At 55.5% G+C, this 70,116-nt stretch overlaps 1 protein-coding gene across 1 annotated transcript; it reads right to left on the reverse strand.

The window, feature by feature from the left end:
* Positions 1-513: 513 nt before the first annotated feature.
* TMEM132E (transmembrane protein 132E) lies at positions 514-52,998 on the reverse strand. The gene is made up of 9 exons (XM_036835418.1): positions 51,839-52,998; positions 12,332-13,265; positions 10,700-10,846; positions 10,246-10,438; positions 9,439-9,582; positions 6,779-6,984; positions 4,685-4,973; positions 3,496-3,687; positions 514-2,565 (listed from the first exon to the last, which is right to left on the reverse strand). The coding sequence occupies exons 1-9, from the start codon at positions 51,903-51,905 to the stop codon at positions 1,510-1,512; spliced, it is 3,228 nt and encodes a 1,075-aa protein (XP_036691313.1). The 5' UTR covers positions 51,906-52,998; the 3' UTR covers positions 514-1,509.
* Positions 52,999-70,116: the final 17,118 nt, after the last annotated feature.

Consider the following 70,116-nt stretch of genomic DNA (forward strand, 5'->3'; position numbering starts at 1 on the left):
TCTTTCCTGCCTGGCTTTCTGACTTGGAGACCCCCAGACTATCTCCATCAATCCCTGGAGAAGAGAGGCCTCCCTGGGAGGTGGTGATGGTGACGAGGAGGGGTGCCCTCTGAGAGGTGGACTGAGGCAGAGGAGGAAACTGGAGTGAGCTCAGGTGTGCACACAACCCTCTCACCTCTCTCCTTCTTTTTCTGTACCCTCCTACCCTTCTCCTAGAGGAGGCATCTCTTTATAAGGGCACATTTCTGGTTCAGCGAGCCCTCTATCCCCAGAGGTGAGCATCCCCCCAGCACCATAGGGTTTAAAGGGACCTGGCTGGATGTCGGAGGAGGAGGAGCAGGACCTCAGGTGGCTCAGCCGTGTTTCCATCTCATGTCATTTAGCGTGACCTCCGTGTGTGTGTGTGTGTGTGTGTGTGTGCATGCACGCGCCCGCACGCAAGGAAGAGACACAGAGCCAACCACCACGCACTGCCTGTTCTCCGGGAGCTGATGCCCCCCCCGCCCAGTCTGGTCGCCTCCATTTACTTAAGAAAAATCCAACACAGTGGTGGGTAGAACCCGAGAGGGGTGGCTGGGGGATGGGGTAGGGGAGCCGCGGGCTCCCTTCTGTCTTGCTCCTCCCAGGGTCCTTCCCAGCACTGCCTGGTGCTCTCTCCCCCGCCCACCGGATTCCGCCTGGCAGGGGGGTGGGTGTCTGCCCCTGCAGAGAGGAAGGCGTGCTCGGCGGAGCGGGAGGGGCGGCTAAGGCGTAGTGTTGATCTTGCTGAGGGGTGGGCGGGAGGCACCCAGGGCTCCCGGGCACCCAGACCACAGTGCTCTGGGGTGGAACAAGGACTCCTCCCCCTTGAGGGCCTGCCCACAGCCCTTGGGGGCACAGGATGGAGTCCTGAGATCTCAGAGAGGCGCCTGGCTTGGCCCCAGACCCCTCTGGAGAGTCAGCTCCCAGGTCCTGGGAAGGAACTGGGGGGCACCCAGAAGCCAGCAGATGCTACAAATATCCCCTGCCCCCCAAATGTTTTGTCCACAGCAAGATCCTTGGCAGGGCAGGCAGCTGCCGCCTCCCCACCCTGCAGGACAGAAATCCCTGAATAGTGGTTTGAGAAATCTTTGTGCAGCTTGTGACACAAGACCCCCCAGAGCCTCCCACACAGGGGGAAGCAGGGGACGTGGGGGGATGGGGCAGGGCATTGTGTGGCCCCTCGGCCCAAACTTGGCCTCCTTGCCCCCATCTTGGGGCAGGGGGGTTGTCTAAGATGGGAGGAGGGTTGGAAAGGATAGAAGGAAGGCTGGGATTGCTCTCCTCTTAGCAAGCTCCAACAGGAAGGCACCTCCACCTCTGGGGGCGGAGGAGGGTAAGGTGTGAGGCAAGGAGGTGGCCGTCAGGGAGGAGCAAAGCTGCAGGGGCTGAAGTATAAGATCCACTTCAGCCGGCCCATGTCAAGTGTGAACTGGGTCCTGGCTGGGTCTCACACAGTGCCCACGCCGTGGCGGGCAGGGGACGGCGCCCCTACGCAATCTCTTTGATCCTGCGCATGTAATTGTGCAGGTCAGGGGGCGGAGTGGGCCGCGCGGTGCCCGCCACATCTGGGCAGCCCCATCCCAGGTCCTCTTCGTCCTCCTCGTCCTCTTCGCCGGCGGGCACCGAGTCATAGGCCAGCTCCTCCGAGGGCAGCGTCGTGAAGGTGGTAAACTTGACCCGCTTGCGCTTGGAGGTGGGTGAGCTGGCGGGGTCTTCGGCCTGGTCCCGGGCCGAGCCGCCCGAGGAGCCGTCGCCCCGCCCATGCACCTGGCTCTGGACGCTGGTCTGCGAGCTGCCGCTGCTGTGGTGGTCGCCGTGGCAGCAGGCGGGCACGGTCTCCATCGGGTTGCTGGCGGGTGGCGACAGCTCCCCCTGCCCCCGCAGCGGCTGCCCATTGCCCAGGAACACCCAATGGTGAGAGTGGTCCATGCTGGTCTGGCCCTCGGGCGGGATGCGCTTGTGCCGGTAGCGCAGCACGAAGACGATGCAGTTGATGAGGAAGACCAGGATGGCGAGGCAGAAGACGCCCAGCAGCGCGTACATGCCGATCTCCAGGTCCGTCAGCCCCCTCGGCATCTGCAGGAAGCCGGTGGGCAGTGGCAGGAAATCTTCTGTGGGTGGCACCGCCGGGCTGGCGGTGCCCGGGCCCACGGCCTCGGGCGGGGATCCGGCAGTGCCCGGCGGGCCAGCTCCCTGGGCCTCGTCCTCGCCCCCGCTGGGCCCTGGCTGGCTGGGGCCAGGGTAGTCGTAGGTGGGGTCCCCCTCTTCCCTCCCAAAGTGCACCCGCAGGCCTACAGGGGTCGTGGCCAGCACACTCTTGCGCTTGGTTTTCTGGCAGCTCTCGGCGATGGTGAGCTCTGCACGGAGCAGCTCCCCGGCCCCCTCGGCCTCAGCCACCACCAGTGGGAAGGCCCGGTCCTGGGTCACTGTGGCCACGCGCTCGTCCAGACTGCTCACCAGCAGCCCGTAGTCCCGGGGGCTGTAGAGGGAGAGTGGGGCCGTGGTACCGTCGCTGTAGGAGAGCCAGAGGCTCAGGAGGGCTTCCTGGAGGAAGAGGAGGAGAGGACAGGAATCAGAGATCTACTCCTGCTGGCCTCCCTGCTGGGTCCTGAGCTCCGTGAGGGCCAAGGCCGAGGCGCTCTGGCTCCCTGCTGTATTCCCAGTACGGGAACAGTGCCTGGCAGGCGGTGGGTGCTCGGGAATGGTTATCTGAGGGGGAGTTCTCCCACTCAACTCAGTACAGGGAGTTATGGCCCCGTACTGCCCCGAGAACGTCCTTGCCCACTTCGCCCTTCTCCCCCGGATGAGTTGATGGTAAATTCTGCCTTGGGTCTAACTCAGATCCCTTCTGCTGCAGGAGTCACACCGTATCTCCATGCCTGATCACCCCCAGCAGGCACGTGGAGACTGAGAATGCACACATACTGAACCCCAGCACTGTCCTCTGTTTGTTAAACCTTCTGAGAGCTGACCTCCTTGCAGATGAAGAAGCAGGGCTCAGAGACAAGCAACTGGCCTGGGGTCACGAAGCACGTTGGGGCAGAGGACTCCTGTGTCCTGACCTCTGGTTCGGTGCTCATTGCCCACCTTCTCCCTCCCTGTGCCTCCACCTGTAACTTTTCCACCTTTGTCCCATAGCCAGTGCCCTGGTGTATCTGTGGGGGGCTAGAGCTGGGGGTCCAGAGATGGGTGAGGGTAATTCCGGGGGGTGGAGGCGGAGGTGACGGGCCCTCTGAGAATGCAGGAGTGGGAACCTTCAGCAGGAGCATCTCACCATGGCAGGTGCAGGAAGTGAGACCTTGGCCAGACTCCCGGGCAGATGGTGGGGCATGGGGTAGGGCAGGCGCGCAGGGCACAAAGGGTAGATCGATCTTCCATTATCAAAGCCCTAATCTGGGGGGCTCGTGGCCAGAACCTGCAAGTCCTCCTTCCACACCCCAAGCCCCCAGGCTGGCCCGCTGGGCATCCAGTTACCTGCTTGAGGGAGCTGAGGGTCTGCTGGGCGGCCGTGGTGGCCACGATGGTGTGGCTGCTCCCGGGGCTGGGCCGCAGGGACAGGGCGAGGCTGGCCACCACCTGGGCCTGCAGCTGTGTGATGCTGACCTTCTCCTCTGTCACTGTCAACAGTGTCTCCCCAAGCACGGACTCCGTCAGGGGGGAAACCACCTGAGGCAGGGTGGGGCGGGGATGGGTGAGAGCCAGGAGGGAAGGACACCTCGCCCCCCCCCCCAAATCCCCAAACAGGGAGGAATCTGAGCGCTGCTGGAAGAGAAGCCCAGGGGGCGGGGCAGATTGGGAGGCAGGACTCCTGGGCTCTGCCTTAGGTCTGCAACCGGGAACCAGGGTCCAGAGGCCAAGCAAGGGTCAAAGGCTCACAGGAGCCAGGCAGGAAGACAGATGAGTGAGGTGGGTTGATTTTAAAGAAAACAACAGCCCTCCCGTAGACTGATAAGTCACAATTGATGGTCAGCCTCAATGTCAGGGAGACAAAAGGGAGTGGTGGGCACTGGGGCAAATGGGAGAACTTGTGCTCATGTAAAAAAAGGCAGCAGTACTGACTCCAGCTGATGATTGCCAGGCAGGAATGCAGACCCTGTGCTGCCAGATTCATATTTTCTAAAACCAGAAATTTACATTTTTTAAAAAATGAGAAACCTCCCAATTTTTAAACAGTTGGGTCAATCTTTTTACAAACAAAATATGTCTGCAGGCAGATTTCAGCCCCTGGGTCACTATTTATAGTCTCTTAGATGGATGATATCTACCCAGGCACCCAGCTATCAAGGAGGAAGGTCAAAGTTGAGTCCCCAGATCTCCAGAATTCCCTTTTCTGGCCTCTACGCTGGCTGGGCCCTCCCACCTCCTCCCCCCTCAGCCACGTCTCTCTCAGGGGCCACACTGAGCCTTGCAAGGTTGATAGAGGCTGGTGAGGCCCGGAGGGAGAAGCTTCGCCAAGGTTCTTGACCTTCGATGGTAGAATTTCGAGCAGAAGGGCAGGTGGGGGAAGAAAGTGTGTTTGGGGGCCCGTCTGGGTTTGCTCCCCGAGGCCGAGGCGCTGGAAATGCTGTCTTAGGAACGTCTGTGTCAAGGCTCCCGGCATGCCGCCCCCGCCCCGCCCCCCTCCCCCCCCCCCCGCCCCCCCCCCCCCCCCCCCCGTGCTTACCTTGAAGGGCGTGGTGCCTGGCTCCAGCCCTGCCAGCGTGCTGCCGTCTACCATGCGTGCCACTCGGGGGTCACCCACCCGCATGAAGTCGCTGACCAGGTCGGTGACCTCCACCAGCCAGTCTGGGCCCAGCATGGTGACCACCTGGTCGGTGCCCTCCGACGACGTCGTGTGGAACTGGGTGAAAACCTGCAGGGTGGCGTGCTGGTACTGCAGGGTGCAGCCGCGGCTCGGGCTCTGCCGGCGCTCCTCCTCCTCCTCGTCCTCGTCCTCGCTCTCCCGGGCTGATCTGGGTGGGGGAGGCCTGGAGTCAGGGCTCCCCACCCCGGCTCCCTCCCACCCTCTTGCCCCGCCAGCCCCTCCCCGGCTCCCGTGGGTGGAAGGCTTTCCCTGGCCCATCCCTTCTGTCTCTGACAAGCCTGGAGCCCGAAGTCCCAGGCTTTCCTCTCCTAGAAAGGTACCTTCTTGACTCCCCACCCCACCCCGTGTCCCCTGCTTGGCTGCGCCCACACCTGTGAATAGCTGGCATCAAACCTTAGCAAATACTGGCTCTTTCTCAGCACTGAGCACTTGCTGGGCCCTGGGCTCAGCTCTAACTTGGATCAAAGGTGATCCTTGCTCAAGTGCCAGGAGGCTTAGCTACGTCGTGTCCTACAGCTGTGTGGCAGACAGAACTTGGATATTTAGCTGATGAGATTGCCAAGCAGAGTGTGGGAGGTGTGTCCTGGCTTCCTCTGGCTGCTCAGAGTAAAATGCAAGAGGAGACAGATAAATGGAGGGAGGAACTGGCAGGCAAAAGGGAACCAGGACTTGACAATTTGGGGAATTCTCAGCCTATCCAGATTGCCAAAAATGCGAAAATCAGGAGATTCACCCAGGAAAGCGGGCTGTGGAGAGAGAGAAGGGTGTGGCCAGCGCTTGGCTAGTGCTTCAGAAGGATTAATCACCAGAATATTCATTCACATAGAGGGCTCTTTTACCTGTGTTAACTAATTTAATCCTCACAGCAATCCGCTGAGCTAAGTGTTAACGTGCCCATTTTAGAGATGAGGAAACTGAGGCACAGTAGCCTAAGGTTGCCCAGCTAGCAAATAGCAGTCAGGATTTCACCCCAAGCCATCTGGCTTCAGAGTTCACTATGTCCTTCACTACTCAAAGCAGCATCAACCTCACGGGGAGCTGGCCTGAAATGCAGACTCACAGGCCCCATCCCAGTTTCACAGAATCAGAATCTGCATTTTAACAGCATCCTTGGGCAAGTCGCACGCAAGTTCAAGAGGCTCTGGTCTATGCTGCCTTGCTTTTCCAAATCTCCGCAGAACTGAACTGATCCCAACTCTCACTAGGCCGCCTGCTTCTCTCTCCAGCTCCGCCCCTCCCGCTCTTAGCTGCCTGTCACTCTGCCTCTCTTCTCTTCCCTGCTGGCTTCTCTCTCCAGCAGCGATGAGTGGGTGAGTGGAGTGTACTGAGTACACATGGACCTGCCCCACAGATGGGCACCCGGGTGTGTGAGCCTGTATGCCAGTGAGGGAGCCCAGTGGGGGTCACCGTGTGCCTGGCTGATGTACTCACAAGTGTGTCCCTGGTGTGCCCAGGCTGGGGCACGTGTGTACAGGTGTGTGAGCACCTGTGTTGGTGTTTCTGCTCCATTTTGTCTGCTGCTTGACTGCTCTCACCCTGTCTCCCTAGCCAACTCCTTTCCACTCATCCTTTAAGACTTAGCTCTGGAGTCACCTCTTCCAGGAAGCCTGCTTTGACTTCTTCTGGAGGAAGAGGTGGTTCTTTCCTTTGTGCCACTTGCTTCCCTGTACTCAGGGCTTCCTTCATCCACCACGCTCCATGGTATATATAAGACGGCTTCCTGATGGACCCAGAGCTCAGCTGGGTCAGGCTCTGGCCACACTTACCTGCTCCCCTCCCTGCCCCCATCCGTGCCTGGCACACAGTAGCTGCTCAATAAGTTTGTTGATTGCATAACCGACCTGCAGACTGTGTACACCTAGGGCCTTACACACACATGCAGATCAGACGCTGTGCCAGGGCTGTGTCACCCATGAGTATCCCCAGCATCCGCTGTGTTTGGAGGGGCCATACCTCCGGTCAGGAAGGATAGGTACCCTCCAGCCCTTCACTTGGCTGAGGCGGGCATCCGAGAGCTCAATGTGCAGGGGCAGCTTGGGCACCCAGACTGTCATTTCCAGGGGGGCATTGAGGACGTCGTAGCGGAAGGTGACCCTGGCGTTCATGGAACCGCGAGACTCCTTTCCGCTAACAAACACGTAGTCACAGCTGCTGGATACCTGGGGAGGGGGAGAGAGGTTGGTTGGCCTGTCTTGCCCTACAGGTCATCCTGTGGGGCAGTGCAGAGGACTTCATTCTGACAAGGAAGGCCAGAAGGCCACTGGACAGAGAAAGTGCCAGTCACAGGAGGCTGAAGGGGAGGGGCTGGGTGGGAGAAGGCCCCTAATTTAATTCCTCTGGGAGGTGTCAGCTTCCACTCCATTGCTCCAGAGATCACCTCTTAGTGGCTTCCTTGGGAGGATTTTGCTCCCTGGCAAGAAGCCAGTGTACCAATATTTTTGTAAGGGGCTGCTTTTGATGTGCCAGGCCACACCGTGGGGGAGTCTTCAGGCTGAGGGTCCCCAGCGCTGGCTCTCCTCCCCAGCATGACCGCCTGGGCTCTGGAGCAGGTGTCTGATGGGTAGAGTCCTCCACAGTACACAGGAGTAGCCTGTCCTGAGCAGGACACTGGGGTGCGACTGGGCGGGGAGGAGGTCGAGGTGGAGGGGGTGGGGAGAAGGGGCAGGCCCACAGCTCCTCCAAGGTGCCTCTGGCCCAGTGGTCCCGGGCAGATGGGCAGCTGGTTAATTTCTGGGAGGGGGCTGCTCCAGCCAGGGGTGGAACTGAGGGAAAGGGAGAGGAAATTTCAGGACCAGAGAACCCCAAGCACAGACAGGTGGACAACTGCCACCCACAGGGGCAGCTTTTGCAGATGCATGCCCACCTGGACACCACCTTGCATTCTTCACGGCTCCCCGGATGAGCATATGCTCACTGAACACATCTTGGTGGGTAGCTGTGCCCACGCACAGCGGTGTCCCTGCTAGTACTTCAGGGCAGATGCAACGGGTGTCCGTGTAAGTGCCCACGCACACGCCTGGCATACCTGGAGTGAATCCTGTGTGCAATGCATTTAGGCGCTCCTACTGGGACACGCCCCCGGGTGCACATCCTTGAGTCTGGAGGAGGGTCTATCAGGCAGCCTATGGGCTGATGACGACCTGAAGGCTCTGGTGGGGGTGGGGAGGGGCTGGGACTGTGGTTCATCTGTGCAGATGAGCCCCTGACGGTCCCAAACTCCTTCGAGCTCTCTTAATCATCTCAGGGGGTGGGTGGAGAGGAGTGGGACGGTGGCTCTGCTAGAAATGCTCATTTCCCACTTGGGAAGGCAGAGAATTCCAGCTGAAGGCTGGCAAATCCCATTTAGAATGCTGGCAAACTCCCGGAAGAACCTGAGAGTATTTCACTGAGAACGGAAACAAATTCCATTTCGAATCTTTGCTAATTCCCTTTGGTATCCAAGCCACGGTGACTGTTCTGGTCTGCTCTGGGGCGGGGGTGTGGGGGTCTGGGTGGTAGAGGAAGGTGCTGGGTGAGGGCTCTCGGGAGCAGGCCCATTTCTCCCGGTCCCAGCCTGCCAGCAGTGGCAAGCCCCAGGGGCCTGGCAAGGCTTCTAGTCCTCAGGAGGCCGTGGGTGTGTGGTACCAAGCCGTCTGCTCTGGCTCACTCGGGTGACATTCTTCCTGGATGGGGGGATGGAGGAGGTGAGCCTCGGGCTCCAGAGACCAGGAGGGATCCAGGGCAGAGCAGAGAGAGAGAGAGAGAGAGCGAGAGAGCACACACTCCCAGGGAGGGAGGAGGACACCCACATCCCCACTCCCCCTGCTGAAGGATTTACAGGAACAGGAAACAGATTCTGTTGCCCAATCATTTGATTTTGGCACCAGCTGGAGGCTGGCACGGCAGACAGCTCACCCATCCCACAGGGACCAGGGCTGGATGCCCTCCTGCATCACTGCCCGCCCCACTGCCTCCTCCCCGCATCTCACCTCTGACCACTGTCCAAAGCCAGAGGAAATCTGGAGGCCCTCCTGGGGAGGTAGCAAACTGGGCCAATCAAGTCAGATCAAAGTCCTGTTTGCTGGGCTGTGGAGGACCCACTGCCCAGAGGGGGCCTCTGGGGAGGAGCTCAGGGCAAGGCCTCTGGGAGGTGGAGGGCTGGGGTGGGTGTTCCTGGAGTGGGTCCTTTTACACAACCTTCACTCCTGGCCTAACTCATGAGCTTCTGGAGGCTTCCTCCCTGGGCTGGATCTCCTCCACCTGGTCACCAGCACTCAGGTTCAGGGCATGTCTCTGAGACCCCCCAGGACCCCGCTCCCCTATTGCTTTGCCCGGTGTCTGCCACACAGCAAGGGCTCAGTAATAACTTGGGGATTGAATTCAAGTTGTCAATGCTGCTTTCTCCCTTCAGCCTGCCAAAAGGTCCCTTCCACATTCCTGCAGGAAGCCCTCCAGGACCTCCCCTTGCTCAGGCTGGACATGGGATGCTCTTCCCCTCACCCCCTGCCACTTCCCCTCCTCTTGCCTACCAAGGGGACCTGCCTGGGATGTGAATTCCCCTCTGGTTTGGGGTCCCACTCCCCCGGAAGGCCTGAGGCCTTCTTCCCAGGCTCCCCCACCTCCAGGAAGCTCACCTTGATGATGTCCTCATTGTCAGATTCGCATTCCACCAGGGCAGAGACATCTAGGACAAGGCCGGTCACCTCGATGGCAATGACCTTGACAGGGATGGCCACCGTCCGGCCAGTCAGGATGGCTGTGTTGATGATCTCTGTGTCCTGCAGGGGAGAGAGGAGGGCGGGGCCCTGCTGAGCTGCTTGAGGGCCCCTGCTCTCCCAGGACCACCAGCCAAGCCCCGGCAGCTCCCAGCTGTGCCCACTCCTCAGATGCGTATCCTTCCCGTGGGGACGTGGGCAGACAGATGCATCTAGCCGGTCTCGCGTGCCTTCTCAGACGCTCTGCTCACTTGGACTCCGGTGGTAGCCTTCAGGGTCTACCCCACTCTGCTGCCAGAAAACAATGCTTCCCCAATCCTCCACCATCTCCTCTCAGCATCTTCCATGCTCCTCCGGACTCAGAGTAACGTCCAGTACATTTGCCTGGCTATTCCATGTGCGCCTGGGCTGGTCCCAGGCAATCATTCCACGGCACTCTTCCTAAACCCATTGCTCCTTTGAACAAACTATTCCCATTCCCATCACCTCACCTTTGCCCAGGAGATCCCCTGCTTAAAGCACCTTCCTCATCTTCTCTGACTGAATGATCCCCTCCTCCATGGGACCTTCAAGGCTCCACTGCATGGTCACCTCGTCCAGGAAGCCCCCCCTCCCTCCCAAGCGGCCCCTCCACGGTGACTTCTCCCACCTCCGTGCCCCTCAGCAGCCACCGTCCCACTCCAGCACCAGGCGCAGAGCTCACCTGCCTCCTGTGAGTGCACTCACCATGGCCAGGGGCAGGATGGCCTGCACATCCCGCTGGATGACCGTCAGCTCAGTGACAGCCCGCTCCAGGTCAGGCAGGGCACCGTGGCCGCGGTAGTCGATGTGCCACATGATCCTCCGCTTGACTGACTGGCTGGTGAAGTTCTCCATCTCAAAGTCCAGCTGCAGGATCTCCAGGGGCCCCTGGTCCTCCCTGCGTGGTGGGGGAAGGGAGGAGAGCCCAGGAGGAAGGGCTGGGAGCAGCTCAGGAGCTCTGAAACCCTCGCTGAGGACCCTAGCCCTCCTCAGTGGCCTTTCCCCGGGGCCCTCTGAGCCTTCCCCAGACTGGCCTCCAGGGTCCCCAGAAAGTACGCCCCAGCCCTTCTGCCGGCCTGGCCTCCTCTATCAAGAATTCCCCCACCCCTCCCCGGTGCTGTCCTGCAAAGAGGTGGGCAGAGGAGCCACCTTGGCTCACCAGAGGGGCAGCGGTGTGCCCTGGGCCCAGGACACATCCACAGTGGCTGTTGAATGCTTTGCCCCAGTCAGCAGCTCCGAGGTCACATGCCACTGGCCACTCCGTGACTTGGTTCCTAGAAGGGTCACGCCCTTCTTGGCCTTCACCCTGGGACAAAACAGGAAGAAGAAGAGGAAGAGGGTCAGCTTGGGGTCCAAGGGCTGCCCACCTGCCTACCATCCTTAGGCTGGGGCTGGGAGAAGGGGAAGCAGGTGAGTAAGTTACCCTGAGTTCTAGACTCAAAGCCTGAAACTAATTTGGGGGATCCGGTCTCATGTAGCTTCAACCTCTGGCCCTAGTGGAAGCTGTAGTCCCTTCTGTTACATCTCTGCCAGGTCTTTACCTAACCTCTACTTGCATACCTTACTGACAGGGGACTCACTACTTCTGCACACATCCCATTACATCTTTAGAAAGTCCCTAAAAGGAGAAACTTCTTCCCTGTATGTAGCTAAAATAGAACAGCCGTGGGTTCTGTTGGGGGAAGGGAGGACAACTCTCTTCCACCTGAATAGACACCTGGGGAGGTGAGCAGGTGTTCTCTGAGTCTTCTTTTCTCCAGGCCTAAAATCTTCAGTTCCTCCAATTGTTGCTCTTTTGCCATAGTTTCAAGTCGCCCATATCCTAGTCACCCTCTTCTGGACATTCTGAATACATAAGGTGTAGTGTCTTATACTAAATACAACACTTCAGCTCTAATTAACACTAACTAAAGCAGAATGATTATCACCTCCCTAATTCTACATACCTTACTCCTATTAATGCAGCCCAAGATCTCTGATGACTGATTTAACTCATATTCACATTCAGGTATTAATCACTGAATTAGGTATGACTCTGTCCAGGAATACTTGAACTTTAAGGTAGTACATTCAGGACAGAAGGCAATACTTAAAGAAGTTGGAGGTTAATGGTGCTGTTTCAGGTCCCATGTATAGTGCTTGGGTTGGTGGGGAGCATTTTGGTGGAGCCTTTCTTATATCCTCAGAATCACCCAACATGGCTCAAACCATGGATTCCTACTGTGAGACATCATTATAGTTTGTGGGGATGTGATATGACTGAAGGCATTTCTGAATTTGTGAACTGTATCCTTCACAAAGAAAGAGCTAGGACTCCTGAAAATATTTCTCCCCACTCCAGGATTAGACAAATGTCCTGACACACGGACACTCTCCTGTTTATCTTTTGGCTCCCGGGCAAGGGGCTGCTCTCTGATCTCCATTTCTCCTCTTAGGCCTCAGTCTTCTCATCTGTAAAATAGGAGAGTTGCACCCGCTAATGTCTAAGGGCCCTTCCAGCCCCGATTCTATCATTCTGGATATCCATGCTTGTGAAAATGGATGTTTCCTCTTCACCATGACACCCCTTCTGTGAGATAGGGAGGACAGGGCAGACATTTTTGTGGCCATTAGGCGGATGAGAACACCGAGGCTCAGGTAAGTGAGCTGTCTTCCTGAAGCTGCTCAAGTGATAACTGGAAGAATGGGGATTAGGAGGCTGGATGGGCAGGTCTGGGCGAGCCGCCTACAAGGGGTCAGGTGTGCAGCTGACCTTGGAAGGGAAGCCAGACCCCCACCCATGCCCCCCTACCTGAGAGTGAAGTGCTCCACGCTGGGGCTGGAGGGAGAGGAGGAGTTGGGGGCCAGGTAGAGGAGGATGCTGAGCACTTCCCCGGGCTTGAGGGGCCGGTCAGGCAGGCGGATCACCAGGTTGCCGTCCAGCCTGTGCTCCTGCAGGGTCCTTCTGGGGGGCGCGCGGAACAGGCTGATGCTCCCGATGCGCAGCAGGGGGTGCTGGGTGGGGCTCTCGGCCCGGGCCCCGCCCCCTGGCCCGGCACCCCGCCGTGTTCCTCCTCCACAGCCTCCCGATGCATCCGGGGCGTGGAGAGTGTAGTACAGCTCGGCTTGCTGACTCTCCCCTGTCGCCTCGGGCTCCAGCCCATCTGGAGACTTGCGGCGGGCAATGGGTGGTGCGGCCGGGGCCGGGGGCCCGAACCAAGCCAGGGGCAGCTCGGCCCGCACGAGACAGGTGGCCAGACCCCCGCTGAGGCGGCAGGAGCTCTTGACCTCCCGGGCATCCCGGAAGGCGTGCAGGCGGACGCAGGGCAGCCGCTCGGTGACGCCGAAGTCATCCCAGTCCCGGCCGGCCACGTAGAACAGCACCTGGGCCACGGGCTGCGAGGCAGGCACGCGGGGGCGGACGATGAAGGCCCGCACCTTCCAGCTGACCGTCAGGCGCTCGGGGATGTCCAGGGTGCTGGACGGCTGCAGGAGCTCCCGGGCCACCACCTGGCTGGTGCTGAAGGGTCCCAGGGAGACATTGAGGACGGGCAGCTCCTTGGTCTGGAACACCACGAAGGGCTCGGAGCGCTGCAGGGAGCCGTTGGTGACCGTGGGGGGCGTGCGCCGCGCCTCCCGCAGGAAGAAGGCCAGCCGCGTGTGTGACAGGCGGTAGCTGATCGGCAGCACGGGGCTGGCCTGCGGCCCCGGAGGACTGGGGCTGGCCGGGTGGGAGCGGCCAGAGGCTGGGGACAGACAGAAGAAAGACCCCAGAGTGGTCAGGAGAGGCTGTGCTGGGGCTCCAGGGCACCCCAGCCTCCCACCCTTACAGAGGGCCGTCCACTCCCAGCCGAGCCGAGCTCAGCCCGGCTCTCCATCCTCAAGGCTCCAAGCCGGGCTCCACCTTTGCTGGCGTGTTCGTTGCCCTCTTGCTGCTGATTCATTTCCTTATCTGCGATGCAGGGGTAAAGCTAATGCCCGTACAAAGAGCCGTGAAGCTTTAAAGAGGTTTTATCCTCTGGCATCTTCATTTGTAAAATGGGTATAAAAATTGTTTCCGCCTCAAAGAACTATTGTGGGGACTTACCAAAGTCATGTGCGTAGAGGGCTAAGAGCAAGGGTGACGCTGAGGCGATAAGTTTTCACTCTTACCATTATTAATGGTACAGTACAGTATGTATTTAACGATTTAACATTGTTTATTAAAATTAAACTATTATTCATGCATTAGTATGACAGGCAGTGGCTTATTTGCTCCTCATCAAGCCTTTGAACCAGATATTATTATGATCTCCATTGATTCACCCAGTTTTCTATCAGTAACTTCTCTTTTTGGAGAGCCTATTCTTACCTCTTACAAATGAAGGTGCCGGATGCTTAAATAACTTACCCAAGTCACATGAGTGAAAGGGGCCAGCAGCTGGAGTTGAACCTGGGGCCACCTGGCTTTCAAACCCAAGCCTCTACTCCTTTACTGCTCCAGCTGCCTCAGATGGTGCAGGGTCCCCAGGGATCCCACATCGCCCCCTACTCCCTATATGTACCACCCCACAAATACACACCGGGAAGTTGATCCTCGTCCCCCAAACCCAAACGTGGGCCTTGGGGTCTCGGGCTTGACGTCTCCCTTCTCTCGACCACTCACCCCATCCTCGCAGGATCCCGCCAAGTTGTAGCAATTCTACCTCTTGGGTCTCTGGTCTGTCCCCGACTGCCCCTGACCTCCATCCCCAGGCCCCTGCTCCAGCTTTGGCTTCATTCCTGTCGCTATGACAACATAACATTGTCTAAGTGGGTCTCACCTCTCCCCAGCTCTTCCCTTCCCTGGCATAGCTTTCCCCCCTAGAGCAGCCAGAGGGATTTGTTTCTCCCAGACACAGATCGGACCTTGTTGGCTCCTCACTCCCAGCTCAACACCTGTTGGACATTGTTAAGGAACAGGAAGGACCAAGATGGGGAGGTCTGAGGTTTAAGAACCAGTTCTGGATCTGCTGCTTAGAAAGCCGTTGGGTTGGCTGCTGTGCCCTGGCCCAGGTCATTACCCCAGATCCCACATGTGTGCCTGCAGCCAGCCTCCCTGCAGGCGGCAGGGACATGTTCTCAGAGACTCCAGTGGACCCCTGAGCCATGTTTCTCACCTTTGATGTTGTGTTGTCATTTGTTTTCGAGAATCAAGAAATCGCTTTATAATTTGTGTAACACAATGCAAACGTGTATTATTAAAGACTCTCCCTTCTGCTTACAGAACTCACCTTGCGCCTGAGCGTGGCATTCAGGGCCCTCTACAATGAGCTCCAGGCTCCCCTTTCCCCAGTATTCCTCTTCCCAGGCTCCTGCTGCCAGCATAACTGGACAACTTCTGGCTTTAGCGCTCGCCGATGCTGCCTTATCGCCCCTCCTATACTCATGCTGTGCCCTCTGCATTGGATTCCCTCCTATTCTATGTGCACACATCCAAATCCGAATCTTCCTCTAAGGTCCTGCTCAAATGCCACCTCCTCCACGAAGCCCTCCAAGATATGACATCTACTCCTGGGAATTTCCTCAGAGCTTTGCCCTTCTCTGAGGGAAACTCTCATCCTGCCTTGCGTGAGAGTTATCTACGAGGCCTTGCACTGAACAAGTCTTTAACAAATCACGGTTGATCTACACTGAGTGATTCGCAGAGACCTCCGTCCCAAGGAGACTCCTAATCAGTGCTATGGTGGTTACTTGCCACTTATGCATATTATCATGTTACCACCATCAATGAAACCTTGATGGTTCCACAAACGTTCACACCCAATTCCTCATAAATGCGATGAACTAAAAATTCCCTGCCCTTGAGGCTCTGGTGTCTATGTCTGATGTTTTTAAATTTGTGGTTTAATTTTCTCATTTAACAAATGAGGCAATTGGCACAACAAAGGCCCTGGGCCAAGTGTCCTAAGAGGAGTGGCACCTGGTCTGTGTGGCTCCTTAGGGCCCCGCTTGAGCAGTCCTTAGGACCGGCTGGTCCCTGGTCCTCTAGGCAGCCCACGCTTTAACCATCAGACTGCTCCCTCTGCTCCCAGGAGAACTCTGTTCTCAGGCCACCCTCCTCCACTAGACGTCCTGCAGCCCTACAAGGTAAGCCAGCTGCCAATGATGGGGCAGAGATGGGCAGCCTGGTCCCAGATGAGAATAGGAGGGCGTTTGGAGAGACGGGAGCCTTCCCTGCTGCTGCATGGAATCCCTGCCCCACGGTTACCACTGGAGTTTCTGAGAAGGTGTCCCTGCTGCCTGGGGCGAAGCTGGCCCAGGCACACATGTGGGGTCTGGGGTAATGACCTGGGCCAGGGCACAGCAGCCAACCAACTGCTTTCTAAGCAGCAGGAAGCAGGCAAACGGAGGCTTCAGGACTCAAGTTCAAGGCTTCTCCCTGCCACGCTCACGAGGCAACTTGCTTCCCATTTTGAGCCTTGGTTTCCATCTCTAAAATTGAGGAGGTGACATCAGCCCCCTCACGGGGATGTTGAGAGTAGCTGAAAGACCAAGGGGAGGAGGGGGCACTGCTACAGGTGGTGGGATGTCCAGGACCTGCAGGTACTGAGCTGAGATGGGGAGAGGCCACCGTGCTTGGCCTGCTGGGGTTGGAGAAGGGCACCGGCTGTCACTGAGCTGTCAGTGCTCAGGCCGGGTGGACAGGGTAGGGATGTGGATGTCAGAACCACCAGCCCTGTCTTGTTTACCATCCCCGGGAGACCCCAGAGGCACTTAGTCCCCTTTGGCCCTCTCACCGTCCCAACCTCAGGCAGGGCCAGCCATCTGGACCCCTTGGAGGCACAGTGGGGCGGGGCCACCAGATAGGCAGCAGACTCAGAGGGGCGCGGAGAAAGGGATTGGAGAAATGTGCTTGCGTGCACCCCTCCGCCCTCAGATTTTTGTTGAATGAATGCAGTTCTCTGAATGAGCTGCCCAGCACTGACTTGGATGCCATGGGCTAATGAAAGCGCCCTCCATGGGGCAACCCAGAGGAGACCGGATGGCAAGTCAGGGCAGGGTTGCTGGGCTGGGGGTTCTTGATCCCTCTCAGCAACCTTGCAGATAAGGAGACTGAGTTTCTGAAACAGGAAGCAACTTATATTAAGAAGGCAACTAGCATTTAGAAAAGGGAGCCAGAAAAGATGGTATTAGGGTACTACCACTTTTGTACTGATGTCATCGTGACACACAGCACCACCCCCCATCACCACCGAGGAATCATTCTATCCTCTGGGGCCCTGAGACCCCTCTGTGGGCTGAGCAGGGGCGGGGGTGTTCCTGAGACCCCAGCACTAATCTCAGCTCTATGGCTCAACTACTCTGGAGCCTGAAGGAAGTTGCTTGATGTCTCTGGGCCCCAGTTTTCCCAGGGAGGTAGGAGAGGCCCTGGAAGCCGTCTGGTGTGGTGGGGCTGCCGGGAGGAAGGGGACACTGGGGGAGTTGCCAGCAGATCAAGTTCTTGGAGACACGATGTGTGAATGTGTGTGCACACGTGCGTGTGCTGAGGTGCACGCTGGCCGGCATCTCACAAGGAGCTCTAAGCTCCGGGCATCATGGAGCGTGGAATGGGCTTGGGAAGGAAAAGCTGCTAGAAGGTTCCCTGCAGGAAGACGGATGGGGTAAGGGAGGGTCAAGCCAGAGCTGAGCTCGGCCGGTTCCAGAGGTGGAGGAGGAGTGCTGCGGGGGTGCCGCTGGGGCGGACTTGCGGGCCTGGACCCGCCCCGCCTTGGAAACACCCAACACAACTCCCTCCAGTCTGAGGGGGGAGCGCACGCGCACACACACACACTCAGGCTCATACACAGCCCGGCACACACCTGCTCGTCAGGCCCCCCACCAGGAAGCCCGTGACAGGTAGTTCTGAACCCCGGCCGCCCCCGGGCCTCTCACCTGCTCCACTCGGCTCCCCCGGAGCCCAGGCTCCACCTGCTGACTTCTGTTTCAGCCCAGCTCGCCCTGTGGACCAGACTTAGCACTGCTCTCCTGTCAGCAGCCTCCCCTCTCCTGGGAACAGCAGTCGGATTCTCCCTCCGTCTAGGTGGCCTTGGGCCTGAGCAATCATTTGGGTCTGGCTTCCCTGCTTCTGTCTCCCTAGGGAAGGGGCTCTCCCTTGTCTCATCATGTCTCATGGTCAGCATTACATGCCCCCCTTCCAAATTCATACGTCGAAATCCTAACCCCCAGCACCTCCTAATGTGACTGTGTTTGGAGATGGGGGTCTTTAAAGAGGTAATTAAGTTAAAATGAGGTCATACGGGTGGGTCCTAATCCAATATGACTGGTGCCCTTAAATGAGGAGACTGGGACACAGACACACACAAGAGGGAAGACCAGGTGAAGACACAGGGAGAAGGCAGCCATCTACAAGCCAAGGAGAGAGGCCTCAGAAGGAACCCACCCTGCTGTCACCTTGATCTCAGACTCCCAGCCTCCAGAACTGTGAGAAAATACATTTCTGTTGTTTTTGTAAAAGTCTCTGGGACTTTGTCATGGCAGCCCGAGCGGGTTAATAATAGATGGGGATGAGCTATTTCTGTCCCTCACAGCCTCAGTTTCCCCAGTAAGATGTGGAGATACCGTATGGGGGTGGAGGAGGAAGACAGGCTGGGATCATGCAGCTTTCGTAGGCGGGGATAATGATGGAGGCTGAGGCGTTCCCAGCCCCTCCCATGACTGTGCCTGGCATGTGACCCTTCCTAGCTGAGCTGAGCCAGCTCCTTCCTCCCTCAGCCCTGGAGGGCACATCCAGCTCTTAACAGCTTGGTAACTAAGGGTGAGGTGTCTGTGGGTGTAAGAGGTCTGAACTCCCATCTCCCCCACCTCCACCCATCCCCTCTGCCACCAGCTCCCCTGGGCCCTGAACCTGCCCACCTCGGGGACCCTTGGGAGCACCATCCTGGGGCCACTTCAAGACTATGCTCAGCTGAGAGCCAGCAGCGTTCATCCTTCCCTTCTTGTTCCAGAACGAGACTAAGGCATGAAGAGAGGCTTCACTGGAGCTAAAGAAGGGCACTGGACCCACCAGCACCCAAGAGAAGATTTGCCCAGGAGGTGGGGTGTGGGGGTCCCCGCATCCTTCCATGCCCAGCTTAGGCATCACCTCCTCCCTGAAGCCTTCCCGGATACCTCCACTGCCACCATTGCTTTGTTCTGTCCAGCTCTGGCTCGGGCTGATCAGGAGCTTGACCCTGGTATAAGTGTGAGATGCAAATAATCAATGATCTGTCTCAGCCACTTCTGTGAATTTTTCCTGGGGGGCAGGATGCTGGTCCATGGGCCCCTTCGTCTCTCAAGCCACCTCCAGTCCAACACCAGAAGGCAGGTACTTGTTTATGCTTTTGCTTTTCCAGCTGGCTTGGGATCTGGGCAGACACTGGGTCTGGACCAGCTTTGCATAGTGCCCAGCGTGGCACACTGTAGGTGCTTAACAAATGTCAATTCTACCCTCTTATAAGGCTGGGGGCACCTGCTCAGGGCCATTGGCTGGATAGAGGCCCTCCCTTTTCGTCTCAGGCTGGTCCTAGGTGTCTGGGAGTGCAGCAGGGGCCTTTGCCCAGCCCCAGCTAAGCTTCACACCTTCTCCCCAGGCACAGAGGTCAGCCCCTCTCTCCAACCTATAGAACAGAATGAATGAATCTGCGTGGAGGCTAGGGTCAGGCAGGCTGGGGGAGGGGGCGCCTCTGGCCATCTCCCTGCTTCTAATCAAGATCAGATGCCTCCTGCTTCTATCTCTAATTGTCCCCAGATTAAAACTAATCGCTTGTAAATCAGAAAAAATAAAAGATTGTCATCAGCTTTGCTGAGTTTGAGGCTGAGGGGCACAGCAGGGCGTGCCAGCAGGGCCAGAGGGCACGGGGCTGTGCTGGGAGAGGGCTTGGCCTGCTCACCTGTGTGTGTGTGTGTGTGTGTATGTGTGTGTGTGTGTATGAGTGTGTGTGTATGTGTGTGTGTGCGTGTGTGTGTGTGTGTGTGTAAGGGCCACACCTGATGTCCGATGCTTGGGGATCCTTCTGCTCTTACTCCTGAACTTGCCTGAATCTAAGAATCAGCCAGAGAAAACAAAACAGCAATAGCAAACAGATTCTCCGGCTGGATCCAGGCAGACACAATCACAATGTCCAGGGGAGAGACCTGGTAATCTGTGTTTATTAAGGATCCCAGGCGTTGATATTATCATAGGAGTTGGGACCACACAGCGCTAAGCAGGAAGGGTTGGGAGATGCTGAAGGGGTCATGACCTGCACGGCATAACGTGGTGATGCTGACGGTGCAAGATGAAGCACCCAGAGCCCAGAACAGTGCTGGGCACACACTGGTGCCAATTCTACAAAGGGATGAATGAACGGGTGAGAGGAGGTGAGAGCCAGGGTTGATGCAGGTGGTGAGGATCCTGGTGAAATCGAGCAGGACCCTGGAGGGCCCTCCCGGGTACAAAAGCCTTTCCCTGTCCCCCCATTTCTTGTCTGTAGGAAAAAGGCTTCGGTCTCCTAGGCCTTCCCAGAGTTCCACAGAGCAGGCACATGCAGTTAATGATTTGGACAATAGAGTCACAGGGCTCCTAACTCCTCCTGCAGGGATGTAAATAACAATCTGATGCATATCTTTGAGTTGTTCTACTGAAACTAAGACCCCCACCCAGGTGACTACATGCTGACCACAAGCATGTAGACCTCAGAATGGCTGGAACCAGAAGGTTGAGATTCTGGAAACATCGCCCTGTTACCTCACCACCAACCAATCAGAAGAAGGTCCACAAGCTGATCACGCATCCTCTGACCCTCTCCGCTAGCAGCGTCTTAAAAAACCCTCGCCTGAAAGCCATCGGGGAGTTCAGGTCTTTTGAGTACAAGCCGCCCGTTCTCTTTGCTTGGCCCTTGCAGTAAACCTTTCTCTGCTCCACAAACTCCAACGTTTCAGTTTGTTTGGCCTCACTGAGCGTCGGGCACATGGACTTGGGTTTGACAGCACTAGGGGCCGTGCGGTCCAGGATCAAGAGGCCAGGGATGGGCTATGCACAGTGACCCCTCCCAACCCAGACCTCCAGGCCCACAGGAGGGGTGTGACCTAGGGGGTACACTCCCCTGGCCCAGGACAGTGGCAGTGGAGGAAACTCTGCACTGAGGACCCTGGAGAGGTAGAAAAGGACTCTCATTGGTAGGAGGGATGCTGTGTTCCAGCCCTGCTCTTCCTTGGCTGATGGGTGGATCTGACCCAGGGCAAGCATGTCGTTTCTGCACCCCAAGGCCCTATTTCTCCAACAGCAAAATGGGGAATTAGCAACCAATATACCAGTTACTACAGAGCGGGGTGGTGAAGTGGAAAAAACCTATGTCTTGAGAAAGGTTTTATTTTTTAAGTGAGTGATACCCAGTGTTAGTAAGGGTTTTAAGATATGGGGCCATCACATGACCTACTGTCAGAGGGTAAACTGGGCAAGCTTTCTAGAAAGCAATTTCAAAATATGTTTCAAAGTCCTTGAAACCGTTCATGCTCTTTGCCCCAGTAACTCTGCCTTTGGGAATCTAATAAGTAGAAATCGGCTCAAAGATTTATATGGAAAGATATTCACCACAATGTTCTGTTTATTAGTAAAAAATTAGAAACAACCTAAATGTCCAAAGGCAGGGTATGGTTAAATAAAAGCAAATGGCTAAGCATGGAGGTTTCCAAAAATTTTTTACTCAGGTTGGAAAATGCTCCCAAAATAGTTTGAACTAAACAAAGGATGGTGAGAAACTGGCTATATGGCATGATATCAGTTTTTATGTAGACACTGGGAGGAAATACATCAAAATGCTATTGGTGGTTATCTCTGGGGGGGTGAGGATTATGCGTGATTGTTATTTTTTACTTTATGCTTTTATGTATTTCTAGTTGTCTGCAAAGAACATGTATTGCTTGTAAAATTAGAAAGAAAACAATAAATGTCATTAAAAATGAAGGAAAGTGTTTGAAGCTATTCCAAGAATTTTTTTTTTAAAAAAAGGGAATTAAAATAATAGAAAGAAAGGAAGAAAGAACCTGTGTGGTTTGGGAGCCACACAAATTCATATACAAATCTCAGATCTGACACTTCTTAGCTGTGTGACCTTGGGCCAGTTACATAACCTCATCTGAGCCTCTACGTCCACACTTGTAAAATGAGAATAATAGAATCTATTTCATAGAGTTGTCATGACTAAATGAGCAAATTGCTTGGTGTAGTTCCTGGAACAGAGTCAGTGATCAGTGTTCATTCATTCATTCATTCATTCAGTCATCACTTATTGGTTATTTAGTTCTGAGAGGAGGGAAGCGCTGACCTGCTTTTCTCCAGCACTTGGTGCATTGTTTAGCTCATGGTAGGTCCCCTGTCAAAGTCTGTTAAGTTAAATAGGACAAGTACAGAGGTGACAGGCACATGAAGCAGAATGTCCCAAGGACCTCGAAAGCAGCGCTGAGGCTGGAAGGAGGGCTAGCTGTTGGGGGCTGTGAAGAACCCAGACGAGGAAGCTCTATGTGACCTTGAGCAGTTTCCTCCTCCCTCTGGGCCTCGGTTTCCTCATCTAGGAGAAGAGGCTAGTCCCTGCTCAGCCTGCCGTATGTGACTTAGGGCTGGGCAGGGGTCATGTCTGCAGGGAAGCCTGGTGGGTTCTGAAGCAGGCAGGGGCTGCTGGATAAAGGGGAGGTGACAGCTGGGCCCAGTGGTCCCAAACATGGCCCTCCCCCCCCCACCCTCCCCACTAGGACAGGGCCTCTACGTACCGTTGAGCAGTTTGGATCTTGCACAAAGATGCTAAAACCCAGCCCCAGATCTGCCCACCAAGCCCTGCACCTAGTGTGGGGCTGCTTCTGTCTCTTTCCAAGCTGACAGAGATGCCATATAGGCTGGTCCATACCGGCGTGTTCCCACCCAAGGCGGGACTGCGGTAATCCACCCCTTGGAGGAGGAATCCAGCCGAGGAGTGGGTGCCTCCCTGACATCCACCCCCTCCCTGAGCGCCACTGCATCTCCCTCCTCCACCTGGCTCTGCCCCTTCCCAAAGCAGCTCCGGGCAGGGCTGCATGTCCCCCATCAACCCGGTCCTCTGGCCCCTGTGTCCCCAACACTGAGGGCCGCTGTGTGCCTGCAGCCTGGGCTGGGCTTCCAGCAGCAGGAGCTGCAGGGGAGGACATCCAGCCAGTGAATACGTAAGAACCCCCTGCAGCGCGGGGGCGGGGTCAGGGCGGGCCACTGAAGGCTCCCGCCACCCACAGCCCCCAGTGGCTCCTGCTGTCTCCTCAGAGGCTGTAAATCCTGCGGAGGCAGTTCTCCAATACTGTCCCCATGCCCCACCCGGCTGGAGCACAACATTGGAATGAGTAAGCTGGGGGAGGGGCCAGCGGAGGGGTCCCCTTCCCCCACTTGGCCCTAAATTCCCTCCTGCCTGCTCACTGCCAGCAGCTCTGGTGATTGGCCAGGTCATTTCCTCCTATCTGCCTGGGAACTCCCCATGTCTTAGCTAAAGGGATGGCAGGGTCCCTACTCCCACATTTTACCGATAAAGAAACTGAGGGTCTGGAAGGCTCCCGTCAGACTGGCTCTGCCAGTTATTAGCTGTGTGACCTTAGGCACGTGGCTTAGCATCCTTCTACTGGGTTTCCTAAACTGTAAAATGAGGTGATAGTGGCCCCTCTTTGAGAAGGTTGCTTTAAGAATGAAATGCTCATGTTATAAGATTACCTGCAAGGCACTTCAACCATGCCTGACACCCAGTTAGCCCTCTTTAAAGGTTAGCTGTTGTTTGGGTGTGATTACCACCATCATGAAACAGATCCCCACACAACCTCCTGAGTCAGGGCTCTCCCGGCCATTCCTTTTGCTTCCTCAGCCTAAAATCCTTCCCTCCACCGGACCAGATGCTACCGCTCAGCTATGCCCCCTTGTCTCGTCTTGTCTTGGAGAACAAAGGAGGAAATCAGAGAGATGTAGGTGGAGGAAGAGAGGAGGGAAGGAGCAGATACTGGCGGATGAAAGAAGGAACCGAGCTCAGCTGACTTGGGAGCTAGGGACGCTTCCCGGGGTTCAAAGGAGGACCAGGGCACTGGAAGATCAGGCTGCCACGGGTCCCCAAGAAGCTACTGCTGGGGCAGCCCCTATGTGCTGGAAATGAGCATCCTGGAGAGCACCTGGAGGGCACCTGAGGCCCTGGGGGGTTGGGGGAAGGCCTGCTGGGTACCCAGCAAGGTAGGTCACAACCCATGGGAACAGGGCTGTCAGTTCCCTGGTCGTCCCAGGGGCACCTTCTTACCGTTCCGGAGCCTCGCTGCCAGACGGAAGGAATCCCAAGGGGAGACCGAGGAAAGGTCTGAGAGGCTGTTTGGGCCGGGGATCACGCCCTCCTCCTCCAGTTTCTGCTCTCGTGGGATCCTGTAAGCTACATGTGACACTGGGGTGCAGAGCCTCGGGGCCCATGACACAGAGAGAGGGTGAGGAAGGGTAGCCCGGGAGGCGGTGATATAGACCTCCTGGGGGCGAGGACCTTGAGATGGACAACTCAGATGGTGTCCTTGGGCTGGAGGAGCCTGAGCTCAGAGGTAGGGCTCCTGGCGGGGGTGGGAGCGGGGAGTGGGGGGCAGGAGAGGAGGGGCATCAGCTCCGGGGACGGAAGCTCTGCCCCTTCCAAGTGCACAGCGACCCTGCCCTTGTCAGTTGTGAGCATGTGTCTGTTAGTCCGTCTGCATTTGTGATCTCAGGATCAGGACCAGAGGCTCAAACCTGAAGACAAGGAGGCCTTGTATTTCCAGGCAAGCAGCCCTCACCCCGGGAACACCTCTTTTATAATTTATTTCTGAAAATCTGGAGGGGCGCTCATCCTCACCCCTGCCCCCAGCAACAGCGGGCAAGGCCAGGGCACACCCTTGGCCCCAGACCTCAGTCTGCCCAGCCTAATGGGCCAGATATGAGGCCCCTTCTGTTATACAGAAGGCTCGGTGGGGCTCAGCGGGGGAGGGAGAGGGTCTGGTTCATCTGCTGCCAGGTCTGCCGGTGGCTATGGGACCAGGGGCAGAGGGCAGCTGTGGGAACAGCCCCTTGTCCCTGGTGGACAGAGGGCCCTGCTCCCACAGCCCTCTTGGCCCCACCTTCACCCCCCAAACACACTGGCCTCCCATGGGGCCTGGCGCAAAGCCACCTGATGTGGTCCTTTAGGGAAGGGCCTCTTTGAGACAAAGGCCTGCCTTTGCCAGTCCAGTCCTCAGGCAAACAAGGGCCAGGGACCTGGGGCAGGGAAGAGGGGTGGACAGCAGCGGGGGGCGGGCACCCTCCAAGGGGGCCGGTCTGAGGGAGGTCACCCTGTATAGGAGAACTGGCCCCGCCCCCAAGGACCTGGAAGCCCGGGCTTGACCTACTCGGCTGACCTACCTAACCAGACCGCTGGTCAGGCTGCCAGGGAGGGCTTGGGGAGGGAGAGAAAAAGAGCAGAAATAGGCAAGGATGGGGGCGGGGACTGAGAGGTACAGAGGGAAAGGAAACAGGAGGGGAGAGTCGGGGTGGGGAGAGAGGGAGAGAGAGAGAGGAGGTAACCCCGGCCTGGTGGGTGGCCAGTGGGATGAAGAGTCACTGCCCCCGTGGAGGAGGTGAGCAGAGGGAGGCTGGGGGGGTGGCCCAGGCCCCCCAGGAACCCCTGTAAACCTGTACAGCCCAGCCTGGGAGCTGAGCGAGCTGCAGCGGGAGCAGCGGGGGAGGGGAGCGCGGGGGAGGGGAGCGCGGGGGAGGGGGCTGCTCTCTGAGTTACACTAAATGACTAATGTGCATTATCCTAATTATAGCAGAGCAAGCTGAGCCTTCCCACTGGCACAGCCGCCTGCATCTCCTAATAAACAATTAGCCGCAAACAACAGAAGAAGAAAGTGTGTGTGTGAGAGAGAGAGAGAGAGAGAGAGAGAGAGAGAGCGACGGGGCGGGGGTGGGTTTGGAGCTGGGCTTTAAGGAGGGGGGAGCTGGGGAACCACATCACTCTTCCAGCTCATTCCACCAGGTCAGGGGTCAGGGGTGCCGCACACAGCAGGGCCCCAGAGGTGTAGGGCGGGCCAGCTCATATTTAGAGGCCGCTTATGGAGTGCAGGCACCAGGCTGGATCCCACCTTCCCACCGTCCTCACAGTAACCCCCGGAACTAGCATCCCTGTTTTTGCCAATGAAGGAACCAAAGCTCAGAGAGGTTAAGGAGCTTGCCCAAGGACACACAGCTGGGGTTAGGCCCCATCAGCCCTCCTGAGTTCCCTGAGCTCATTTATAAGGAGCCTGGAAGCTGGGAACTGACTAGGCAATCAACTAAAGTATGCTCCCAGATCGGCCCTGGAGGTGGGCGTGATTATGAAGGTAAGATTTTCTTGCTGGGCCACAGTGCGTTTTATGTGAACCATCTCTGATGTTTTGACAACAGTCCAGAGACAGGAGCCTTCTTCCGATGCCCATTTTAACTGAGGCTTAGAGACGGGCAGATATTTGTTTGAGGTCTTGGAGGTGTAGTGGCAGTTTGAGGTTTGGAAGTGACTCCTGATCCTTGGGGTGGGGTGGGGGGGGTCCCTCAGTCCTGGGCAAACTGGCACAGTTGTTCACCCTAAGAAGGAGGCCAACCATCCCTCTCTCTGACCACAGGGTGCTGATGGGGCCTGAAAGGAAGAACTGAATGTGTGCAGGGGTGACTCTGAGGCCTGGGCCAGTTTACCAGGCAGGGGGTGGGGGATGGGAGCCCCTGGAAGATGAGCTCTGCCTGCCCATTGGAGAGAGACTCAGAGGATCAAAATCACAGCCCTGGATTCAAGTTGCTTAATCTTTGAGCCTCGACTTCCTCATCCACAAAATGGGGCTAATGAACACAGGCGTCGTGAAGGGTAAACGTGGGAATCCATGCAGAGTGCTTCACACAGACCCTGGCTCACAGGTGCCCCCCATGTCCCCCATGGAGCCCTCCCTGATCAGCTCTGTCCTGCCCTGACCACCCCTCAAAGCCTAGGCCCTGTTGTACCTGGTTTCTCTTGGCATCACATTGATTGTCTAGCTGCTGCTCCGTTGGTATTTCTAACACACTGCTGGACAGAGGTCTTCGAGACTCTGGTTCAAACTACCCACTTTACAGATGAGAAGACTGAGGTTCAGAGAGGAGAAAAGCCCCGCCCAAGGTCTCGCATCTCCCTCCTGCTCCGTTGCAGCCCATTCCTCTTCCCTGTGGGATGCTTCCCTTCCTGCTCCCCCATCCAGCGTTCCCATGAATGTTTCCTTCCTCCCACAGTACTCTGTGTTATCTGCTCTACCTCTTCCCACTCCCCAACCCACACGCCTGGGTCTGGGCAACTCCAGCCATGCTCTCCCTGCCTTCCGTGCCTTCACACATGCTGTTCCCTCTGCCTGCTGTGCTGTTCCCCTCACACTCCACCTGGTAGGTGTCACTTGTCCTTTGACTTCTCCCAGGTGTCACCTCCTCCATGAAGCCTTCCTTGACCCTCCCCCAATGCTGGCTTAGGCCCTGACTTCTGAGCTGCTCACATGCATCATTCTGTACTTTTTTTCTCTGTGCCGCCACTGTTGGTTTACAGATTTTGCTTTCTCTTAGACAGAAGCCTTGCTGAGGGCAGGGAGCGGGCCTTTCACTATGCAGCCTGACTGCCTAGTACAATAGTAGGGCTTGTAACTAACACTCAATAAAGATATTCAACAAATAAATATTTATTCAGCCCTTTCTCCGCTCAAGACCCTGCTGGGAACTGCCAGGGAGACAGAGATAGAGAAGATGGTTTCTGCCCTTAAGGAATTTGCTGGCTAACAGGGAGACCAGACAAGTACATAAATAACCACATAAATAAAAGGTAGGAAGTGCTGTAAGGCTTTGAAGAAGAGCAGAGCTCCCTGGGTGTTTGAAGAAAAGCCAGATACCTACACAAGAACTGCTTGAAGAAGGTGGAGTGATTTGAGTGTAGGGTGTTGAAGAATGGGTGGAAATTCAACGGCTGCCTGGGTGTGATGGGGCCTAGGTGGGGGTCGGGGACCTTTCAGGTAGAGAGAACAGGGTGGCAAAGGGGCCAGGGGTTAAAGGCAGCTTTGGACTGCATGGCATGTCACAGGGAGAGCTGAGACTGAATGGGCATCAGGGGGCAAAGGGCTTCGAATGCCAGGCGAAGGCATCTGTGGATTTTATCCCAGGGGTTTTCAAACTGTTTTCTGTGGAGCCCTGGGGCTCCATGGAAGTGTCTCAGGCCCAGCAGCAGGAGGGTTCACAGCCATCCTGATCAGCTTTTGTAGTCACCTAGGCTTTTACACGAATAATAGCTCCTATGCCTTTAAAAGTCTGCCCATCATGCCATGGGCGATGGGGAGCCACTAGGGTTCTTGAGCAGGGGAGTGACGCCAGGATGTGGTACCTGGCCTTGCCTCCCTGCCCCGCCCCAATACACACGCACTACATACACTCAAGACAGTGGGGCAAAAGCAGGGGAGATGGATGGAGCTGCCGCTCTGAGGGGCTGATACATAGCGTGAGAAGCAAGTGCTGTAATTAATTTCCCTGAGCTTATGTTACCTTAACAACCTGGCAGGTCGGCCTGGGCTCTCTGCCCCGGGCTCAGCTCCTGGCATCCTGAGGTGAAGGGGCAGAAACCCCTGTCGGGCACCTCCCCCAGCTAACCCCCGCCCCCCACCTGATAACCCATTCTGCTCACAGTGGCCTTCCTCTTCCTCCTTCTCCCGTCCCCATCCCACTCCGCTTTAATCCACCCCTTCCTCTGGCCTTGCCCAGCACCTGTGCAGACAGCAGAGCAGCCGTAAGGCTTCTCCTCCAGCCCACGTGCAAAACTGAACACAGGATTCTCCCCAGACATCCCCCAAACTCCACACCTAGATCACGCTTTCCCCACTTCTCACTGTGATTCGCACACCATTTCAAAAGATCCTGAAATTCCACCTCTTCCAGGAAATCTATCTGGGTTGCTATAAAAAAAATCTGAGCTGAGAATGATTCTGAATCCTCACTCAGGGGAAGAAGAGATCCATAATCGATGAATGATGTCTGCTGTGAGTGCCAGATAGGAACTGTGGCTTCTGTGTCACATCTTTATCGTCTTTACCCTCTTGATTCCCAGCCTCAGATGGGGGTATCCAACTAGACAGTTTTGAGGTCGCTACAGCCCTCAGATTCTGGAAGAGGCTGCCCAAAAACAGAGGATATCCTCTTCAATGCTGAGGCCACCTCCTCCCCCATCTCTGCTAAAAAGATCTGCATTAACTCTTCTGTGGTCTGATCACCCATAGCTGGGGTCTCGCTGCTGGTCCTCATTTCTGGGAGGAAGCAACGAGAAGACAGATAACAGAGTCGCCTTCCCAACAGTTCTTTGCTCACTCCAGCTTGGGGGCAGTGTAAAGTCCCACTTTGAAGGTCAGAGTTTTAACTTCATGAGTGCAGATATGCCAAATGCGCATTCCATCTTGGGGTGTGCAATTAACAACAATAACAACTACAATGCCATTCATGGAGCTCTTCCGTGTGCCAAGTGCTTTCTGTCCTTTACCTTCCATTCTTCCATGAGAGCATGTATCCATTATCCCAATTTTATGCAGAAGGATGCTACAGCCTAGCCATGTCCAAGGTCACAGGTAACAGATAACAAATCTGGAGTTCAAACCCATGTCTGACTGGCACCAAGGCATCCTGGGGAAGAGCTGTCTATTGCCCCTGAAAGGTTAGGTGTTGTTCCCAGGACAACCATGGATCCCCTACCTGTCACCTTGCACCCTTGTCTGCCTCCCCTTGTGGTCTGCGGCCCCTTAAGCATGTGGTCAGTGACCCTCATTTCTGTATCTCTAGTCCCCAGCTGACACACAGTAAGGTTTCCCTAAATATTGATTGAATGAAGATCAGTGAACAGAATTACGGCGGAGACAGACTTGGAACTAAGAATGAGTTGGTAATTTCTTGGGATCAGAGCTGCCCAGCAATAGAAGGGGCTGCCTTGGGAGGTATCCCCGTCCCCGAGAGGATCCCAGCCACCTGAGACTGACGATCTCCATCGAGGATGCTGCACAGGGGCTTCTGTACAAGCAGAGGGTTGGCCTGGATGACCTTTCAACTGTGAGATTCTGTGAGGCTGCCGTCCTTAGGAATTGCCGTCTGCTGTGTGGAAGGCACGGGAAGAAAGAAGGAGGCAAGAAAAGGAGGAGAGAGGGAGGGGTGAGTGGGAGATGCCGAGCTGGGGAGAAGAGGGCCTCTGTGCTGTCCTTCGGGCAGGGCAGGTGTAGCCAGGGATGGCAGATGGGACTACAGCTAGAGAAAAATAGCCACATCTCTGCTTATTTGGAGAGGTCATGGGATTGGGGTGGCCCAGTCCCCCCCTCTTGCCAGGGGACACAGGCACATACTAAGGGTATGAGGCTGGGTCCCATGGCTCCCCGGGCACACCCTCCCAGGGACCGGGCCTCATAGAAGTTCCTGAGGATGGAGAAGCAGGGCCGAGAGGCAGAACCGGTCTAGAACCCTGAGTATCCAGCTCTGCCTGGCCTCTGCTGTGTGACTTGGGCATGTCCTGTCTCCTCCCTGGGCCTCAGCTTCTATGCCTGTGACCGCTCTGGCCCTTTCCACTTCTTACTGTGGACCACTCTTTTCCTGCATGGTAGACGGAATTAGCATCTCCATTCTTCTGGGCCCTGCAGTAGTATGATGCAACCACACCCCTGCCCTGGCCTGTGGTGGGTGGGGTCTACTTCCCCACTTCCTGATTCGGGGCTTGGTCATGGGGAATTTGTTGAGCCAATGAGATTTTAGCAAATGAAACACACATAGATTCTTGAAAGGTACTTGCAGAATTGGACCTTTTCGCCAGGAGAAGAATAAGCCTCAGGTAGTGCCTGGTCCAAAGAAGATGCAAGAAACATGGACAGAAGGAATCAACCAGCAGCTTGGAGTCTTGCCAGCCAAGCCCAGTCCTGAACAGCCAAACCCCAGACACCCGCAGACTTGCAAGAAATAAATGCGCCGTGTTTTACGCCACTGAATTTTGGGGCAGTATGTTATGCGGCATTATCATGGTAGTAGCTGACTAATAAATCTTTCCTGGATGCATGGAATCCTGTGCTTTGAGGGGTTGTCTCAGCTCTTCTTCTGCCTGGAGATAAGACCATAGCTTATTGGAGGCACGGGGCAGTTCCCTGCAGCCCAAGGGGGACAGCAGGATGGAGTCTGGTTGCTTTGAGGTTGGGGGTGTCTTTCGGGGAGGCTGGCTCAATGGGGCCTGCTCCGGATAACGAGGGAAGGGCTTCCATCGGCGCTGCTGACCCCACCACCGAGGTCAGGGTGCTGAGTACACCCGGCCTTCTTATTCCAAAAGGAGACACCTTTGCTGGGCTGAGCTTTGAAGAGCCACGTGATTCTGGAGATGTGCTGAGCCTCACGCATCCTACGGTTCATGTTCTGAGGGCCCCAATGGCCCGTGTGAGAGTCAGGGACGAGGGACCTGAGTCTGCTCACTTAGGACTTCACGGCTGATTACATAAGGAAATACAAGCAGCTCTTTAGGCAGTGGGGGATAAGCACGTCCCTCTCAGTGCTGCCTCGGCATCTGCTGGCCCTCCAGGCTCGCCCTGGGATTCTGGGTAGCTGGGGCTGTGGGCATTAGAAGTCTGCGGCTTAGCTTCCAGACTCAGATAAACCTGGCTTTGAATTCCAGGCCTGCTTCTTTCTAGCTGTGTGACCTTGAGCAAGTTGCTCACCCTGACTGAACCTCTGCCACCTCTCCTCTAAAGGGCCCACAACAGTAGTAGACACTCCATGGGGTTGCCATGAAGATGAATGCAAGTCCTGTGCGTGGTGCCTGGCAGAGAAGTGCTTGGTGATACAAGTGAGCAGGGCTATCAATAATAACTCATTCTCATTAGACTCAGGACTTTATCTTCCTCAAGATGCATTCATTCCTTTACTCGGTCCTTCAAAGGCTTTCCATGTGCCAGGCGGGGCACAGAGAGGTCACAGGTAGTCTCTGAGGGGGACGGATCCGCAGGCAGCTGACTCAGATGCTGAGGGTGTGCAGAGACAGCACCACCATCCAGCCCCCTGCAGCTGCTTCCGCTGTTTTGCACCAGCACTTCCAGAAAGATCTCCTGAGAGGTGGCTCTCATTTCTCTGCAGATAGTTCACTTACTTCCCTCCCACTTGGACCTGCTTCCCCATCTTCTGCCCTTGGTGTACATGATTCCAGTCACAAGACAGGTTAAGGCAGCCAACTGGTAGGGTCTGAAAGGGAAGCTCGGCTAATTCCATGGTGGGTGCTGGCCCTGCTGGTGCATGGCCCCCAGACTCTCTTTCCCCACAGACCTCTCCAGAAACCACTGCCCGGGCCGTGCCCTCCCTCTGCCCTGAGTGTTAGGCCCAGATTGGCTCCATGGGGATGAAACCTGAGCTGCAGGGGACACTAGGGAGCTCTGGATCTCCCTCTTCCCTGCCAGTCTCCCAACGTGACAAGTGTCACCCGTTGGGAATGGAGATAGAGAGGGAGCACTCCGTTTGCCAGCCCCTTCCCCCTCCTCCCCCATCACCTCCAGGAGGACTCGGCAAAGGCGAGATGTAGGGTCCTAGCCTAACTTCTTCGGGCCCTGCAATACGAGAGATGGGAAATTGAGGCCCACAGGAGTGAAGGGACCTGTCCCAGCTCACACAACTCAGGGTGAACAGAGCTGCGTGCCAGTCTGGGGATCGGGCCTCTGATTCAGTTCTCACCTAAAACGCTGCTGCTTCCGCCCCTTTTCTGGGTGAGGCCAGGCCGGGGCCCAGCCTCACTACCTCTGCTCCAGAGACAGACAGGCCCTTGACTCACAGGGCCCAGCTTCCAGGCAGCACTCCTACCCCTGCTAGAAGACTGACCTCTGCTTGGCTGGGGGGCCCAGCAGAGGCAGCTGGCTTTTTTCTGGAGACACCAATTTGGTCCTGCCTCACTTTTCTTGTGGAAAGTGGAGCCTGATGGGGTAAGGGAGTGCTTTCCAAACTGTGTTCCTTGGAACCCCTTGGGGGCCGTGGCAGCAGGGCTCCCCTGGGGCCAGAGCACAGACTGAGCGCCTGGAGGAGATTGTAGAGTCCAAAGGATGCAGCAAGAGGAGCACTGGCCCAGGGCACCAAGTGCTGGGCTCAGATCACTTCTCTTCCGCTAACCTGGCGCTTCCTCCTCCCTGGAGGACCCTCAACCGCTCATCTGCGGAAGGAGTATTAACCCTGCCAGATCTGCCTTACAGGGCGGCTGCAGGGAGGACAGCTGTGGAGGCCCTCGGGCAGTGCCACGGCGGGGGCCACAGGTCCAGGAATGTCCCTGAACCCAGGGCTTTGGGACGGGGCGGGAGAGAGGCAGCCGTGTAGCCAGGGCACTGCCCCCTCCTTCCTTCCTTCCTTCCTTCCTTCCTTCCTTCCTTCCTTCCTTCCTTCCTTCCTTCCTCGGAAGTCCCAGAGGGGCCAGAGCCATTACAGAGAAGGGACTTCAAGTCAACAAAGACAAATTGGCTTAATTGACCCAAATTAGCAGCAGGGAGGGCCCCAGTGGCCCAGCTGCTGGTACATTTAATCACTGTCACCCCTGTGTGATCAGGGACAGCCGCCCTTCCCCAAGGCTGCTAGGGTCATCTCCCCTGTGAATGCCGCCTCTCTGGAGTCCTCCATCAGCAGGAAGTCAGGCTGGGACTTTGGGGACAAAGACAGCCTTAGGCCAAGGTCAGAGCACCCTGCGGAGCTAAGCCTGGCTTCAGGAGAGACAGCCTGATCTGGGAGGGGGGCGGCCCCGGGAGCTGGGGGTTCTTCCCAAGCCCCTCATTCTGAGCTCAATGGCCACCCCTTGGAGAGGGAGGGATCCACTGGGGCCAAATGACCAGCAAACCTTCTCAGAAATGCTGCCCAATCCCTGCGCTTTACAGAGGCTCACGGAAGGGAAGGCGCCCCAGGCTCTGGACCGGCTTCTCTCCTCTCTTTCCGCTTTCCACCGTGATGACTGGGGTGATGCTAGGCTGGTGATCAAACCGGGGTCTCCTGCAAACCCTTAGAAGGTTTAGAGCCAGAGCCCTCCTTGGTCTCTGGTGACACCGTTACCAAGATTACTCTTGGCTGTTACTGCCAAAATCCTGTGCCGTGAGAAGGCAGGAAGGACACTCTTTCCCCCACCCCCCAATCCCCTCCTGGTGTCTGCCTGCTCCTTGGTGGGGACCATCCCTCTTCCCTTCCCACAACACCCACTGGCAGCTGGGCCTGGGCCCAGGAGCTCCAGGTCAGCGGTCCTGTGACCTCAGGGCCTCCTGTGACCTCAACCCCTCTCCAGTTGCATCTCTATTTTTCCTGCTTGGAATCTTTGATCTGTCAGACCCGTCTTTGCATCCCCGACCAAGACCTGAGGCCATTCGAAAAGTACCCTCGCGCTCTGTGTACTTCACTGATCCGTCCTGGCCCTGGCCACACGCTAGCCCCTGCCGCTCCCACCCGTGGCTCTGCCTGCCCTTATGCGTCAGCCCTTCTCTGGGCTCTTCCCTCCTGCTTCTCTCCTCATCCGCCACTCAGACCCCCCTCCCTCTGACCACGTTCCTCTCTTTGTCTCCATAAATGCTCCACTGGCTTCAGTCTGGGTGCTGATATTACACAGTACAGACCCCCAAGGGTGGAGTCCGTGCTAGGTTCTTTGAGAGCAGAACATTCTCTCTCTCTCGCTCCAACTTATAAATGGGCCACTTATCAAAAGTTCATTGAAAATTGGCTGTTAGAACTGGGAAACACATTTCCACACCTTTCTCTATAGAGGCAATAATATCAATAACAGTTACATTCCAGGCCAGCCCACCAAAGAGACGTTACCTATAATTAATTCCATAAATATTTATGGAGCACCTACTATGTGTATAATGAGACTGAATAGTGGTTCTAAGTGTGTTACTTTGAGTTCTGGGTCCTGGGACAGAGGACTAAGTGAGGGAGAGAAAGAGAATGAGAGAGAAAGTGAAAAGAAGTCTCTGTGCAAATCATTTAAAAATAGGATAAGTCCAATCATCAAAACCTTTTCCACACTCCTCCTCCTTCCCAAGGCCCCTCTCCTCTGGGGCTTCTAAGTCTCCCCTCCCCACCGGGACTCCCAGCATTGAGGCGACCCCTCTAGGATCATCCTAATTCCAGGAAGCTTTATAGAATGCAGGTTCCCAGGCCCCTCCGCAGCCAAACTAATCCGGAAGTTCTGGATGGGTCCTGAGAGGTGAATCTTACTCTTTTCCCACCCCCTCTACCATTTTTAGGGAGTTGTGCTCTAGCAGTGAGCCTCAATCATGGTTTCCATTTAGAATCACCTGGGAGCCCAGACCACAGCCCAGGCTAGTGAATCCAGAATCTCTGAGGCTAGGACCCAAGGCATCAGCATTCATTCAAAAAAAAAAAATCCTGAATGCGTAGCCAAGATTGAGAACCACTGCCTGGGTTGTTCTATTTCTCACAAAATTTTTCCTTCCCTGCCCCTGCACCCACAGACGACCAAAACTCATACCTGCCCTCTCTCCCCACTCCCCTCCCTCTCTCTGTTTCTCCTTGGGACCCACACTCGTGCCTCCACGGTGACACTATTTCCATCTGCCTGGACTCGGACCAGGCAAGGGTCTGTGGGACCTGGGATGGCGAGTCCACATCTTGGGTCAATACAGTTTGGCTGAACGTGAATATCAGAGGCTGGGGGCCCGAGGCTGTGCTCCTGCAAAAGGGGCTGGATTGGACCGCCCTGCAGCTCTTCCCACTGTGGGGTTAGGAGCTCTGCAGGTCACCACTTCCCCACCCCATGGAAACCCTAAACTGCTGGGCCAGGGCCAGGGCCCACCCTGGGTCTCACAGGCTCACGCTGAGCGCAGGCTCCCACCTCCAAGTTGGTGGAAGGTGATTTCACATTTGTAACAATTATTCACTTAACTGGGTTCCAATTAAATCGGAGAGGAAGTGGAGGGCTGTGTCTGTGTTTGTTCCCCTCCTTCCTCCTTCTGCACATCAAAGAGAGTGCAGGGAGGATGACAAAGGGCTGTGTGGATCTGGAACAATCCCGCCTTCTGTCCTGGGCTGGGCCTCACCTGCCGGCTGCTGAGCGGCTCTCAGGCCTGCCTTTCTACTTGGGGGCTGGACTCATTCAAAGGTCCTAGGGGTTGCTGGCAAGAGCCAGTTCTTTTCACGGGTTTCCCCCGCAACTGGGAAACAGAGTGGGGTCCCAGGGAATCGGTGGCAGAAGTGAAGGGACCACCCCCCATCAACAGCACCACCCAGATTCCTCCAATGGCAGAGTGGCAGGGCCTCAGGGGTGGGCTAAGTGAACCCAGACCTTGCCAGCTAGGCTCTCTGGGGGTCTCCAGGGCTGCCATGGGGTGAGAGGGTGGGGCAGATAACTCAGTGAGACACCGCTGCTCTCCATTCAACCAGCAGCCCTGCTTTGATCTGCATTATATATCATCTGGATTCTATATAACATATTTTGTATGCTATCATATATTATATATTACATATACATTATGCATTTCTCTGGCCAAAAAAGAAAAAAAACCAGAAAATCAATGATTGAGTCCAATCTTATCACATCTCAGAAAGGGAAACTGAGACCCAGAAGGGGGAAGGGACTTGCTCAAGGCCACACCACCATTTTGGGGGCTAGGTTGCTTGGATCAAGGTCTCCTGGCCCTGATCTCAGCCCCCAGTGGCCAGGAGATGGTGGAGCTCCATGGGAAGGAAGTGAGGAGGGGGCTGGATGGAAGGGTGAGCCAGGCTGGGGTCTCGTAGGAAGCACGTCCCTCCCACCTCTGGCCTCTGCTCCCCAAGAGGGACCCCTCTCTGGTCCACACTGAAAAGAGGCCAGGAGATCATGATGGTGACCAGGGGCTGAGGCTGGGTTCATGTCCACAGGGCCCTTTGGCTGGATGCCCTATCCCATGGAGAACCAGGCCATGTCTGGGGGCTCTGGTCACAGGGGTGAGTGCCTCAAAGGGGCCAAATCTACAGAAGGACACACATGTCCGGTCAGCGTCTGGAACACAGTAGGTATTGAGGAAAGCTGTGTAGAATGAATGAATGAATGAATGAATCAATAAAACAGATCTCAGTTTAGGAATCAGGACCAAGATTTCTAATCCGGGGTGAAGGAAGTGAGGGCCTGTAAGGGAACTGGTTGCGGAACAAGGAAAGTTAGAATCAGAGGGGGCTGCCGAGTGCCCCCCGCAGCCCTGCCCAGAGAGAGTCCCCTGACTGATGGGGCAGGCACAGTCTCTCCTGGGGAAGCCCGTAGTCTGATGAGAGAGGCACAGTCTTCTCTGGAGGAGCCCTAGCGTGATGAGGGAGGCCCAGCTTCTCCTGGGAGAGTCTGCAGTCTTGGGGCTAGGGAAAGGAAGGGAAGGATGTTGCTACCCGGGGGAGCTCCCTGTCTCATGGGGGATGCACTTGACTTGGGCAGCCTCTTGCTTGAGAGAGGAGGCAAGGCTGGGTCTCAGAGGCAATGCACCCCTTCCTGGGTGTGTTGCAGAGGGGCATGCGTCTGGGTGCCCAGCAGCAAGGACCTGGGAGCTGCGGCCAGGCAGGAGGAGAGCCATTGACATTCCGGTCAGGCAGCCAGTCGCTGAGTTATTATTATTTCTTTTTTTTTTGAGCTACTTAGAGCAATTTACAGAAATCATTTAGGGGCCATTTAGGGAGAAGAGAAAAGATGAAGAGTTTTAAAGGCAGGGCCCGGGGATGGTTTTATGCAGATCGGCTTTGCAGGGATATGGAGAAGGAAGGAGACTCTGGATTCTGAAGGTTGTGGGTTGGGGGAGGGTTCTGGTCTGACATATCTGCCTGGGATCCCCCCTAGGCAGCAGCCAGGGACCGAGGAAAAGGGATGGCTGGGGGGGGATGTATCTTGGGCAGAGACGGCTGAGACACATGAGGAAGAGGGAAGGGGGCACGGGTGGGTGAGCCAGCCGCCCTGCCTTGGTTTCCCCTTCTGTGATCGGGGCACCTGCATGGGTGAGTTGACCATACTGGGATCAAACTGAATGAGTGTGTCACTTCTTCTATGATATTGGGGCCTGGAGGAGGGGCTTTGGGACCCAGAGCTCCAGAGTCAGGAGATTAGGGCCTGGGGGAGTGGAAGACACAGTCTCTCTGCCTCTTCTTCTTCTGTGACCTGAGCCAATCACTTCTCCTCTCTAAGCCTCAGTTTCCTCATCCACATGATGGGCATCACGATTATCAACTTCGCAGTGAGGATTACCTGTAATAAAGTCATAAAGTGTAGCCATTTTTCAACTGCCAATGGCTCCAGATGCCTCGGTCATGGTTGGGAACAGTGGGACACTTCGAGGTTGAGAACCTGACCTTCAAATACTCACATCTCCTGCCTACCCCCCAGACAGAGAAGTCACGCTTCTAGGGCTGGACAAGGACAAAAGTTGCCTTCACTGGGCTGGTATCAGAGGCCCGAATGGGATGCATGGGGAATGCACGTGTGTGTGTGTGTGTACATGCGTGTATGATGTGGAAGAGGAGAGGCGGGGGTCCTAGGGAGGGGAGCGTAGGGAAAATGAGAAAACCAGTCATACATTTAGCAAAGTCTTCCCCACAGTTCACATTTCGTGCTGTTTGTGATGCGATTATTGGAGATGGAATCTGGTTACTCCATGTAAACATCATGCCTGCTGGGCTCTTCCCCTGGATACGCCCCTGGGGAAGCTAACTGGGGGTTGGGGGGAGCCCCAATCTGTGACCAACCAGCTTCCTCCAGCAATAGTTGACCACGCTGCCCCCAACCTCCAACACCTTCATGCAAAACCTCTGAAAACACAACAGCAAGCCCACTGGCCTGAGAGCAGGGACCTGAGTCTCAGGTCCGGCTCTGCCACGCCTGACTGCTGTGTGCTGGGCTAAGATCGTTCCCCTGTCTGGACTTTCATCTCCCCATCTTTCAGATAAGGATGGTTCCAGGATGAGAGGGGCCTGAAGCTCCCATCTACCTCCCCTAACTTTAAGTATCTCCCCCCACTGAGTAGCCCCTCTGCGCCACAGTCCAGGGAGAATTTCAGAGTGCAAACCAACAGGCGCTGATGGAGGGCTAGCTGCACGCAGGGCACCACTCAAGGAGGTTCACACTCTCTCTCTTCCCTTTGGCCAGTTCTTTAGCAGGGAGGGTACTGATAGCATCTCCTGTCTATCCAGCCTCTGGGCAGTGCTGGGTACTTTACACATCAGCTCATTGAATCCCCATGATCTGAGATGCAGGTGCTGTTTGTTATTATCCCACTTTACAGATAAGAAGCCTGAGGCTTAGGGAACAGAAGTGACTCCCCCCAGGTCGGTAACAGAGTAGAGGTTTCCTGGCTGCAGTGCTGTAGTCTTTCCACTGCTGTAGTGGGTGGACAAAGGTCACCCCATGTGGCTGCTCCACAAAGGTCACCCCATGTGGAGCTCAATGCACCAGGTCACAGAGATTTTGGCAGTGGTTGCCCCTTTCCGAAATCCAGGTGAGCCAGTCTCTGTTTGCCTTCCCCTCTGCCCCCTGCACTGAAATTGTTTGCATCCTCGACCCACATTGGCTGGTAACCGTGTCTTCCTGCCGTATGATCAGTGTTTGTCACAGTGCTTGGCTTGGAGCAGGTGTTCAAAAACAAGAGCTGAATCAACCTGTAGCTACTTTTTACTGAGCACTTACTACAAGCCAGGCTCTGCTCCAAGCACATTCCATGCATTTATTATTTATTCACTACCCCAATCCTGTGAGGAGGGTACTCTTATTATCCCATTTTATAGATGTGGAAACTGAGTCACAGGGCAGTGACGTAATTTTTCCAAGACCGCAAAGCAAGGATATGGCAGCTGATTGTGACTGAAGGCAGGCAGGCGGGAAGGAATAAACATCCCCCCCTCTGGTCCCTGTCACTCATTTAGCGCCCAGATGTTTCTTCTGGGTGGTGCCCCAGGTGGAAATGGTGAGAGGAGGGGAAGGAGCAACGTTTCTATTCATTCATTTCACACAATAGGTACTGAGCATCTTCTCTGGCGAGGCACCGGTTCAGGAGTTGGGAATACAGCTGTGAACAGAATAGATGTGGCCCTGCTCGTGGGGCTTCCATTCCAAGGGGAGGAGGTGTCAGTCTATGAACAAGCAGAAACATAACTATACAGTATGTCAGGGGGAGAAAAATGGAGCAGGGTCCGGGCAGAGTGAGGGGCAGGCAGGGCTGTTTTAAGTAGGGCGAGGCTGGGAGGGCCACCCTGGTAAGACGCATTTGAGCGCGGACCTGAAGGAGGTAGAGGGGCGATGAGTCATGCTTATTTGGAGGAAAAGACCAGGCAGAGGGGTAGCAAGGACCTGAGGCTCGGCGCCTGGCATGGGTGAGGACAGCAAAAAGGACAGTGTGGCCGGAGCTGAGTGGGTGACAGGGAAGATATGGCCAGAGAGGTATTGTCAGGAAAAGGGACACTTGTGTGGCCTGTCAGCCCCTGCAGGACTCTGGCTTTCACTCTCAGTGAGTTCAAGGTGACTTGATCGGGCCTATGGTCTATAGCATCTCCTGGAAGAGGGGGAAGGAGCGTGGCCTCTGGGGGGCATCTGGGAGCTGCTGCCTGCATGAATGGGAGTCCCCAAGGCCAGCATGAGCCATGCCAGGGCTGGGGAGGAGCTGAGAGGGCTCTAGGCTGGGCAGGGACTCTCCGAGAAGGACCCCAGAGAGTCCCCAGGGCTCACCGGTCCCCAGAGCACTAACTCCAGGGCCCCGAAAATACCTCCAAGGGGAGAATGTGGTAGGGCCCTTGGGGAGCTCCTAGCCCTGCACCTTCCAGGATGGCAGACATTTGCCACGTGTGGCTATTGAGCAGTTGAAATGGGGCCAGTTGTGATGGAGTTGCGATGTGTTGCTGACAGTGTAAATTGCATGGGGTGTTTCGAAGATGTAACACAAAAGGGAGAAAAAAGAATGTAAAAATCTCATTAACTATTTTTACACTGATTACATGTTGAAATGATCATCTTTTGAATATTTTGGTTGAAACATACTACTAAAATTCATTTCACCTGTTTCGTTTTACTTTCCTCACGTGGTAACTAGAAAAATTGGAATTACACATGTGGCTCGTGGTACGTTTCTGTTGGACGGCACTGATGCAGCACGGCAACCCTGCTCTCGCGGGCAGGGAAACTAAACTGCAGCAGGAGGAAAAGATTTGTCTGAAGGCAAGCAGTTGGCTGAAAGAACACCCGGGACAGAGGAACCCGGTGGGAGGCTGGGGAGACGAGGGTCCTCTGGGTGGACTGGGACATTTGAGCGACTCCTAAGGGCTCACGATGAATTATAAATGGTTACAGAGACCACGCACTGAGTTCTGCCTGTTCTCCTTACCCAGCCCCCCACACCCCTACAGGATGGGCAGCGGGAGGGGTCAGCTCTGGGACCAGGGTGTCCACGAGCTTTCAGGCTGCAGGATGCAGCAGCAGAAGTGCTTCAGAGATGCCTGTGCTCTGTCAGAATCTCCCTGTATCCTTACACCTGATTTCTGGCAATGGCACAGGCTGCCTGCCCTGATGGTGTACAGGTAGCCTTTATGCCCACCTTGGGGGCTGCCATAGAGGAGATGCAAATATTGGGAAGCCGTGGCCTCAAGGGCCAGGTACCCACCCTGGCATTGTGTGCTCTGGGTCCAGCTGCATTCCCAGGAAGGCCTCCTCCGCCCTGGGATGGAGAGACCCTGGAAAGTGGGGGCGATGCTTGAAGCTGTTTTCCTGGGAAGGGAAGGAGGGAGGCAGGGGGGAGGGAGAGGGGCCGGCAGCTGGCCACTGTTGTTTTTAAAACAAGCAACATGTTGCTAGGAGGCATCGAGGGTAAAAAAAAAAAAATAAGACCCCAAACAAAACCAAACCAAAAAACCCAACCACCAGAAAACAGCTCTCCGGGAACTCTTTGGCACTGTCTTAAACATGCTTCCTGGCAGTGAGGCCTGGCACCGGGCAAGAAAGGAAGGAAACAAACCTGCTGATTGTTTCCTGAGCCCCTCGGGCAGGCACACAGCTTCTGTTCTGGGCACGTCCATGTACACTGGTTTCTTATCCTTATGGCAGCACAGCAGAGAGAAGTGATGCTATTATGCCCATTCTGCAGATGGGGAAGCTGAGGCTCAGGGAGACAAGGCAGGCAAGTGCTCCCGGGTAACCTAGCGACACAGCAGCAGGGCTACGATTCCAACCTATGTTTGGTTTTGGGCGACTCGAAAACCACAGTCTGACGTGACTGGCTTCTTCTGAGGCTTTCCTGGAGCCTCAGTCACTGACAGTGACCCTGGATGGATCGGACCCCTGAGCTTCTGGCTGCCAGGGTGAGGGAAGAGGAGGGAGGCTGGGCCTCTATTAAAAATTGTGAGAGAGATCCTGTCTGTCTCAGTGCTCTCACTGGGCCACCTTCCCCAGTACTCCTGACCAGACAATAAAGACATTCCCGTCCCCACCCAAGGGGGTCAGAACTGGCTGTGAGCCACAGGCAAGTCCCTTCTGCTCTCTGGGCTTTAGCTGCTAAAATAATAAAAAAGCTCCAAATACTGAGCCGTACGCTACAGGCTCCCCATTCGCCATCCTATCTTACAGAGGCGGAAACCAAGGAGTAGAAATGAGAGGTCAGGCTGCTGCTAAGTGGCAGAGCTGGCGTTCAGATTCGTCTCCCCGGTTGTCTGCCATGTGTCTGATGACTTCTAATGGTCATTCCCCATCCCAAGAGCCCTCACTCCCAGATCAGCTGCTGGAACAGCTTCCTTCAATATTGCTCCAATCTGCAAATTGCCCTCAGCTAAGTCATTGTTGCTAGATCCCTGCTTTGATCAAGCCACTCCCTCACTCCACAATACTCCACAGCTCCCCAGTGCTCCAGGGAGCACAGGGTCAAAGTTCTGAGAGGTCTTAAGAGATCATCCAGGTAACCCTGCATTTAGCCCCCTTGCCTGCTATTCCCTCACAGGCAGCTGTGGCTCTTCCCATGCTGGACTCAGAGCTGGTAGGCTAGGGACCATTTTTGCCCTATGTTTCTGTCTTCCTCAGGGTCTCGGACACAGAGTGGATGCTGACTGATTAGTCTTAAGAGGCAGAATTCTTGAACCTGGGTTAAGGCCTTCTGCAGTGGCACCTCTTCCATGAAGTCTTCCTTGATTTCTCTAGCAGATACGAGATTTCTCCCTTCATAACCCTGTATCCCTTCCAACGTGTCTATGGCAGAATTTTATCACAATCTGTGGAGAAACAGCTCATCTCCCCAGGACAACGCCTTAGAAGCTCCTCGTGGGACAGGCCCTGTATTTTCTTCATTTTCACACTTAACACAGTGCCTGGCATGTGCTGATAATATTAATAACAATCATACTGAGAGCTATCATTTTCAGACACTCTGTGCCAGGCACTATTCTCAATATCTGACTTGGAATAATGACTCATCACAACAACCCTCTAAGTTGGGTATTTTTATAATCATTTGCAGATGAGGAAACATGCACAGTGGTTAAGTAACTTGCCCAGAAATCACAAGGGGATGGACAAAGCCAGGCAGGTTGGTGTTAGAGCCGAGTGCAGGGAAAAGGTGAGGGTCAAGGAGAACTATGAATGTAAGGAGAGACCGAACAGTCTGCTGGCTCCAAAGGTGCCCAGCACAGGGCATGGCACATATTAGGTGCTCAGTTAGTAGAAGTGACTATTAAGATAACTAGATAGTTCAAAAGCTGCTCGGACCCAGGTGGGTGGTCGGCGGGCGCTGGGTGGGGAAGGGCTTCCCAGGCAGGAGCACTGCAGCCCAGTGGGGAGCTCAGTCCTCTGCACCAAGCCAGCCCCACTCCCACCCCGGCTTCTCACCCTGCCACCTCCCCCAGCTCCAGCTCCCTTTCCTCAGCATCTCAGACCTCTCATGCACGGGGCTGGCGGTTGGCAGTTTTTCTCCTGTCGGGAACAGCCACAGAAAACTGAGATCATTTCTCTGCTGTGTTGGCAGCTGAGAAAATGGCAATTTTTCCTATTTCCAATCCAAGAGTTCCTTCCTATTGGACAAAGGCCCCACGTGCCTGTCTCTCCCCAGAAGGGACAGGGCAGGGGAGACTGGGGTGACTTGGGGAGACTCATGACAGGGCAGTGGGTCAGCTCAGGGCAGGTCACCTCGTTGGCTAAGAGGCATGGGCTGCAGTGGTCTTGTGGTGGCAGGGGTCCAGTCGTGGGAGGAAGGGGCCACCAGCTGAGCACTTGCAGACGTAAGACAGGGACAGGCAGAGAGGTCAAAGCAACAGGTAATCCGGAGTCGCTGTGGGACTTCTCAGAGATCCAGGCAGACTGGATTTTGCTGCAGCCCCATTTTACGTACAGGAAGCTCGAGTCCATGGAAGAGGTCTGGATGGCCAGATAGCTAATTCGGCTGGGCGGGTCTGGAAGCCAGCCTTGCAAATCCTTGGATGGTCTCTGCAGCAGTCTGCCCCCTGCACACCCTGGTCCTGCCTCCGATGGGGTGGCCGCGCCGTGGCAGGAAAGACAGCCACAGCCAAGATTGTGCGGGGCAAGGAGCTAAGGAGAGCAGACAGAGGTCCCCTCTGTGGCACAGGGGGTGGGGTCCCTACCCCCACAGGTCGGGGGCTCTGCCAGCCTGCAGCTGGCAGCAGCTCAGGTCACTCTCACTCCAAAGCCCGCTATGGCTCCCCAGTTCCCTCAGTTTACCGGGTAATCTTCTAGGGCCTCCCTTACCTACTTAATCTCCCTGCACCCTTCCCAGCCTGCACTGTGTTCCAGCCCCTCTGGCCTCCTTGCTGTCTTGAATGGTCCAGCTTGAATGGACCTGCCCTAGGACTGGTCCCAATGTGATATCCAGTTATTCGCTTAGTATGCTCCCTTGCCTCCTTCAAGTCTGCTTAATAACATTTAATCAAGTGAAGATTCATTTTAATACTGCACAACCCCTCCCAACACACACACACACACACACACGCTGGGATTCCCATTTCCCATACCCTACCTTTCTTTTATTTTCCTCAGCTCTTGTTGCCTTCTGACATATAATTTACTTATTGTATGTATTTATTATTTACTGTGGCCTCCTCTCTGCCCCCTGCAAGAATAAAGGCTCCATGAGTGCAGGGCTTTTTGCTGTATTCGTGGATTAAGACCAAGTGCCTGGAACAGTGCCTGGCCCACAGTAGGCAATAACTGAATACTTGCTGAGAGACAGGGAAGCGGTCTGTGCGTACACGTATGTGCACAAGTGTACATTCAGCGACTCGTCTGACAAATTGTTAAATGCCTACTTTATTCCAGAGATCCCAATAGACCCCGGGGGATACATCACCGGGAAGAGGGCACACAACTTCCAGGTCCATTCAAGTTTAATGCCAGCGAGGGGGCCAGGCAGTGCAGTTTACAAAGAGAGCAAATTGGAAATGAGTGGCTGGGGTTGGTGGGTCTTTGTTTAACTCAGAATCAGGGAAGGCTTCCAGGAGGAAGTGTGGATCCACTTGGGTCTAAAGGCTGAGTAGGAGATGGGGCAGAAGAGTGTTCTGGTCAGAGGGAACAGTACATACAGAGGCTCTGACATGGAAAAGCACGTGACCCATGTAAAGGACTGGAGAGATGAGTGCAGCCAGATGGGTGGGCCTCGCTCAGGTATGCGGGCGCGTGGCTGTCAGTCCCCATCTGTGCTTATTCCCTGTGTGCATGAGACAGAGGGGTACGTCAAGGAGACCTCTGTATTCATGGTCAGAAAACCTGACCTCAAGAGCTGGTGTGGCCAGGTCTCCATTGAGCCTCAGCTTTACCCTCTGTGAAATGGGATCCTAGTTGCTGCCTTTACCTGGCGGTCACTGGTCTCCCAGTGACCAAATGAGATCATGGATCTAAACTCCAAAGAACTGCTGGGACCCTCAAGTGTACGGGTGAGTGCCCGTGACCGTGTGGGTGTGCATTTGAGTGCGCTGCACTGCCAGCTCCCACCGACACCTTTCTCCTGCCGTGACAAGTCTGCTGCATCATCTGTACCAAGCCACCAAAAATACATTTGCTCCTGGCCCTGAGCCAGGCTCCCCACCAGCCTTGGGGGCTGAGGGAGGGTGGGTGGAGGCCTGCAAGGTGCGGTCCTACAACCTCTGGGCAAAGGCGGTCATCTTGTCTCTCACCATCGGACCCTCAATGTGCAAGAGGACAAAGGCCACCTCGGAGGGCTGGGGCTGTGCCTCCCTCAACAGATTAGGGCCTCTCTGAAGATGGGAATGACTCCCTTGTCATAGCGATCCCCAAGGACAGGAACCATTTCCCCTCCTCCCCTTCTCTCCCGCAGAAAAGCAGAGAGATTGTCACTCAACGTGACTCTGGCTGATTCTGTTTAAGGGCTGACCACCTCTGGGGCTGTGTTCCTGGGGAGGGGTTTGGGCTTGAGGGTGTCCTGGTTGCCTGTTCTCTCCCAGGGTTAAGGGCTCGCCCTGTAAGGTCTGATGCTGTCCAGACCTGGATCCTTGGATGGGGTGCCTCTGAGAACCTGGACCATTTTGAGTGTCATCCATTTATCCAGGTGATCCTGGGCACATCACTCTCCCAGCTCTGAGGATCCTGAGAGGTGGGCTCAGGAAACAGAGAGAAGCTGAGAAATTCCTCCTGCCCATCGCCCTTCAGTTTAAATTGAACAGGAAGTCACTCAAGAGAAGAGAGTAACCAGTTGCCCACTCTCATGGGCCAAAAAAGGTGTGGGTGAGAATGCAGCAGGAAGGATTCAAGTCTGATAAAAAGCAGAACTTTCCAAAGGCAGATAATTATCTAGATAATTTGGACCTAAAAGGGTTTTCTTCAATTACCTTTTCTACCCTTTTTTTCTTCTGCACTGAATTATTCATTCTTGCGTTCATTCATTTGTGCAACAAGCATTGAATAATCCAGGTAATTGCTTCCATTTTCCACTTCATCCTGCTTGGTTGTCTGACAGCCAGCAGGGCCTGGGGCGGTGGAGTGGAGGGGGGGGACCTGGGGGGGAGGCGGTGGAGGAGGAGCAGAGAGGGGCAAACTTGGCAGAGGAAAGGAGATAATGATTTCTGGACCCTCAGCCTATCTCCCAAGAGTGGCTTGTCCCCTCTGTTACCACACCGGCCTCACCTGTCTTAGTGCGTGCCCCGCCCCCTCCCCGGCAGCCCGTTGGTCCTCCAGAGACTGATGCCGTAGCTGGCAGAGAGTCGGTGCTCCCCGATACACAGCCCCATCCTTGGGGACTGCTGGAGTATGGCACCGCCAGCTGAATTGATGATAAGGAGGCCCACTTTTCATTTAAAACGACAGAGCAAGAAAATAGAAAAATTAATTTATTTTCAAAAAAAAAAAAAAGTCACCCCACAACCGGTTCATTAATCTCGTATTAAAATTCTGTGCTGAGCACTGGCAAGGAAGAGGTAAGGAAGACCCTGGGGAGGAAACGGGGAGGAAGAATCCTATCCATTTGCTAGCGTCTGTGGCTGGCCTCTGTGGAAGGAGCATGGGTGTGGGGTGGAGAGACAAGGGAGATGACAAGAGGCTTCTCTGTGGCAGAACAAGTGAGCTGGAAGGGGGCTTGGCGGGCATCGCCTCCTCTCACTCTGCAGAGGAGGAAAACAAGACTTGGAGAGGGAGGTGACTGTCCTGTGGTTACGCAGCAAGTTGATGACAAAGTCAGGATCTGAACCTCTAAATGATGGGTCCCAGGGATCCAGAACGCCTTGAATTTCAGAATGGGGGCCTTTTTCTCATCTCCCCAACTGCACTTCAAGCTCATGAAAAGGAGTCGAAGATCAGGTTTTGAGCCCCTCCATGTGCCCTCTGTAGTGCTTGGCAAGGTTTATTAACACTACTGGTGATTGATTACCTCGACTGCTTGGGACCCGAGGCTAGCTTGAGGCCAGAGATCTTTGTATGAAGCCGAAGCCTCAGACAGAGGGGACGACAGAGGTGGTGGAATCTCTGCCGAGGGGCCTGGAGCAGACTTCCAATCTAGGAAACCCCTTTGGGCTCTGGTGCTAGTCCTGGTTCCAGAATGAACTGGCAGGATGACCTTGGCCGGTCCCTTTCCTTCTCCGAGTGTCCATTTCCACATCCGCACAAAGGTAGGATTTGCAGGTTCTGTGATCTCTTTTAGTTTCGGTGTTGTGAACGGCCATCATTGTGGGTAGGGCAACGAAGAGAGACCACCGCGCCCCCCATCCCCTCTGCCCCAGGTTGGAGTTGGTGCCTCTCCAGTTCTCAGATTCTGCAGCATCACAAGCACTCACTACCGATCTCAGGCCTGGGATCTATCACTTTCAGACAAGCCCCCAGGGAGGGCTTAGGAGATGCCCGGGTCCCGTTCTGGTGTTCCAAAGTGGCCTTCCCTCCTTCAGCCAAGCACTATCCTCAGAATGGATTCCAATGCAGCTCATTTTCTGCCACCAAGTTTATAACACATCCCCACCTACTGGTCTTAAACATTAACAAGGCTGTGTTGTGGCATAGGGCTCCATGTGGCCAGGAAGATGGGTGTGTGTAGAGGGGGAAGGGGGAAGCATCATTCCTCACTCCCAGTGGTGAGGGAGCCTCCCAAGGCCAGCACTGACCCTGTCCTCCTGCTGTGTCCTCCCTCCATCTCCAAAGGAGCCCAGAACGTGGGTAATCGGTGGGCTGGGGAGAGCACAGACACATCCCGGAAGAGAAGTCAGGCTGGTGACCACAAAGGTGAGGACACATGCATTTGAGATCATGTATTCGGAGCATGATGGGACACTACATTCACATCCGTGTTACAACACGTCACCCCAGACACGTATATCCTGTACGGGCCACTCGAGGGGTATGGCACGGCTCTTTCCCATCCCCTTGCTCTCTTCCTGGTGTCTCTGTCTGTCTCCTTCCCCTCCCCTCTTCTGCCTCACACCCCAGAGCTCCCTTTTCAACTGACACTGCGAGGGCCCCCAACAGAGTTATGTTCACACCCCATTCATTTCTTTTGAGTGCCTACTATGTGTCAATCACTGGAGAGTGGGGCAAAACCGAAGAAGCCATGGCTCTTGCCCTAAATGCAAGTGTGTGGGGATCAGGAGGGGTACATGTATAGATATGCCCATAAATATGCCCACACACACACTGCCGTTCCTGAGGAGTGCTGGGAAGGCAGCATGAAGGGCCAAGGCAGCACAGGAAAGAGACCAATTACTTCTGTTGGGGGTTAGGAGCTGCTGATGAGCAGCCAAGGGGTAATCTAGGCAGACTCCCTGGAGGAGGTGATGTTTCAGTTGGGCTTTGAAGGCAAGGTAAGGATTTCTGGAGGCAAGGTATTCCAGATGAAGGGGCTGGTGGGTGCAAAAGCAGAAAGGCAGGAAGGTGAAAGGAGCAATATCTCATAAGATGCACGAAGGATGGAGAGGGGACAGTACCGCAAAAGTGAAGATGTAGATTGAGACAAGATCACAGAGGGCCTTGTATGTTGAGGGGGCAAAGAGTGTATTCTTGATCCTACAGGCAGTGGGGAGCCAGTGAAGGTTACTGAGTAGGAAGCTGACATAATCAGTCCTCTAACAGGTTAAACAACCACCATGCCTTGCTAAACTCCTATCCAAACTAGAAATGGAGCAGAACACCTCCCCAGAGACCAGATGAAGGAAAGTGGCCTTCTCGGATGGTTTCTGGCAGAAGCCTTGAGACTGACAGCAGTGTAGGGCCTGCCACCCCAGAGGCTGAGCTGGGCCCTGAAAGGTAGTGGGACTCCGTTCACACATGGTATCTGCCCAGCAGTCCTGGCAGAGAGTGAGAAGGGGAGGGATGGGCCAGGGGCCACACTGCTTGGGGAAGATGGGGAACATGAGGGAGGCAGCCCGAGGTCACCCTGCCCGATGGCGCCAGAGTCAGAAACCCAGGCTATTTGGCTCCCGGTCTGGCTGTGTGGTCAGAGCCCTGTGGCCTCGGTAGCCTGCCAGGCACGAAAAAGTGCAACTGTACTCCCGCTCCAGCATCTTTGAAGAGCCCTGAAAACCCTACCAAGAGTTAGCTTGAAATGAGACTAAATCCATGTACCCTTTTCCTGATAAAGGCATGGTTTGGGTGGGTGGGTGTTAGGTATTCCTGAAGGGGAAACCCAGGTGAGATGGTATTTTTGCGGGAGGAACTTCTTTGGCCTTATCCATCTGGGAGGGGGGTCCCCAAGCTTTGAGCATCTGCTGGTACCCTTCCCTAAGGAAGGGGAGTCTGAGGCATGGGCTGGGGATTCAGGGAAGAAACTTGGAAAGGGAGACAGATAATCAGGAGGGGGAAATGCCTGCCCAGTGGGGGACCCATGCTCCACCTCCTCAAATAGCTTCCTTCTAATCACCAGCCAATCCTGGGCCCTGGGTGTCCCGCGCACTGTGCTAAGCGCTGGCTGTGTGGGGGACAGAGCAGTATAAGCCCACCAGCTGCCTCCACCACTCCAGGACTAACTGGGTACAGAGAAGACACCGACATCTAAGGAGAAGAGGAGGCAGATTTATTCCAAGAGAAGCAATGCCAGGACAGCAAGGCTACTGGGGCTGGGTTTTAGGATGCCGACAAGATTCTGGCAGGTGAGGGAGGGGAAAGGATCCTTAATTGGAGGCTGAGGGGTCAGAAAGGTGGGCCGTCGGAACCCAATAAGAGTGTCTGAGCTGCCTGGAGGTGAGGCCATGGCTGGGCTTTCGGAAGGGAGCTCTGGGAGCAAGACGCAGGGGATGGGGGCAGAACCACGCCTAGACCCAGGCCTGAGCTGGGTTTCCTCCTGCTGCGCCCCCAAACTCCCTGCTCACTGGGTCCGGGTCACAAGCCTAGCCCCTGCAGTTCCAGTGCGCAGACATCCAGAGTCCCCTCTCCCCACCTCCTCCCCGCCCTCAGTCTTGCACACGGAGCCCGAGATTTCTGGTTCCCAGCAGCACTCCCCCTGCCCAGTCTTCTGATAAAGAACTGAGGTTGGCTGTGCCTGGTGAAATGAACGCAAAACAGCCCCCCAACCCCGAGCCACCCCCTCCCTGAAGCCGGGGAGAACCAATCTACTCGTAGAGGGAGGTCAGCCTGTTCCCCACCCCATCCTAGCCTCAGGACCCTAGCTTCCCTGAACCCATCCTTCTCCTTATTCTTTCAACCTTGAGAAGGCGCCTCGGTCTGGGTGAGAGAGGCCGCTGGTTAGAGACCTTGGGCGCGCTCACGGCCCGCCGGGCAGGCTCCTAGGGACCGGGCAGCCGTGGGCAAAAGCTGAGCAGAGCACATGGAAGGTCCTCCGCCAACGCGGAGAGCCCACTGCCCCCTCCATGCTAGCCCCTCTCCAGGCTGTCCAGGCTCATCCCTCGGCGTGGGGCAGCCAAGTCCCCCATCCCTTGCTGGTTGGGGAACTATGTGCCCGCTCCGTTCGTTTCCCGTTGGGAGGGGGCAGAGAGCCTCTCTTTCTCCATTCTCCCCTCCCCCCCCCCAGCTCTCTCCCTCCCTCCTCGGTCAGCGCCCCTCGCCTCCTGGAGCGCCTCCAGCTTGCGGAAGGCCCGCTGCAGCCTCCTCCCGTCGGATCTGAGTTCCCACTCTGGGGGGCTGTTCCGCGACCCTAGGTCCCCCACCCATATCGCTGCTGTCCCAGTGCCAAAGCGCGCCAACCCCGGCTCCTCCCTCTCCCACCCCCTTTACCGCGGAGCCCGGGGCGAGCCCGGGGAGCAGACGCAACAGATTGCAGAACGCGAGAGCGCGGAGCCCGCTCGCTCCGCCCGCGGCCCGCCGCCCGGGCCTGCGCCCGCTGCCCAGACCCCCGCCCTCTGGCTCGGCTAAGCCGGCCATTTAGATGCAACTCACAGGACGGCGGGCAGGCGATCCCCGGGCCCCTGTCCACTTCCCTTCTCCAGGACCGCCGCAGGAAGCGAGGCAGCGGGCGGCGCGGCCCCGCACCGGCCTGCGCGCCAGGGGCGGGGGTAGACACGATCCCCGCGGTCCCCAGCAGCCCTCAGCCCCGCCGGCTGCCGGGCTGGGAGTGGCAGGAGGGGCGGCCCGGACGCGATCCAGCGGATCCCTCGGGTCCCTTTAGATTTCCGTGGGCGGACACGCCCCCAGACTCCCGGGTTTGGACCCTGCTCTCTAACCAGGAGGAGGTTGGAGCGGTACCCCCTCTCGCCCTTTTCCGGCGCCGTATTCGGTCCGCAGGGCGGGCCTCGCAGCCTCCGCTCCCGCCGAAGGGTTTGGGGGCTGGAGGTAACTCGAGCTGCCGCCCGAGATGCTAAGCTGGGAGCGGCGGCTGCGAGTCCGGGGGTGGAGGTTCTCCTTCTCCAGGCTCCTCTCTGCCCCCTCCAGCGGCTCCCGCCGCATCTTCACTCCCGAGTCCGCGCCGCGATACTCACCGTGGGCAAGCAGCGCCGAGAGGCAGAGCAGGGCGGCGCCGCCGCGGCCCGGCATCCCTGGGGCCATGGCCGAGGAGGGAGCGGGAGGGGGCCGAGGGGGCACGGTCGACGACGACTTGGGCCCAGGCTGGGCTTGGTCACATCCAACTTAGGGTGGCCGTGGCGCCCGGCTGTCTCTGCTGAGGTTCTGGGGGCCAGGGAGTGCAATTCGGGGACACTTTGAGGGGAGGGGGCGTCCCGGGCGCCGCCGGCTACACCCTCGGAACTGGTGGGGTCGCAGCACCAGGCGGGAGGAGCTCCACCTCCCGGCTGGTGCCCCCTGCAGGATCTGTGCGGCTAGGGGGGAGCCGCACGTGCGGCCCTGGGGCCGGGTGGCCACTGGCGTCTCGCGGGTTGCCTAGGGCCAAGTGTCGGTTTCCACAGCCCCGCGGTCCGGCTCGAATCCGAACTCGTTCGAGGGTGCAGATTTCCGATGCAAACCCCAGTTTCTTCGGTTTCGGTAGTAACCCCACATAGATAGCGCGGCTTCCTTCCTCTGAGCGCCCTGCAGCCGCAGCTCCAGCATAAAAATCCCAGGTTAGGTGCAAATGAATGATTTCTTTCGCAGAGAAAGAGAAAATACAGGCAACTTTAATCCATCTGGAGAAGGAAAAGTTTCCGTGCAGTGATGAGACCGGCGACGCGGGTCGCCACGACCCGAGGCAACGCCCGGACCGAATGCCCGAGATGGGCAGCCCGCGGCTTGTGCCCTCGCCGAGCTCCCTGCTTGGCTCCAGCGCGCTATCGCCAGTCTCGATCAGGGCCCGGGCTCCACGAAGGCAGGCTCAGCGCCGCCTGCCTGGGCAGCGGCACCGCGGCTGGCGCGAGGGTGGCGCGGCCGGAACGGGCTGCCCCATGGAGATGGGGTGTGGAGAAGCGAGTGAGCGGGAAACCCGGCTATTGCGCCTGACCCCAGCCCTTCCTGCCCCGTGCGCCGACTCCAGCCTCCTGGCCGTGAGCGTCGTAGGATGGAGAGGGGCTCGGCCAGCCCGCGGCAGCCCCGGGTCGCCCCCCTCTCCTCCCAGGTCTCGCTGTCTCAGCAGAGGGCCACGCTGCTCCGCCTCGCTCCTCGCCTTCCCCGGGGGAACCTGAACAAACCTTGAACTTTTCCGGGGTTCAGAGTCTCCGATGTCTCCTCCTCCCCGCCGCCCCCGCCCTGCCCCCGGATGCCCGATGTCTCGGTGCAGCCGGGCATCTGCTCGCTCGCTCTCTCTCTCGGAGTCAGTTTGGGTGAGCGGAGCGCCGCGCCTGCCTGGGCTGCGGGCAGCGAGACCCGGGCGCCACGCCAGGGGCCGGGGCACCGGGCGCCCGCGCAGCCCGCGGCCAGGGAGGCGGCAGCTGGTTCCTACGGAGCCGAGTGGAGAGGAGGTGCCAGCAGGGGGGCCGGCTCCCCATGGACCAGTGTGAGGGGAGAAGAAGAATCAAGGAGCAAAAAGGAAGAGGAGGTGGGGGGAGCCACAGTTGCACGAAGCAGCCGCTGCCGCCGCCGCCTCCTCGGCGATCGCGCCGGCTGCTCCGCCGTAAATGACTCGAGAGCAACACACACACTCGCGCTCGCCCGCCCTCCTCCCTCGTCCGGGATTCAGCGCCCACCCCGGCAGTAGCGGGCGCCGAGCCTGGCGCGCTCGCTCCCTTCCCCTCCCCTCCCCGATTCCCCGTGGTCACGTGGCCCCGGAGCGCGCGGCCCACAACTCGCGCGCCACGGAGACGCCCCCCCACCCCCGCCCGGCCCTGCCTCGCGCCCCAGCTCCCCCTCCTCTGTCCACGTGTCCATTCCGCATTCCCAGCCTGGGAGTGCGCGCGTCTCCTTAACGAGACTTGGGCAAGGGCCGACCTCACGATTCCGCTAACCCCTGTTTCATGTTTTATTTTTCCTCCCCAGAGCAGGCTAGCGCTGGGGCCCCAGTGGGGCCGGCCGGCTGCGGCGGCCGCATTTCCCCCCGGGTAGACGCCACCGCAGCCACTGCTGTCCCTTTTCAAAGGATGCTCTCTCCTCGCCAGGCGCCAGAGGTGTTTTACAGCCTCTCAGATAGAGGCGCGCATAGAGAGTACCCTATCCCCACCCCCAGAGTCTGCATGGGGCTCTTCGGAGCCCTGGGTGGGAATCAGCCGAGCTGCCGCGCCCAGCCCCTCTCGGGCCGCGCTCTCCGGCTCAGCTCCGTTTGGGGATGGGTCTGGGACGCAGCTCCTGGAAAACCTGTCCGCTGCTGGGGGTGGAGGGACACGGAGAGGAGGGGACATGCCTTCCTACAAGTTGTTTTGCCAGCCTTTAAAGGGACATGGGGTGGGGGTGGGGAACTGTCCTCTTGCACACTCACCCAGGCACCTGCTGCCGAGGGGGAGGGGTGTGTCGGGGGGTGGCGTTCTTTCCCACCATCAGGCCCATTCTGTTCGAGCGCAACCCAGATCAGACCAGACGAGTCAACCGTCAACTGTCAGCCAGGCATTGGATCAATAAAAATGATTTTATAGCATCGTTGAGTATCACGCCCCAACCCCCAAGGACGGCTCTCAATCCCACTCTACTCTGGAGGAAGAGGGTCTTCAATCCTATGGACATAGCTCTTACGGCGGGGGTGGGGGTGGGTGTATGGATCTTGAAGGTCACCCCTCCGCCCCCCATATCTCTTCACTCAACCAGACGGAGTGTGGGAAGAGGTAGGTCAGAGCAAGGCCAGCTGGGGCGCTTCGTCTCTGTCCCTCATCTGCCTGTCTCGGTCCTAGAACTCTCGACACTGTGAGTTTCCTTTTCATCTAGAAAAGTGACATTTTCTTTTTGGAAAATGGGCTTGGAGCCTTCCCGGAAGCCTCCCTCCTCCCCGGCTGCTGGCTGTTGCCGCCTCAGCTTGGCGCGGGGGCCTGCGGAGAGCGGCTCTCGCCCCTCCCCATACCCCACGTCTGTCTGGAGCTCGGAGGTGCAGCGTGGGGAGGGCTGGCCGGGCTCTTGGCGGCCCTGGGGATGGAAGGTGCTGGAGTCGTCAAGGAAGATGATTCTCATTAGGCCCCTAATGCCTGATGGCAATTAGTGTCACCCAAGGGCTTATTCACCATCCCACTGAGAGGCGAGCCAGCCATCAGGCCCTGTGTGGGAGAAAGGGGGAAAGAAACCACCTCCTGAGACCGGCCCGGGGTGGGGGGGTGGTGTCCAGGAGGAGGAGGAGGGAAGCAGGAAGGTCTCCTACCTCTGCCCACCTCCCCACAAGGAAGGGGCACAGGGCTTGGAAAGAGTAAGTCCAGAGGACAGACACAAGTTTGCTTTTCTGAGCTGAGGACCCACTGCTCTGGTGATGTGGGTCAGCGATTTCAGTCCACTCTCCCAGCTTCCTCTGGAGACTGGGCACAGTGTTCCGGTTCTTCTCTCTACTCCTGCCCCCGTAACCCACAGCCCTTAGGTAATAGGAATCCAGTCTCCCTTTGCCCACTCAGTTTCCCCTCCCTCCTCCCTCCCTCCCTCCCTTTCACAACAGTATGGTGAATATTTCTGATATCACAGCCACTGCTCACAACCGACCTAGCCTGTCCTCGTGGAACTTCCATTCTAGAGGGGAAGACAGACACTAAACTTGTGATTGATTACAAGCTGTGATAAGTTGTGATAAGTATGTGGCATAAAAATGCATGCATTTTTGCTCATCTTATGGAGAAGACTGAGACCCAGAGTCAGGAAGGGTTGGGGGGCGGGGGCAGCCTGCTATCATTAGGGAATATGTAATTTCAGCCTCAGATTCTTCCGGTACCTTCAATGTGGATCCACCTTCATGGACCCTGGAACAGCCCCAGCCTTCTGCCAGGCGGCCGGGCAGAAGCTGGGCCCTGTTCCCTGCATGGAGGCCCATCAGGGACCCACACAGAAACTGCCTGACCTGCCACGACGGTGGACCCGGTGACACCTGCCCCTGTTTTTCAGGACCCCTGCCCACAGAAGAAGATAGGACAGGTCAATGTGGGCCTTCACTAAGGGGAGCTCACTGTGTGTGTGTGTGTGGGGGGGTGCTCCTGGGATCCCCCCGGAATCCTAGTCTGGCTCAGCTGGGGAGGGGTTCAGAGATTTCCTAAGCTAGCCCTCTCATTTTACAGCTGCAAATACTGAGGCCTGTTAATTTAGTCATTGTCTTAAATACTTTGACTTTTTTTTTTAACCAAAATTTTTTTATTTTTTATTATTATTATTTTTAAAATTTTATTTATTTATTTATTTATTTATTTATGGCTGTGTTGGGTCTTCGTTTCTGTGCGAGGGCTTTCTCTAGTTGCGGCAAGTGGGGGCCACTCTTCATCGCGGTGCGCGGGCCTCTCACTATCGCGGCCTCTCTTGTTGCGGAGCACAGGCTCCAGACGCGCAGGCTCAGTAGTTGTGGCTCACGGGCCTAGTCGCTCCGCGGCAGGTGGGATCTTCCCAGACCAGGGCTCGAACCCGCGTCCCCTGCATTGGCAGGCAGACTCTCAACCACTGCGCCACCAGGGAAACCCTATTATTTTTTTTTAATGCTATTCTTGTCTGCTTACATTCTTTTTATGTATGTATGTATGTATGTATGGCTGTGTTGGGTCTTCGTTTCTGTGCGAGGGCTTTCTCTAGTTGTAGCAAGCAGGGGCCACTCTTCATCGCGGTGCGCGGGCCTCTCACTATCGCGGCCTCTCGTTGCTGAGCACAGGCTCCAGACGCGCAGGCTCAGGAGTTGTGGTGCACGGGCCGAGTTGTTCCGCGGCATGTGGGATCTTCCCAGACCAGGGCTTGAACCCGCGTCCCCTGCATTGGCAGGCAGATTCTCAACCACTGCGCCACCAGGGAAGCCCTACTTTGACTTTTTTATTGAGCTCTAAAATGTGTGTGAAACATTGTGCTAGGTACTAGAATACATAGGTTGAATAGGCAGACAAGACCCAGATGGGGAAATTCAAGAGTTTAGTTCCACAAACCCATATTGAGCATCTAGTCGTATTAATAGCTAATATTTACTGAGTGCTTTTTAACGTGCCAGGCACTGTGCTGGGCATTTTGCACTCATTATCTGGGCCCTGTTAAGTAGATACTACTACTATTATTATTATTATTATTGCGATTTTCCCGATGAGAAAACTGAGCTTAGGGAAGGTAAGTTTCTTGCCTAGGGTCTCACAGCTGGAAGGCAGCAGAGCCACAGCTCAGGTATGTCACCCACTTAACAACTTTACTGTGAGGTGTAAGTTCCCAGGATTACACAGATGAGAAAGCTACTGCTCCTGGCTGGAGACGCTTATGGTGAGTGGGGCACCAGGCATAACCAGGCCGTTCTGTGCAGGGAGGGACAATGCTGTGGAGGCCAGCACGGGGGTTCTTGGGGGTCACAGGAGCCTGTGATGAGAGGGTGTTCTTCCTGCAGCCTCCCCTTCTTCAACACGCAGACTCAAACCTACATGCTGTTAGATATACACCCAGTTAACACACAGTCAAGCATTGCATACGTGTAGCTATTACAATAACCTCCTGCCTCAACCCTGCAGCTGGACCACCTTGCCTCCCCCTGCAGGCTGACCTCCCAGCTCAGGACCCATACTGATCCTCAAGCCAGGAGAATGTCAGCAGCTAAGGGCAAGTGCTCAGGGCCTTACCTCTCCAAGCCTCCATTTCTTCACCGATTAAACATGGATATCACACCAACCCCCAGCCACTTACAGCTAATGCATACTGATTGCCCAACAGTACTGGGCAAAATGTGTGCTCTGTAATGTTGACTGTTGTTATTATTGAAACCACGTTACTCACTGTGGTATACAAGGCCCTAGATGATATGACCCCTAGCTGTTTTTCCGAACTCATTTTTACCACTCTCCTTCTATTTTACTACACTGGAGCCACAAAGGCCTCCCTGCAGTAATATGTCAAGCCCATCCCGGCCTCAGGGCCTTTGTACTTGCTGTTCCCTCCACCTGGCACGCCTTTCCCCTAGACCTAGCATGTTTTGCTCCTTTACTTCATTCAGGTCACTGCTCGACTATCACCTCCTCTGAGATACCTCCCCTGACCACCTGATTTAAAATAACACAACTCTCACTCTGCCCCGTTGCTCTGTCCTCATGCTTTGCTATAGTTTGATCCATAGCAGATGACATTTAATTTTACAATTTGTTTATTTACTCCATCTCCCTTGATAGAATGTAAGCTCCCCAGAGGCCAAGATTCTTCTATATGAACCGTTCACCAGTGTACCCCAGTGCCCAGAATGGTGCCTGGCATATGTGTTCAACAAAATAGACTGTTGGGATTATTTATCCATATTCGTTTATTTCTGTACCTGGGTCGTTGATCCTAGCCGGTCCTTATAATCAGGTTTTGGGTCTGAGTTCGCTTAAGGGCTCTGCCTGGAACCTCACTCCCCTGACCTTCCAGAGCCTGGGAGGCCACAGCACAGGCCACCTTTGCCCCTCAGCTGTCCCCTCAGCTGCCATGCCAATCTCACCGTAACTGGTGGGGACTGGGGTTGGGACCCAAGAGACTAGAGGACAGAGCCATCTGCGTCTCCTACTATTCCCCAGCCTGAACCCTCTGCCCCAGCCAGGCCAGGCCAGCTAGAGCATCACCAGGGATGTCCCTCTTCATGCCAGGCTCATTCCTCCCTCCACACTTTTGCTTGTGCTGTACTCCCTGTTTCATTAGTGCTCTTCTCCACCAATTAAAATCCTGCCCATCTTAACTTTTCAGCTCAAGAGTCTTCCCAGACTCGATGTGATATGGTTATATGACCTCATGGAAAAAAGGAACGAACAGAGGCTATGGATTCAGGGTTCAAGGGTTCAAGTCCAGATCGCGTTGCCCTCTGCCCAATTTCTCCCTGCATCTTGAGCACCCAGTCGTCACTACACAGTAAATCCTCTGAGATGAGGTCATGTTCTCGATTTGGTCAGAATCTACCCCCTTCCTATCTGATAGATTAAAAAAACTCAAGGCCCAGAGAGAGCCAGTGACTGGCCCAAGGTTAGCCAGCCAGTTACTGACGCAGACAGGAGTATACCCCAGGTAAGGATGGGCCCAGCTTCCTCCCCACAGTGTTCCCATCCCCAAAGTCTCAACACCCCGCTCAGTGCCACCGTGGACTTGGGAATCAATCTTCCCTTTGATGGAGGGAATGAGGCTCCCCAGGTCATTATTTTGGGGGTTCAGTCCTGATTCACTGTGGCTACTGGTTTAACCCAGACCTTGGCCTCCAGTTTTAGTAATTGCCTTTACATCCTCATTCACTCATTCCATCTCACTTTGGATATTTCTTCTTCGCTGAAGCCTTCCCCGACACTGCCCACACCCCATCCATCCCTATTCTGTGCACCTCTAAGGCCCTGATTCCTGCATCTAAGCACACATCAGAGTGTGTTGATTTGTCTACCTCTTCCTTTAAAGGGGAGACCCAAGAGAGATTGTCCCCATGGTATGCCCCTCACCTGACATCAGTTAATGGTGCTCAGTTAATGGTTATTGAATAAATGAATTATTAATCAGCTACTATGTGTCTGGAGCTATGCTAGCCGAATAAAATGGTCTCTGCCCTCAAGGAGCTCACCATTGTGTGGAAGAGGTCACTGGGCAGACTCACGGGATTATGACACAGGGTGGCTGTGAGTGCTGCCATAGAGGGAAGCACAGTGGCTGTGGGGGCTGCAAAGAGGGACAGGAAAAGGGAGGGCTTCCTGGAGGAGGTGAGCTTTGAGCTGCGCTGAAGGAAAGACAAGTTGGTGTGGGCCAGGGGAGTGGGGAGAAGAGAGAGGAGAGGAGGCTGTTACAGAAAGGGGGAGCAGCTTTTATAAGGGCGCGGCGTCAGGGGGGGGGATACAGTGTGATCAGGAAACGGCAGGCTGGAGCATGGAGAGCTGGGAAGGGGGGGCACTGGGGAGGGATGCTGGAGAGGCAAGTGGGCACATGGCCTCTGCCCACAAAGGTATATGCCTGTGATGACATGCACTCCCAGGGTTATTATGTTCAGTTACACACAACTTCACATGTACATGGTCACAGACTTGGAGTTGCTTGTAAAGCATCTTATCAGCTTATGCGGGTGCACAGACACACACACACACACACACACACACACACACACACACACACACACAAACTCTTTGCAAAATGAGTTGGCCCCTGAACTGTCTGTTTAGGGTCTTTCTACTCTCATTTCCCTAGGGCACTCCACCTTGAGTTCCTCGGCGGGTAGCACACTCTCTCCAACCCTCACCCTCTGCCAAACCCTGATGTAGGCGTCCCCCATCCCTCCTCCCTCTGGCACACAGGGACAGTAAGCTAGGACCACCCCCGGGCACGCAGCCAAGGGAGGATTTGGACTCAGGCCATGCTGGCTGGGCTCTGCTCTCCCATCCTTTCCTCCCCACCCCCAACAGAGCTTCCCTTAATTCCAGGGCAGAGCTCTGATCAAATGTGAAGCAGAGAAGTAGAGAGCCAGAGCCAGAGAGAGAGAAAAATACAAAGTGAGCAAGCATGCGCTTTTTGCCACAGCCCAGCAGCTAAATGGCAGTCAACTCGTGACGTTCCTACAACTTACTCAACTTCTCTCTCATTAGCCAACTTGGCTGCCAGGTGCAGGTGGAAGAGGAAGAACCAGGGACCCAACTTCTCCCCAGAGCCTCCCCAACTGTCGCCTGCAAGCCCACCGAGTCTTCGAGCCAGCTCCGCTTGGCTCCTGGGGTTGGCAGTGCCCAGGATTCTTGCTTTGGGTAGAGACTGCCCAAAGCTGCTGGGGAAGATGAGAGGGGAGCCACGAAAGGGGAGGAAGCCCTTACACCACAGATTTGTATGATCTTCAGAGGCCATCCAGGAAATCCATGAGTGTTACAGGTGGGAACGAGACCAGAGCAATGGGTGATTTGCTTGACTTCACAGAGGGAACTCATTTCAGAGCTGGGATCAAAACCCAGGTTCTCCTTCCTGCTCCCTTAACATGGGAATCCTTGCTTTAATTTCCCACCCCACCTCCCAACTCTGATTCTCAATTTCTTCCTGTCTCACTCTTGCTATAAAACCATCTATGGCTCCCCACTGCCTATAGGATTAATTCCCAATTCTTCAGGTTTGCATTTATTGCTTGATACATACATTTTCCCCCTTTGGCCACTCTCCCCCAGACAGGCTGTACATTTTTCTGCCTTGGTGCCTTTTGCCTGTGGTTGTCTCTGCTTGGAATACCTGTTCCTCCTTCCTCACTTCCTTATGGAGCCTTTTCTGCAAAGCCTTATTCATCACTCCAGAGGGAATTAATCACTGTCTGCCTTGTAGTTGGAATTCACCTGCTCTCTTAGCTTCTCCTTATAAAATCCTTAAGGACGAAGATTATGTCTTATTCATCTTTCAGTCTTCCACAACATTGAACACAGTCCCATACATGCCTTAAGTGTTTAATAAATGTTTACTGAATGAACGAACAAATGAATGAACGAACGAATGAATGAATGAATGAAGGGCAGAAAAGGCAATAGTTTGGACACCAGTGTCCTGCAGTGTCTCCCTATCCATTACCTTTTTGAATCTTCACTATAATCCTGAGCAGTATGTAAATATTATCTCCATTTAGTGATGAGGAAGCTGAGGCTCAGAGAGGCAAAGCAACTTGCTCAAAGTCACACAGCTTGAAAGTGAGAGAGCTGGGATTTGATTCTGTCTGCCCGTAAAGCCTGTGTTCGTTTCACCTGCTCAGAGCACATAGGATTAAAAATGCCCTCTCAAGATAATCTCCCCAGGACTCCTTAAGTCCACCTTGGAATCCAGCAGCAGGGGACACTCAAAGAGAGTCTGGGGCCACCGCAGTGGTTTCCTCACTTGGAGATTCCGCCCCCCACCCCATCCTCAGGCTAAGTGAAAGCATCTTTGTTTCCACCTCCCCATCTGTCTCTCAGAATCTCACGGATAGTTACCAGGGGCTGTCTATAAGTGGTTCGGAGTCTAATTCCTGGAGCCAAACTGCCTGGGTTCAAATCCCAGCTCTGCTGTCTACTACCTATGTGACCTTGGGCAACTTACTTAACGTCTCCTGTCCAGTTCCTCAGCTGTAAAATGAGGATAGTGATAGTACCTACCTGGCAGTGTTGCAAAGTACCTGGGAGCAGTAACTGGAGAGTACTCCGTGCGTGTTTTGTATCATTATTATCAGTATCAAGTTCCTCTCTGGGAGGCAAACCCCAAAGGGTTTGCCTTCTCCTCTCTCTTTCTGTGAAGAGTGGTCTCTGGTTTTTTCTGTGTGTTCTTGATGGGCCCCCTAAACTTCCTAGGCATCCTATGTAAGATAAGCAAGCGAAACTGGGCAGGGAGAACAGCTCCAAGGAAAGCCAAATCAAAGTGACTTTTGTGGTGACAAATGCTTAATAATAACTTTACAAATCCAGTTGAATTACTATGAATAAAAACCCTCTTTTTTTTTTTTTTTTTTGTATGAATACCGCTCCCATCTCCCAGAGAGCACACAGCTACAACCCTGAAATCCACCCAAAAGAATCATTACTGAGAAAACAAGCTAAAAATAACCCCGAAGGAAGCAGTGCCAGCGCAGAAGCAGTTCCTTGGAGATGGGTGCGTCCAAGGAAACTCTTCCGTTGCTTCTGGGGTAATAGACTCTAATTTTAAATCTGGAGTTGCTTTGGGTGGTGGGTCCTGGCCCCCGACCCCGCAGTCTAAGCCTCTAGGTCATATTCAGTAAACTTCCTGGGCATCCGGCCTTGCGCAATCTGCTGGTGCCCAAGGAGGGCTGCGGTAGGTTGGGGCCCCCTTCCTGGTCCCACCGCTGGCTCGGTTACTACCTTGTGGGATCTGGGCTCCTTTCCCCTCTCGAGGGTCAGGCTTCCTGAGCTGGCTGGGCTGCTTCTCTGCCCGGTCCTGTGAGTTAGCCTGCCCTGGGGGCCGCTGCCCTCTACTGAGGGTCCCCGTGTGCCAGACACTCTGCTAGGTGCTTTACATACACAGCCTCACCACCTTCTCCGCAAGGCAGGTCCTGTTTTCCAGGGAAAGAAAGGAGGCTCAGAGAGGCTGAGTCACTGGTTCAAGGACGCACAGGAAAGAAAGCATAGAGTTAGAATTTGAACTCAGGTCAAGTCTGCCTGATGCCAAAGATCCTTTGGGCAACCCTGAATTGAGGGGCTCTCCATCCCCAGGGCCCACAAGGTGGAGGTCCCGGGGGGATGTTCATGTGGCAGAAACTGCATTTGCCCTTTAGAATGAGTTTCCCAAGGCAGGTGCTGTGTCTGCCCTTTAAGTCTGGGAGCAGGGGTCGGGGGGTGGAGGGCAGGTCCCCTGGGCAGGGACTTTATCTCTCAGACTGGGCTTTCCACGAGGCAGGGCTATGTCCCCCCGCTCCCATCAGAAAGGAGGTTCCCAAGGGCAGGCCTCCCTGCTTAGTCTGGGACTTGCCCCAACAAGACTGTCCTCAGTCCAGGAGAGTCCCCGGGGCAGGACCCCTCTTTCCCCTCTCGAATTGGGGGCTGCTTTATGGAAGGGCTGAAGCTGCCCCATCAGGCAAGGGCACCCCTCCCAGGGGCCCCACCCTCCTCAAATTAAGTCCCATCAGACGCTGTCCTTGGTCTCCCATCCCCCCACTTGCCACTTCCCTGGATTCCAGAGTTCCCGGCTGGCCGGCTGGCTGGTGACAGCCCGACAAATGGGAAGGGCAGAGGCATAAACATGGGGCTCCCCTTGGCAGGGGCCAAGCTGTTTTTCTCCTCCTGGGGAGATGAATGCTTGTCCCTGGGAAGGCTGACAGCTTTTCTTCCTAAAGTGCCGCAGTTCCTCGTGATTGAAATGTGTCCCTGTCGTGATGAGGCTTTCTCCAGGGGGTGGGGCACTTCTGTCCCCCCGGCCTGACCTGTGGGCTCCGTCCATCTAGGGAAGATAGATGACGTTATTCCAAGCCGAGATGATGCAACCAAGGTCAGAGTGAAGTGCTTAATTGGAATGTCAGGGGCCGGGGCCTGGCTCTGCTGGGATGATTGATTTCCCGGTGGTGCTTGTCAAAGGAGCAGCCAAGGCGGGGAAGGAGGTGCGGGGGAGTCTGCCAGTGACCCTGGGGAGGCCAGGGTGGTGGGAGGCTGCCAGCCCCTGTCTATATCTTCAGGGAGGACACCCAGCGGGCTTCTGCCTACTGCAAAGGGGAAACTGAGGCACCAGGTGAGAGAGGGTGACACGGTGGGAGGCATTATGGGGATGAGGATGCCAGAGCTTCAAACCTCAGCCTTCATTTCTGGCTGACAGCTCTGTTTCCCTCCTGCTCTCCATCCCTTCTGGTCCCCTCCCTGTGCGGAGAGGAGGGCCGTGGGAGAGGGCATGGTCGTCCCAGGACACAGATAGGACACAGCCCATCCTACAGCCTCCCATCACCCCGCTGGCTCCGGCCTGCTGAGGACTGGCAGGGTGGCAACTGAGTTCAGAAACCATTGCCCCTCACCTGTGCTGGGCAGGAAACTCTTCTTATCGCTTCCAGAGACTGAGGTCACTTCCTTGTGGGGAAACTGAGGCAGGGAGCTGGGCTTGGTGCCATCTCATGAGCCTCCCTCTTCTACCCAACATGGTCCTGTCCCAGGGGTTGAGGAAGAGCTGGGGGTGGGCAGCAGGCTGGGCCCTGTCCATCTTACCTCCCGTCTTAGAAAGCTGACCGCAGGCCGGTGGGGAATGGAAGGAGGCCAAGGCAGGAGAAATGTGAGGTGCTCCCAGGTATAAAGAGCTACGGCGAGTGTGGTCCCTCTCCTTGCCTGGACGTAGGAGTGAGTCGAGAGAAAGAACAGGCTGGGGAGGTGGCTGGGGAAGGGGAGCCAAGGCTGCAGAGAGAGAGGTGACACACAGGCTTGGGTTAGAGTGGCAACGGCAGGGGAGGGACTTGAGGAGATGAGAAGGCTGGAGCCTGCATCTACAGTTTGGGGTGACTTAAAGGAGAAGGTGGGATTGGAGGGGGTTGCTCTCTGCAAAGAATACCCGCTGTTTTTCACCTCAGCCTCAGAAGGCTGAATCCAAGACATTACGTTTGGTTGCTGTCAACATGATCCCCATCATCACCACCATGACCACCAGAGTCACTCTCATCACAGCTCTCGTCACCACCATCGCCATTGTCACCGTCATTACTACCATCACCATCATCCCCATCATCACTTTCCTGACCGTTATCACCACCACTCTCACCATCACCATTATCACCATCATCATTATCAACTCTCATCAACACCATCACTATGGTCACCGTCATCACAATAATCAGCACCCTCACCATCGTCACTCTCATTACCATCATCATCACCACTCTCACCAGCATCACTGTCATCACCACCATCACCATCATCACTCTCATTACCATCATCATCACCACTCTCACCAGCATCACTGTCATCACCACTCTCACCAGCATTACCGTCATCACCACCACCACCATCATCACTCTCATTACCATCATCATCACCACTCTCACCAGCATCACTATCATCACCACCACCACCATCATCACTCTCATTACCATCATCATCACCACTCTCACCAGCATTACTGTCATCACCACCATCACCATCATCACTCTCATTACCATCATCATCACCACTCTCACCAGCATCACTGTCACCACCACCACCACCATCATCGCCACTGTCACCATCCACATCAAGGACCATCATTATCATCGGTCATCGGTCATTGTCCTCGTCCTGCCCTCCATTCCTGCCTGATGCTTTACAGTTTATTTCAAAGCACTTCCATATCCTTCCTCTAATAAAAAATTAATCAGAGGCTGGTGAAGCAGACAGGGTTGCTCTGATTATCTCCATTTCACAGCAGAGGAAACTGAGGCTCAGTGACGGTAAGTGACATGCCCAAGGTTCAACGGCATGCTCACGGACAAGCTATTACTAGAACTGGGTTCTGGACACTGGCTCAAAGCTCTTCCTGCCCCCGCCTTGCTGCTGCAGAATCATCATCGTCCTCTCTCTCCTGTACGTCCTCCTCCTGCTTGGCATCAACGTGAACTGGAGAGGGAGACTCTAGCTTTGTTATAACAAGAAAGGCTTTGGCCATAATAGTACAAGCCCAGGTGTCTGCCCAGGGCCACCTCCCTTCCCCTTGTCGGGCTCCGGTTTCCTCATTTCCATAAGTACATTTCGGGCCTGATGACATCTATGGGCTCTTTCTACCCTGCTAGTCTGTGATGGTGCTGCAGAAAAAAGTCATCGAAACAGAGGAAGAGATAGAAAAAGACAGTGAAATGGAGACATAGACGCATATAGACCAAGACAGACAGAGACCCAGAGCGACCAAGGAAGACCTAGCTGAAAGACTCATTAAGATCCAGGAATATACAGAAATAGAGACAGAGACAGAAAGCAGGAAAGCAACCAAGAACATGTCAGAGGAGATGTAAGAGGGCAAAGCCCAGGAGGAAAAGCAGGATGGAACGCCTACTTCTCTGCCTGGTGGTCTGTCCGCCTGCCCCCTGCCCTGTTTCAGAGTGAGAACTGCCTAAAGAAGGGACAGCCAGGGCCACCTCGAGGTACTTCTGAAAGGCTGTGGCTGCGAGGGCAGCTCCTGGGCGTTTCGGTGTCTGTGTGCACGTCCCCGCGTGGGGAGTTTCGGGTCATGGAATTCTTCTGTTTGGATACCAGGAAGGATGCTGGGACTCCCACCATGGCTTTGTACCTCTTTACAGTCCGGCCCTTGCGGCAGCAATGATGCTGATTTGGCTGCCACTGCCCTTGTCGCATTAAGTCCGGAAAGATGGGATGCAGCGGAAGTGGGGTGGCAGGTTAGGCTGCGCTCATAAGGGAGCTGGGGTGGGACTTGTAGGGGCTCCTCACGCCCTCTCAGAGGGATGGGGGTGGCTTATTCCCTCCCGTAAGGCTCCCATGTCAGTTCTCGGCCACAGAGGTTCTGCTACCCTGGGGTGGAGGCTGGGCTCAAGCTCAGCTTGTGTACACCCTGCTGAGTGTCCCCCAGCCTCTACTCGGCCACGTACTCATTGCGGCCATGACTCACATCTTCCCATCATCTGTTTCATTCACAAATCCAGCACTGTCACTTCCCTCTTCGGAATCTCTCTACGGCTTCCCATGGCCCGCAGAGTCCAAGTGCTTGGAATTGCTGCAGCACTAGACTTGGAGGTACCTGGGCTGCTCATTCCTGCCTCCACCCACGTCAGTGTCGTCTCTGCAAAGCCCCCACTGAAGGAGCAGCCACAGGACCCCCTAGGTTTCAGCTGGCTCTACCTGGGGCGGACCTAACTCAAGGGCAGGCCACCCAAGGCTGCAGGGGACTGGAGAGCGTGAAAGGGGCCAGAAATATGAGGCAGAAGCAGAGCGTGATGGGGTCACGGCAAGCACAGGCTAGGAGGAAGCAGCAGCGCAGGTGGGAGGTTTGGGTGGCCCCGGGCTCTGCTAGGGGATCCCCAGAGAGCTCCAGCTCCCAGGTGAGACCACCTGTCTCACGTGTTTCCTACTAACAACGCCCCCGTTGGTGGAGGGAGGGACCCAGCAAGGCAACACGTGAGTGACCCTGCTTGTCTGCACCCTTGTTTCCCACACTCACTCCTTTCCTCCAGCTTTGCACCTAATGCTTTAGCCACAGAGGACTGTATTCTTTGAATGCATCATGCTGTTTAACATTGCGCTATCCCCTTTGCCTGGAACGCCCCCTCCCAGACAGTCCCAGGACGCTCATCCCTCAGGCTGTCTCTGCTAGGAAGTTTTACTGGCCATCCCCTGCCTCGCCTGCAAAGTCGGTCACACCTTTGCCTGCCCAGCGTGCCCCTACAATTGCCCTGTGGTGCTTGGTCCCGGTCTGTCTTCCCCTTTAGACTGAGAACTTGCCAGGGGCGGAGACCATGTCTTTCATCTCAGCATCCCCAGCTCCTGGCACGGGGCCTGGCATGCAGGCAGCATTAGAGCCGTGTTGACCGAATGAATAGCTTCAAAAGTTCCTGCATGGACAGCGGGAATGTGGGAGGAAGACCAGGTTGGGGTGGGCTGGGGACAGACAACGAATGAGGTTGGCGGGTTTCACTGGGGCTGTCTGTTGACTCGGACATAGGGGTGCCCAGGACAAAAAGGGCATATGAGCCTGGAGCTCGGGAGAAAGCATAGAGAGAGAAGATAAGGAAGCTGAGCAGGGATGGGCTTGCAGAGGACAGGCTCCCCCCGTCTCTGGCTACCTGAGCTAGAGGTTTCCCAGCTTCTGTGGAGGTCCTTCTGTGGAGGTCAAGATGCTCAATAAAAAAAAAAAAAAAAAAAAAAAGATGTTCAAGATCGGGTATCTGTGCCGCTTGGAACATCTTTCTCCCTCTCCAGTCCCCAGGTTTCAGTGATGACTGTTTTCCTCATTAAGGAGCAAGCAGACCAGTCACTGAGGTTTCCTTTGGATCACCCTCTGCCGGGTAGCCAGCATCGCCCTTTCTCCTTCCACGAGGTCTGGTACCACCGGCGGGGAATGGGTCAGCCTCACTACAAAGCATGATGGGGCTGTGGAAACCCATGACAGCAGGGGGAATATGTGGGCGGGGGGGATGGTGCAAAGCCAGGCTCAGAGGCTGGAGCCAGGGTGGAGGGTGGGTCTTTCCAGTACCTTAGTCCTTGGGAGAATCAGCCACCATTTGTCGAGTGTCCTCTGTGTTCCAGGCAGGGTGGCAGGCACAATATAGGTGCTATCTTCATGCCATGCTTTCTGGCAGGGAGTTTACCCTGCTTTTCAGATGAGGAAACTGATACTCACAGAGCATCACTGATATAACCGTCCCGCAGTCACACAGAACCAGCATTCAAATCCAGGCCTCTGGGACTCCACAGCCCATGTCCTTCTGGAAAGTCACTGGGAGGGAATGAGTCACAGGACTGGGCCTGCTCACCACAGAGGCTGGATCCCCCCCGGGAGCTGTGGGTGCAGGGCACAGCCCACCCTGGCGTTGTCACAGCTGCTGCCTCCTTCCTCCTCCATCAGAACTGCTATCCAGTTATTCCCAGCGTTCCCATCTACATGGTAGGATTGCACTGCCTGGTCCCCTTGCATGGGGCTCTGTGTTTGTTCTGACTCCTGCCTTGTGAGCAGAATTGACACCTGTCCCTTCCAGGCCAAGCACTTAATTGCCAGAGTGAGACCTAGAGCTCTCTTTTCCTTCAGGTAGAGTGACTGGCAACAGGAGAGACGGTAGCTGCTCTATCAGTCTTGTCCAGTGATGACCAAGAGCAGAGCCCCCTGCTGACTGGGGATGGATATTAATGTGAGCAAGAAACAATGTGGTTTCAACCAGTGAGATTGGAGGGCTATTTGTTACTACGGTGTAACGTGACCCATGCTGCCTGAGACATACCTTTTCCTCATTGCTGTAAAAAGGCATGTAGGCCAGTTTGCTTCCAAGGCACCTGTTGGTCCTGGGATGTCGCTCCCTGAGCACTTCTTAGAAAGACCTCAGGATATGTGGACATTGCCACCAAAGTTAAATTGAGAGCCTGAATCTGAGAGCCAAGATTTCTGGGAGCTTCCTAGCTCCCTGACACTGCCATCAACGTCTATAGATGGTTCTACAGTCTGCAAAGACTATTCATGCTCACGAATATGCTCAATCTCTCCGGGGGAGATACAGCATTCCCATTTCACAGATGGCAAACTTGAGGTTAAGGAACTTGGCCAGGCCATGGGTTATTTGAGTCACAGACCAGGGAGTGGAATCTAGGCTCTTGGCTCCAGTCCCCTTGGGTTTCCCACACCTTGGACCAAGGGTAAGGCCAAGATTCTTAGGAAAGAATGCAAACCGGAGAAGAGGTCTTGACAGTCGGTAAGAAAGGCCCCTGCAGATGGAGAGAGCAGGAGTCACAGGGAGAAACCGCAGTATCGCTCAAGGGGCCTGCAGTTCATGTGGAGGGTGGCTGGGAAGTAAGTGGGCAAGATGGCAGGGCAGGGCTTACTTAACTCTGCAACGACTCTGCAACGACCTCCTGCTCTACCCTTACTGTGTGACCTGGGGCAAGTTACTCAACAATTTTGTGCCTCAGTTTCTGCAACTGCAAAGTGGAGATAATAACAGGGCCTCCCTCCTATGCTTGTTGTGAGCATTGACTGGGATAATATAGGTTGAAAGTACTTAGAACAGTACCTGGCTCTCATAAGAGCAAAATAAGTATCTGCTGCTATGTCATCACCATCACCGTCATCCCCACCGCCATATTTGTCATCAGTCTTACGACTTTGGACAAGTCATTTCCACTCTCTGGGCCTCATCTTCCTTATGAAATAGGGACAGTAATTATATATGTAA

The sequence above is a fragment of the Balaenoptera musculus genome, chromosome 20, assembly GCF_009873245.2.
Source record: "Balaenoptera musculus isolate JJ_BM4_2016_0621 chromosome 20, mBalMus1.pri.v3, whole genome shotgun sequence".
Classification (NCBI taxonomy): Eukaryota; Metazoa; Chordata; class Mammalia; order Artiodactyla; family Balaenopteridae; genus Balaenoptera; species Balaenoptera musculus.

Coding starts and splice junctions, on each gene's coding strand:
- TMEM132E (XM_036835418.1), bottom strand. CDS start 51,905: ATGGCCCCAGGGATGCCGGGCCGCGGCGGCGCCGCCCTGCTCTGCCTC. Junction 13,266..51,838: donor CTCGGCGCTGCTTGCCCACG/GTGAGTATCGCG, acceptor GTCTGTCCCCAG/CCTCTGGCCGCTCCCACCCG. Junction 9,583..10,245: donor CCATCCTGCCCCTGGCCATG/GTGAGTGCACTC, acceptor TCTCCCCTGCAG/GACACAGAGATCATCAACAC.